This window comes from Haliotis rufescens, unplaced genomic scaffold, assembly GCF_023055435.1.
Source record: "Haliotis rufescens isolate VD_foot unplaced genomic scaffold, xgHalRufe1.0.p SCAF_4, whole genome shotgun sequence".
Classification (NCBI taxonomy): Eukaryota; Metazoa; Mollusca; class Gastropoda; order Lepetellida; family Haliotidae; genus Haliotis; species Haliotis rufescens.
Window position 1 is genome coordinate 56,031,658 of NW_025964112.1, and position 52,862 is coordinate 56,084,519.

The 52,862-nt window shown below is 42.9% G+C and overlaps 2 protein-coding genes across 6 annotated transcripts; both read left to right on the forward strand.

Annotated features, from left to right (window-relative positions):
• The first annotated feature begins 5,489 nt into the window (after positions 1-5,489).
• LOC124114714 (mammalian ependymin-related protein 1) lies at positions 5,490-11,917 on the forward strand. The gene is made up of 4 exons (XM_046475418.2): positions 5,490-5,647; positions 8,188-8,309; positions 8,901-9,106; positions 10,664-11,917. The coding sequence occupies exons 1-4, from the start codon at positions 5,555-5,557 to the stop codon at positions 10,867-10,869; spliced, it is 627 nt and encodes a 208-aa protein (XP_046331374.1). The 5' UTR covers positions 5,490-5,554; the 3' UTR covers positions 10,870-11,917.
• A 12,192-nt stretch (positions 11,918-24,109) lies between these two features.
• LOC124114699 lies at positions 24,110-51,582 on the forward strand. Of its 5 annotated transcripts, XM_048382311.1 has the most exons (11): positions 25,316-25,413; positions 34,674-34,726; positions 38,634-38,687; positions 39,540-39,648; positions 40,257-40,368; positions 40,773-40,920; positions 41,866-42,022; positions 45,014-45,274; positions 46,452-46,627; positions 48,357-48,855; positions 48,944-51,582. In XM_048382311.1, the coding sequence occupies exons 1-11, from the start codon at positions 25,356-25,358 to the stop codon at positions 48,967-48,969; spliced, it is 1,653 nt and encodes a 550-aa protein (XP_048238268.1). In that variant the 5' UTR covers positions 25,316-25,355; the 3' UTR covers positions 48,970-51,582. The 5 variants fall into 5 exon arrangements, with proteins under 5 accessions (XP_048238269.1, XP_048238270.1, XP_048238268.1 ...); XM_048382312.1 differs by lacking the exon at positions 25,316-25,413 and adding an exon at positions 24,110-24,233 and having other exon boundaries at positions 48,357-51,582; XM_048382313.1 differs by having other exon boundaries at positions 25,273-25,409; positions 48,357-51,582.
• The last annotated feature ends 1,280 nt before the right edge of the window (positions 51,583-52,862 follow it).

Consider the following 52,862-nt stretch of genomic DNA (forward strand, 5'->3'; position numbering starts at 1 on the left):
TTATTTACTAAGAATTGTTTGAGTAATCTGATCAACATAACTGTCATTGTTATAAACAATAGGATAAGACCTTTCAAATGGTGTATGACATGTAGTTGCAAAGTTGTTTTACAAGCTGATAATATCCTGATAACTGTAGGCTTTATCTATCACCACTTAGTCTCTAGTGAAACTCGGCGTTATAGCAGTAAAAGCTTCTGGAGGACTGGTTGTGTTTTGTAATTTAGTAATGGAGTATGTCCAGACAAACAGCTTAAATGTTTGGGTCTGCAATGTTTTCACTTGGCCTACAGTTTTTGACACGTGCTGGCCCTTAATGCTCTGAGTTTACTCTGCTGAGATTCAGACACTGCATGTAGCTCAGTGGACGTTTCACCAATGTGCTAAAGGTTTACTACGGTGGCCCATAAGGGACATGGAGTCTGTTTTTCCATATTTTGATATTTCACTTACATTTATCGTAACCTTTTGCAAATTAACACTTTTTGTCTTACAAATATGTGATAAATCATGTGTAAAGAAGATTTTGAATCGCTGAAAAACGAAACGAAAATGTCAAAAACTAAAATGAAAAAACAGAAAACTATTTCTACCGCGGTGATAATATTTACACCGCGGTGAAAACTATTTCTACCGCGGTGATAATATTCCCACCGCGGTGAAAACTATTTCCACCGCGGTGATAATATTTACACCGCGGTGGAAATATTATCACCGCGGTGGAAATAGTTTTCTGTGTATTCATTTTAGTTTTTGACATTTCGTTTTGTGTTTTTGACATTTTCATTTTAGTTTTTGACCTTTTCGTTTTGGTTTTTGACATTTCCATTTTAGTTTTTGACATTTTCACTTTACATTTCAGCGACTCAATAGCTACTTAAAAGTACATTTTCCATGTTTTCGGATGTTTTTATACATGATTTATCACATATTTGTATGGCAAATTGTGTTAATTTGCAAAAGGTTACGATAAAAGTAAGTTAAACATCAAAATATTGAAAAACAGACTCCATGTCCCTTATGGGCCACCGTAGTTTACACCCCGAGTCATGTAAAGGGGACGTTTCACCAACGTACTAAAGGTTTACACTCTGAGTCATGTAAAGGGGACGTTTCACCAACGTACTAAAGGTTTACACTCTGAGTCATGTAAAGGGGACGTTTCACCAACGTACTAAAGGTTTACACCCTGAGTCTTGTAAAGGGGACGTTTCACCAACGTACTAAAGGTTTACACCCCGAGTCATGTAAAGGGGACGTTTCACCAACGTACTAAAGGTTTACACTCTGAGTCTTGTAAATGGGAAGTTTCACCAACGTACTAAAGGTTTACACTCTGAGTCATGTAAAGGGGACGTTTCACCAACGTACTAAAGGTTTACACCCTGAGTCATGTAAAGGGGATGTCTCACCAACGTACTAAAGGTTTACACCCCGAGTCATGTAAAGGGGACGTTTCACCAACGTACTAAAGGTTTACACCCTGAGTCATGTAAAGGGGACGTTTCACCAACGTACTAAAAGTTTACACCCCGAGTCATGTAAAGGGGACGTTTCACCAACGTACTAAAGGTTTACACCCCGAGTCATGTAAAGGGGACGTTTCACCAACGTACTAATGGTTTACACCCCGAGTCATGTAAAGGGGACGTTTCACCAACGTGCTAAAGGTTTACACCCCGAGTCATGTAAAGGGGACGTTTCACCAACGTTCTAAAGGTTTACACTCTGAGTCATGTAAAGGGGACGTTTCACCAACGTTCTAAAGGTTTACATCGCGAGTCATGTAAAGGGGACGTTTCACCAACGTACTAAAGGTTTACACCCCGAGTCATGTAAAGGGGACGTTTCACCAACGTGCTAAAGTTTTACACCCCGAGTCATGTAAAGGGGACGTTTCACCAACGTTCTAAAGGTTTACACCCTGAGTATTATAAAGGGGACGTTTCACCAACGTACTAAAGGTTTACACCCTGAGTCATGTAAAGGGGACGTCTCACCAACGTACTAAAGGTTTACACCCTGAGTCATGTAAAGGGGACGTTTCACCAACGTACTAAAGGTTTACACCCCGAGTCATGTAAAGGGGACGTTTCACCAACGTACTAAAGGTTTACACCCTGAGTCTTGTAAAGGGGACGTTTCACCAACGTACTAAAGGTTTACACCCTGAGTCTTGAAAAGGGGACGTTTCACTAACGTGCTAAAGGTTTACACCCCGAGTCATGTAAAGGGGACGTTTCACCAACGTACTAAAGGTTTACACTCGGAGTCTTGTAAAGGGGACGTTTCACCAACGTACTAAAGGTTTACACCCTGAGTCTTGTAAAGGGGACGTTTCACTAACGTGCTAAAGGTTTACACCCCGAGTCATGTAAAGGGGACGTTTCACCAACGTACTAAAGGTTTACACCCTGAGTCTTGTAAAGGGGACGTTTCACCAACGTGCTAAAGGTTTACACCCAGAGTCTTGTAAAGGGGACGTTTCACCAACGTCCTAAAGGTTTACACCCAGAGTCTTGTAAAGGGGACGTTTCACCAACGTACTAAAGGTTTACACCCCGAGTCACGTAAAGCTGCACAAATAGAACAAAATAAGTGATCGAAGCGGCTTGAAAATCAACTCACAACTAACCAGATGCCACAATCATTCTCATCTCATTAAAATTAAAATCAGATCTATCGTAAAACAAAGATCTGGGGACATCCCATTATAGTTCACGTCGGCACGACCTTTCGCGAACTTTGACCGACCAATGAAATGACTAACCGGAAGTCGACATTAGCCAATCAGACAGCAGCTTTCTCGAGCTTTAAGACAATCTACTTGCATTCCTGACTACCTTTTGAAAAAATATTTTAACACAGTTCTCTATTCAAAATTTGAAACAAAAGAAAATTCTTGAATGTCAAAAAATGGCCGAAATTGGATGGCAATATTTCTCACGGGCTATGGAAATTCTCTTCCGTTTTCAATGCTTGTCAGACCGCCTCCGTGGTCTAGTGGTAGAGCGTCCGCCCGGGGAGAGGATGGTCCGGGGTTCGATCCCCGGCCGCGTCATACGAAAAGACGTTAAAAGATGGTACTTGTTGTTACCCTTTCTGGCGCTCGGCATTAAGGGGCTAAAACAAGGACTTGTCGCCTCGGAGTCAGAATACTGTGTCTAAGTGGGGTAATCAGGTTAAACTGCGGCATGGTATCTCAGTGAGCTAGCACTATAAATGGGCATCAGACCAGACTAGTACAAGCAGACACACATGCACGTCGCTATATAAGTGCAATAATCTTGGACGCGACGTTAAACCCAATTTCACCTCACCTCAAATGCTTGTCCCATTGTTCCAAGAGACAGAGTATGCTTTTGACGAAATCAGTCGTACAGGACCCGTGAAGATTCCGGGATAGAATAGGTCTTCAGCAACACATGCTTGCCGTAAAGGGCGACTATGCTTGTCGTAAAAGGCGACTAACGGGATCGGATGGTCAGGCTCGCTGACTTGGTTGATACATGTCATCGATCCTAATTGCGTGGATCGATGCTCATGATATTAATCACTGGATTGTCTGGTCCAGACTCGATTATTTACAGACCGCCGTCATATAGCTGGAATATTGCTGGGTGCGGCGTTAAACAACAAACCAGCCAACCAACCAACCAGTCGTACAGCCCGTAAATATCTTTCGGAAAACCCCTAATTAACCTTTTCGAGGTTGCAACGATCAGAAAGTTATCATATTCAGTTTCACTTTCACAATTTCGTAAGCAACGCTATGATTGGTCGGATGAAACATCTGACGTAACCTGCAATGGGATGTCCTCAGATCTGTGTGTAGCGGTAACGAGAACAAAGATGTGATGTTGATGACATTGCGATCCTTTCTGACCGCAATCTCTGGTTATCGCTGTTATCTGTAGACCACTTAGACCTAGCCACCTCACTGCAACACACTGTATACATGTACCACCCTGTGGTGAACCGCGGCCAGGTTACACAGGTGATAACGCCATGCTTGTGTACATGCCCATGCCATTCCCGACTGATCGGAATCCAAGAGCATTACACGAAGTCTGTTCCTAGTCTGCCAGTCATCATTACTCTCAAATTGCTTGAAGTTGAGTGCGAACTGTCGCAGTCAAACCTAGTGGATGCTAAATTATCGAGAAAGGTTTATCCGTACTTATCTTTCGTAGAAAATGATGACCTTGACTTTGATCATGATGTACTACATGCCCAGGTTTGTGGGTAAGCCTTCAGTCTCTTAGTGGAAGTTGGGGCGGTCGGATAGCCTAGTGGTTAAAGCGTTCGCCCGTCACACCGAGGACCCGGGTTCGATTCCCGACATGGGTACAATGTGTGAAGCCTATTTCTGGTGTCCCCGCTGTGATATTGCTGGAATATTGCCAAACACGGCATAAAACCATACTCACTTACTCTGTTATTGGAGGTTAAGTTTATTCGTTTTAAAGAGACCACACTATCACACATAATTTCTTCTAACTAGTGATGATAAATGATAAATCACGCTGTGTTTTCTCGCTTTACCGGGACTCTCATGTTCCGCTGAGAGTGAAATGACTGCGTGAGTAAGTGAATGATTTGGGTTTTAATGCCGCTTCAAACACTTTTTCAGTAAACCTGTAGCATGGCTTTATCAGCTTAAAGCGCAGGAAAGCCCAACGTGGTGTGTGAAGTTTGTGTGTTTGCTTTTAACGCCGCACTCAGCAACAGTCTGTAAAAAGTCGAGTCTGGACCAGATTATCAACTGATTGATATCGGTAACGATCCACACGGTCGGGGCACGGTGCGCGCAATTAAGACTACTCGATCCATTTCGTCACCTCTGGCCGAGGCATTGCCACGAGTGACGGTGTAGGTAGTAGCTATAGGTGATTTCTACTTAAATCAACAAGCAAGATATACGCTGACAAACCTATATATATTATGATTAAAACTGCATGGAGACGAATCTTGGAAGGCTATACTATGAAATGATGCACCCGATACGACTGTTCCATCTACGAGTTTTTTTAATGCTGATTCATCATTTTCCAGACATCATCGAGATTAATAAATGGAAATGAGCATATAAGAGAATTGCTTAAAAGATGTTCATTTTGGAGAACACTTAAATATGTACAAAGTATATATTAGCAAGACTTAGAATGACTTGGACACACTCGTACTGTGTCATATATTCATGTGCAACGTACAAGGCTAAACCTAATGTCGCGTATATTACATATTTATAAGATATAAATAAGTATACATAACGGGAAATACTAATTTCTGTTTGAGAACAAAATCCCTTAAAGAGAGTAAAAAGTATAAATTATTTTTTGTGACCGCAAGGCTAAAACAAAGGGAACATTTGACAATATTTTTATAAGTAAACATGTCATATGATACGCACACCGCAACCTATGTTCAACCTGTGGGAGCATGTGATATGCTAGATATTGACAACCATGTGACCGGCACGTGCTGACGCGGGTATATAACGGTGTATGGCGATAACCCTTCCTCTCCGTGTGGTTCTCACTGTACAGTCGACATGTCGAAGATTTCGCTGATCGCGTGTGTGCTTATGGCTGTTGGGGCTCTGGGACAGCTTCCCTCCCCGTGTGTAACGCCACCCCAGTTCACGGTCAGTACAGAACCCTTCTCCCACCCCCACATCCCCGTGTGTAACGCCACCCCAGTTCACGGTCAGTACAGAACCCTTCTCCCACCCCCACATCCCCGTGTGCAACGCCACCCCAGTTCACGGTCAGTACAGAACCCTTCTCCCACCCCCACATCCCCGTGTCTAACGCCACCCCAGTTCACGGTCAGTACAGAACCCTTCTCCCACCCCCACATCCCCGTGTGTAACGCCACCCCCGTTCACGGTCAGTACAGAACCCTTCTCCCACCCCCACATCCCCGTGTGTAACGCCACCCCAGTTCACGGTCAGTACAGAACCCTTCTCCCACCCCCACACACCCCGTGTATAACGCCACCCCAGTTCACGGTCAGTACAGAACCCTTCTCCCACCCCCACACACCCCGTGTATAACGCCACCCTAGTGTACGGTCAGTACTGAACCCTTCTCCCACCCTGTGTATAACGCCACCCCAGTTCACCGTCAGGACAGATCCTTCCCCTCCCCACCCTCCCCGTCTGCACCTATGATCACGGCCAGGACAGATCCTCCCCACCCCAACACACACACACACACACACACACACACACACACACACACACACACACACACACACACTACCCGTCTTTAACGCCATCCAAGATCAGTCAGTATAGATCCTCCCCTCGCCATCTCCCCGTGTGCAACGCCACCAAAGGTCACGTCAGGACAGATGCCACCCCCACCCCAATCCCCATCCTGACGAACATCATCTCTCGTTTCATTATTTGATAAAGATTCTGAACGTATTATTATTTCCATGGAAACTGCTTCACTGGCCATTGGCCTACAAATAAACATTCAGGTGGTCGCATACATCCTTCGTAATAGTCAACACTGCAAGTTCAAAGTACGTAACGCAAAGAAAGTCCTGACACAATAAGTGACTGTGATTTGTACAATTCTTTATTTACTGGATTTCGCTTTTGATGATTTAACCCCAATCTCGAGTACACCTAATTTGAACAAAGCATTTCTAAAACAAGGATTAAGCTTGTACATGTGTACCGTTATAGTAAAGTGTGTTTTTGCATGACATCACATGTGTAAAGATCATTTAGCCAGCAGGTAGATACAATCAGCTGTTAGCCAGGTGTGATATGATACTCAGGGGTCTAGTGTAACATGACACCAGGGTAACGGTAGTTGTTCTTATACCCTAAGGCCGTGAGCCATTGTTATATATACATTCTGAGTTATGTATGCTATGTATAGAACATCCGTGCAAGTGACGAATGTAATCAATCCACTTAATGTCCTGAGTAAGTGAGTGAGTGAGTGAGTGAGTTGGGATTAACGGCACTTTGATCAGTATTTCCGTAATATCACGGCTTGTCAACTTAATGTGGGAGGAGTGCTCACAGCGTTAGATGTTTACCGCACAGGTGAAACCCACGAGCACAGGTACCTGAAAACATGTGCAGGATTCGAACCCACGTTTCGGGCACGTTAAGGGATGCGAACTGTGGCGCCTTAGACGATTGGGTCTACCGTGCCCACTACTGATGCTCAAAGCTGCATACAACGATCTTTGTGGGTTTAAGAGACGACATTAAAAAAATAAAAAAATAAAAAAGGATCAAGTCCCTGGTAACGAAAGAGACATAATACATGCCTGCAAATAATTCATGAAGTCTGTGTGTGATATAGTCACTATCTGAATCCAGGTGCTAAGAAAGTTCAAAGGTGTGATGCTGATCGTTTGACCTCGTGTAAGACAAGAGATTAGATTATGCATGGACTTCGTCAAGTAGCATTGTGAATGGCCATATCAGGTGATGAATACCACTTACCCCTGATATTCGACTTTTCAACAGTAGGTGACATTGCGAGTAATAATGATTATTGCTAACTGACACACTTCACACTCTTCTGGTTTCAAAACGCTGTGCATTAGCTCGACAGAGCATCCGACACAGGCATTTGAAAATTACATTGAAAAAAGAGAGCTTTACTTCCATGACGTAAACGTTCATTGAGTATGCAAAATAAATTCTAACATACTTGCAATACAATTTTAAACTTTTAAACATTAATTTATTTTCTCGTGTTAACTTTAGTTTGGGCTCTCCTAGATATAAGTGCGTTAATCTTAGTTTAATTCATAGTGATTTTAGTGTTTCATTCTTTCAAATCTCCACCTCTTTCAGAATCAATAAAAGAAAACAGCGGTAGAACTTAACAACTGAAGTTAGTCCATGGTTATCATATTTTTGTCGAAATATAAATAAATAATAATTGTTAAACTGTAGTCGAGTCACAACTGCATGAGGGAATATATATAACTTGATGACTATTAACATTAAGTTATTACCATTACTGCGTCAGTTAGCAATAATCATTATAACTCGCCACTGTTGAAAAGTCGCCTGACGCCTTAATGGACATTTGACTGTGTGTATCTGATTCATAGTTTGTTGAAGATTTTACAAGTGCTTCCGAGGACTTCTTACCAGGTGTGTGCTGCTCACCTTCCTCTATGTACGACATGTTTCTTTACAGTTCCGGGGGATGGAGATCAACCACGTTGACGACGCGATTCGCCGTTTCATCATCGGCTACGACGCCACCAACAAGAGGAAGGTGATGTTCGAAGAGGAACGCGAGATCATCCCAGGCAGACAGTAAGTCCATGTCGGTTTCTGTCCCTGTCTGCCACAACCACCACCCCCCATCCCCCACTGCCTCTCACTCTCTCTCTCTCCTCAAGCCTCTCTCTTTCTCTCTCCAGTTTCTTTCTATTTCCTTCTCTCTCAAGCCTCTCTCTCTTCCTTCCTCTCTCTCTCCTTAAGTCTTTCTCCCTACAGTCTCTCCCTCATTCCATCCTCTCTGTCTCTCTGTCTCTCTCTCTCTCCCTCCCTCTCCTCAAGCCTATCTCTCCCTTTCTCCTCAAGCCTCTCCCTCTTCCTCTCTCTCCCTCCAGTGTCTTTCTCTCCCCCGCTCTCAACCCTATTCCCTCACTTTCTTCCTCTCTCTCCTCAAGTCTTTCCCTCTCCAGTCACTCACTCTCTCTCCCCACCACCCCCACCCCCATATATATATATATATATATATATATATATATATATATATATATATCCAAAGGGGTCACGTGACCAGCCCCTAATGCATTATGGTCGGAAATGACGTTTGGGCGTGCAGAGGCTATACAAGTGTATTGCCTGTCTTGTAGTGTTGTAACCTGCCCTGTACACGTTTTCACTATGCTGCTGCAGATATCACGAGTACCTGGTCCTCAACAACGATAATGTAGCCTATGACTTCAACATGAAGACCAAGGAGTGCATCAAGTCTGTGCCGAGGACGTGGAGGGACTTCGGAATCCCCCCTAACGCTACCTTCGAGAACGAGTACTACATCGGGGGCCCAGGGGAGGAGGTGTTTGCCCAGGAGTGGTCCGACAGGATCCCCTTCAGGCAAAGTGAGAGCTCCTGCTTACTGAACAACATGCGATAGTTAGGGACCACCCATTAGTTTTCCAGGGGTAGGAAGGTGGTGAATCTTTAATGGAGAATGGATATGTTTTTTTTCTGCGACAGCTTCAAAAGGGGAGCCGAATAAATATTGTCCACAACATATTTTTTTCCGGGTATCCATCATGGCCGGCGAATATTTTCTATTTTTGTTATTTGTTCATTTTTTTGGTAGGGAGTTGGGGATGCCAAATTTCTTTTAAATTTCCTTTTTTTCTGGAACAAAATAATTTGGATGAAACATTGTTTGCTCTCTCAGAAGAAAAGCATATTAAACACAAACCTCCTCGATGTTTCAGCTTCAAAATCTGCCTTGCATGTTTTAAACTTTGTACAAATTACGGCTACAGATTGTTTTAGACGCACAGCAGATAAACACATCTTGCACTGTAGCTCCTTTGATATCAACTTCTAGTTACCCATATCTAATGCTGGGCAGTTATTTTCCCCAAAAGGATATTATACGTTGCATAGTTACACGACAGATTAAAATGATATATGTAATTTTATTAATATTCTTGTTGATTCGTGTAACAGACCTGCAGGGTGCACCTGGAGTAATCAAAACAAAAAGATGAAAGTTATAGCGTGTGTTACACATAGAAGGAATTGTTGACAGGACCTCCATTCTGTTTGACTTTAATTCGCTGTACAGAGTTGTGTCCCTTAGCTGTCAGAATTGGCTAAATCCTTGTGATTATCCTTAAAGTGAGTGAGTGAGTATGGTTTTACGCCGCTTTTAGCAATATTCCAGCAATATCACGGCGGGGGACACCAGAAATGGGCTTCACACATTGTACCCATGTCGGGAATCGAACCCGGGTCTTCGGCGTGACGAGCGAACGCTTTAACCACTAGGCTACCCGACCGCCCGATTATCCTTAGAGTTTTTGCATCTACCACTGCTTTTTGGGTTTCCACCTGTGTATGTTGACTGCCCTTCCGTATTCCACAATGTTTTCATATACCTGAAACAATTAAACTGACTTGAAACGACTTGAATTTCCACTGAAAAATATACTTCAGTAGCGTGCTGCTATTGGCCGTGCAGAGTTATGTCCCTTGAGCCAGGGGTAGAAACCAATGGTCGTGGGTTCGAATCCTTCATTCGTCCTGATTATGTTTCTAGATGTGTCAGGACGATAACCATGCCCGTAAGACTAGCATCACATGGTCTATCACGCACTGAATCGAACCGAGACATTGGCGACTATGTTTGTCGTAAGAGGCGACTAACGGGATCAGGCTCGCTGACTTGGTTGCTGAATGTCATCGTATCCTAATTGCATAGATCGATGCTCATGTTATCAATCACTGTATTGTCTGGTCAAGACTCTATTATTTATATACCGCCGTCATATAGCTGGAATAGTGCTGAGTGCAGCATGGAACAAACAAACAAACAAACAAACAAACAAACAAACATGCAAACAAACAACCAACCGCGATACTTTGTCCACTGTCCTTCACCACTGTTTTAACCACCATGGGAACCATTTTTTCAGGGGAGATGTGGCTGGGGTCATTCAGTCTCAACAACTGCTACCCAATCCATTCCCTCATCATCGGACCGGAGGAGACTCCCAACGACACCGTCACCATGCACTTCTACGACATCGTCGCCGGTATCCCCGACCCCAACGACTTCATCCCCCCAACCGAGTGTCTGCAGGCTGCATGGGGAGTCTCGACCATGCCCTCATACTGGTAGAGGGCGCCACTAGACACCGGGAGTTACGTCCCTTAGGTGTATTGGTAGCCGCCATTCTCCGTTGTTTTGAGAGCTGTAAATGGTCCCGAGACCTGTTTATTTTTTAGATGTCAATTATTCTAATACATATATTTTATTTTACACAAGTTTGCCATTTGGAGTGTGCTATGAGATGTATGTTGCTGTGAATTATTTCCGACGTCATCACTTACTGAAGTAGTTATCTCCCTTTAATCCATTTCATGACCCTTTCTTGAAACAGTAACACAGGGACTTTATTTAAGGGGAGACAATTGACATCCGCACGTTCATCTGTAATGGCGCTCGTCACATGAAACATCTCACGTGTGTCTTTCAACCCATTTTCTTCAGTGCCAATTTCACTATTTATCTTTTAGTGTCTTCTAGTCGAAAACATTACATATTAATGGGAAAACTATTGCAAACAGTCATCAAGGGCTAGAACTGTGATAGTATTACACCAACTGCAATACATCCTGAGCGGTTCACACGTTCACGAACACGTATAATGGTTCACCGCGAGCACTCGAGCAAACGCACACACACACACGTTCACGTGACTGTCATGTGACGATCACATGACTAAGCTGGCAGGTACCTGTGCAATACTCAGTACGGAGGTCATTGAATTGACAAGTGTTTTGTTGATTAGTATTGATCATCTTGATTCGTAGATATACCTAGAGAGATCAAATTAATTTTTTTTTACAATATTTAAATAGTGTTGAAGATACATATATATTTCCGATTCATATTATAATTAGCAATCACATACCCCGCTTTGTGTCGCATCCCCAACCACGGCCATGTCCAAAGACTACAGGCAACTTTCGTATCTGTCTTTGACTGTCACTCATGACGTCAAACAAAACAATACCGATTGTTGTTTGTTTACCCTTGCTAATGTAGCCTGCCTATGCACCCTTGGAATGCATTTAGTGAAATCTGTGTACAAATGTGCCTTTTAATGTTGTTGTTACAATAACTATGTTCTACTTTCTCTAAGGAATAAAATATTTTCAGAAAACTGTTTTTATTTCCATCAACATTTGCGACTGTGAATCTTGTATTGCCATAAACAAAACAAACAATATATACATTGATGTCGGATTCTGATTGGCTGAGAGTGAGCGAGTGTGTGAGTATGGTTTTAGGCCGCTTTGAGCAATATTCTAGCAAAATCACGGCGAGGGACACCACATTGTATCCATGTCCGGATTCGAACCTCGGTCTTCGGCGTGACGAGCGAACGCTTTAACCACTAGGCTACCCGACCGCACCTGATTGGCGCTCGGCATTGAGGGGGTAACACAGGGACTGGTCGGCTCGGAGACAGTATACTGTGTCAGAATAGGGTATCCATGTTAAACTGCGGCATGGTGAGGTGAGGTGAGGTGAAATTGGGTTTAACGTCGCGTCCAAGATTATTGCACTTATATAGCGACGTGCATGCACGTGTATGTGTGTGTGTGGCTGCTTGTACTAGTCCGGACTGATGCCGATTTATAGTGCTAGCTCACTGAGATACCATGCCGCAGTTTAACATGAATACCCCACTCAGACACAGTATACTGACTCCGAGCCGACCAGTCCTTGTTTTAGCCCCTTAATGCCGAGCGCCAGACAGGGTAACAACAAGTACAATCTTTTAACGTCTTTTTGTATGACGCGACCCGGGATCGAACCCTGGACCTTCCGCTCTCCGGGCGGACGCTCTACCACAAGACCACGGAGGCGGTCCTCTGCGGCATGGTATCTCAGTGGGCTAGCACTATTAAACCGACATAGATCGGACTGGTACAAGCAACCACACACACGCACGTGCATGTACGACGCTATAACAGTGCAATAGTTTGAACGCGACGTTAAACCCCATTTCACCTCATCTGGTTATCTTCTTTCATTCCACATTGTTTGTTTGTTTGTTGTTTAACGCCGCACTCAGCAATATTCCAGCTATATGGCGGCAGTCTGAAAACAATCGATTCTGGACCAGACAATCCAGTGATTGACATCATGAGCATCGACCCAGGCAATTGGGATCGATGACATGCATCGACCAAGTCAGCGAGCCTGTCCACCCGATCCCGTTAGTCTCCACGGTTAGTCTATTCTACCCCGGATCTTCACTGGCCTGGAACAGAAATTTAAGTTACTGTTATAACTCGAAATATACAATATATATTTAACACCCTAACCTTAGTTTTTTGTTTTTAACTTACTTACTTACTTACTTATATTAGGGGATTTTACGTGCGCTTTCCGACTGGAGCGTATTTCGCACACGGTTGTTTTTAACAACTCGGAGTTTTTTTTATATCGATACCTGTACTGCTGATACACCATACAATAATGTGTGTTGCACGTGCGTTTGGTGTTTCATGTGCGGTGTTTTACGTCACAGACAACACGTGACCATGTATTCACAAGAGAAAGGAAATAGATGTAAAAAACGATGCGAATCCTTTATGGTTTTTTTTGTACTTTTGTAGATTGATATAATTTTATAAAATGTGAAAATAAAGACGAAAGCACTGACACAAATGCGATCCAGAAAATATACGAGACTTATGTGGATCGCTGTCGCGATTAAGAACATTTCTGATTTCGTGAAATCGTTGATGCGTTCTGTTTTCGAAGTGTCATTTCAATCACACAGTTTAACAAAATGAAATGTCAATTTAATGAAATGTCAATTTAATTTTTGAACGTAAAGAAGATTAATTGTTTGGCAAAATATCTATGGCAAAGTATACCGCCATTTTGGATGAAGATAAAATAAACTTACGACAGGTATGGGGTATCTTAGATTTTCGACAAACTTAAGATATCTTAGGGCTACGATAGTTTCGAAAATAGTCTACGATAGCCTACGATTTCCTTACGATAACTTTACGATAGTTTTAGGGTTTCACAAAGATGGTGGGTTACCTCCCTTACACAATGTGTGACAAGCACATATTTTGGTTGCATATTTCTACTCATCATTTCTCAATGCTTTAAACACTATACGTTCTAAATACATGTATTAATATAAGCGTTGAAAAAATGTATTTTAACGAATGGGAGCAATTTATTTGTTGATACCATTTGCGTATCGCTACCACGACGAATTCAAATTTAATATTCTTTTTATATAGGAAAATCGCATGTGTTTTTTTATATATCTTCTGCCATTGTGCTTGAGACAGAAGAGTGGAGCCATTGCAGTGGGTTGGCTCTGGGGAAATTAGTCCATCCTTTAATCGCTGAGACTTAACAATGCTTTTAAATATCAGATTTGGCACATGGCATTTGGATGTATATAGGGGTTTTATGAGATTTAATCCAAGGTAGGGTTTTATCCCAAGGATGAGGGTTTTAAATCTCATAAAAACCCGATGGTAAGTTTTTTATCTAACTGATAGACAGAAAAAAGAAACTTAAAACAACATTCATCAACATTTTTTTATGTTTCAAACATACTTACCATGAACCTTAGGAAACAGGCTTAACATATCTGTTGCTGGGATACGGTACCAAAAAAAAAATTCTTAAAAGCATAGTGATTTATCCGCTTACTTGTCGTCTAGCGGTACAATGACTAAAATGTTTTATTTATATTCCCGCGGATCGATCCGCAGGAATATAAAGAAAACATTTGTCATTAGATTTTACATTTCATAACATTGTGTTCAAATGCAAAATAAGTTTTTAGCGAGAAACATTGATATGTTACACTATAATTGTATTAATAAAATCCCCGGGATATTATAACATCCCTGTTTATGAGAATTAAACCACTAGAGAACAATAGGATGACGTCACTGTAGGTTTATAACTGTGCATGTGAACATAATGAGAGCAAATGCTGTTATAATCTGAAGACTGAGAGTTTATTGGTGACATTTGCCTTGGTAAGACTGTGATATTGCTAAACGCGACGTGTAACGTGCTCACGCCATTGCTCAAGGGTCTCAGTCCATTGCTCAAGGGTCTCACTTCATTGCTCAAGGGTCTCACTCCATTGCTCAAGGGTCTCACTTCATTGCTCAAGGGCCTCACTCCATTGCTCAAGGGTCTCACTTCATTGCTCAAGGGCCTTACTTAATTGCTCAAGGGTCTCAGTGCATTGCTCAAGGGTCTCACTTCATTGCTCAAGGGCCTCACTCCATTGCTCAAGGGCCTCACTCCATTGCTCAAGGGTCTCACTCCATTGCTCAAGGGTCTCACTCCATTGCTCAAGGGTCTCACTCCATTGGATAATGGCTGCGATCTTCGTCCAAGAAATCACTCATTAGTATGGGTGAAATAATGTATGAACTAAACTCACTCAAACTCACTTTGAGGAGACCCGTGAAGATCCGGGGTAGAATAGGTCTTCAGCAACCCATGCTTGCCGTAAAAGGCGATTATGCTTGTCGTAAGAGGCGACTAACGGGATCGGGTGGTCAGGCTTGCTGACTTTGTTGATGCATGTCATCGATCCCAATTGCGTGGATCAATGCTCATGTCGTCAATCACTGGACTGCCTGGTCCTGACTCGATTATTTACAGACTGCCGTCATACAGCTGGAATATTGCTGAGTGCGGCGTTAAACAACAAAGGTAAAAGTGAAGGTACACTTTGAGGACCGAGGCCCTGGAAACTCTGTCACCCATTCACCCGATTTGTGATCGAGCTGTGCCTTGTATACAGGACCATATGCAACAATGTGTACACGGTATACATTGCCAATATGCGATAATCCGGACATTTGTGAATCCGAACGATCTCGGAACAGTACTGACCAGACTTACGGGGTGTCACTGTATAGAAGTTCCATATGCCCAAAGGGGCACAGGTGGCCCCATCGCCTAAGGGGCCGCATTTCGCCGAGCTGAAACCTCTGATTGTGGGTTCGAATCCAGGTTCGCCCCGATTTTGTTTCTAGGTTTGTCTTCACCATTCCCGTGCTCGTGGGTTTCACCAAGAAGTAACTGTCTGAGATCTGCATCACTTCGGGATTTGCTCCCACAAGAAGCTGACACGACGTGATATAACAGGAATACTGTAAAAGCGGCGTTAAACCTCACTCACTCACTCGAATCCCGTTCACCCTGATTGTCATTCTAGGTTTATCAGCACCATAACCGTGCTAGTGGGTTTCACCAAAGTGGTGAACGTCTGAAACCTGCATCACTTCAGAATTTTTACAAGATTAATCTGACACGACGAGATATAACTGGAATACTTTTGAAAACAACATGAAATCCATCTCACTCACTCACATGCCTAAAGTCAATCACAGGAGTCAATTCAAAACACCGACTCTAAGTACCATTGCAAATAGCTTTGGCTAAGAAAATTCTGATTTAGTAAAAGTCTAAATGTAGCATTAGTTTTGGACCGTTATATACAACCGCAATGTGAGTGAGTGAGTATGGTTTTACGCCACTTTGAGCAATATTCCAGCAATATCACTACGGGGGACGCCAGAAATGGCCTTCACACATTGTACCCATGTCGGGAATCGAGCCCGGTTCTTCGGCGTAACGAGCGAACGCTTTACCCCCTGGATGCCACAGGGACATATATGTCTCTCATCTTCAATCCTCACTTTCAAGTCGAATAAAATTCAAAATACATCACCTACACAAATACACATCACAGTTTTGAATAAGGTGGGAAATTCCCTGTTCTGTGACATCATCCACTGGCATTTTAGGCCAAGCAAAACTACTGAAAATGACCTCTGAAAATTAGGTACATCGTAAATATCGCCATTTTTTACACATTACTAAATCACCACTCGCGGTCCTATTTACAGCATGTTTTGAAATCTAAATTTAGGATATTTACTCGGAGAAATGGATTTCAAAAATAGCATATTAGTGATCACGGGTATCTGTCTTTTATGAAATCACCAATGATCATTCCAAAACGTCTCCGATAACCCTAGAATCGTTTAGAATGTTTTGGAGTTACAATAAACTATTGATAAGTATAGCGGAGTTATGCCCCCTTTTCTTTGTACGCGTGTAACCTCTCTGTCGCGTTTTGGCGTCATAGACGGCATGCTATTTTTGACATTGAATGTATGTCGTTATACATACGCATATAAATCCATTTGATATATAGTTATGTCGTTCAGATATTAGGCAGTATTTTGTTCGCTGACAGTTTCCGTAAAGCTTCGAAATTAAAAAAATCCTCGCACAGTACTTTTATCAGTGTACGATGTGGAGTGGAGAAATTGACTGTTTTTCAAGGCAGAATAAATTCTCGGACAACACTTAGAAGTGTATTTTTTAAATACCGGTTTTATATTTGCAGTTTACTTTACACCATCAAATAGGAAATTTAATATTCTCCACCTCTGCTTAATTGTATAGCCAGAGTTATATCCAGTGCCGCGTGAGCGCAATTCTCGCACAACCTTCACGTTTCTCATCTTAGGAAAATGTGCGTCAGAAAACAAACTAGTATTTGATATCTAAAGAAGGAAAAAACACGGGCGAGATTTTCAGTATTGGACTACGTCATGTGTTCTTTCATTACGTCAAATATTACGTTTGTGACGTCAAATCTGTGACGTCATTACACGTAGCCAGCCAAAGAGATTGTTTTTTCAAAAGATCTAGTTGGCATATCCTGTGTCCCGACAACTTGGCATTGAAAAAATCATTTTTTGCAATATGGTGTCAGATGAGGTAGGTGGAATACCCAAAGTGCCACTGTTCCAAAACTTAAACCTAACATTTCATTCTGTGAGATTTATTGAATATATCATCGGATCATAGACTTTCGGACATCATACGTTTTTGCACGACCATGTTTATCGCGATTACTCGATTGTGACAGGGGATTTAACATTACATAGACATTGTAAATACTCAGATGATGGTTTGATTTTAAGAGAAGGATGGCCTCGTCTATGATTTTTTTTGCGACTTTTTTATATTTTTATTGTTACATGGTCCTGTGGGATATGTCATAGCGTACACGTACAAATCTGCGAACGTTGTGCTCAGAGACAAAGAATTAAACACTGGGTGGGGTACACACACAATACAACCATGGACGCGTGTATTCTATGATAGGGTGGTACATAAATGCAATATAACAGTACGTGATATATTTATGTAGATTAGTGAACGAGTGCCACAGTGACCTATCATTGGAATGGTTAGTTAGATCTCGAGGCGAAGAACTAACCGATTGGTATTTCCCATAGTTATTGTTCAATGGACCTCAGCATCCAGTGCGTTTCTTTGGGAACTATGCGGGTGGCAAGGGTGGCCAAGTCGTCTAAGGCGCCGCAAGTCGCTGTGCAGAGCGTCCAGTGCGTTTATTCGGGAACTATGCGGGTGGCACGGGTGGCCAAGTCGTCTAAGGCGCCGCAAGTCGCTGTGCAGAGCGTCCAGTGCGTTTATTCGGGAACTATGCGGGTGGCACGGGTGGCCAAGTCGTCTAAGGCGCCGCAAGTCGCTGTGCAGAGCGTCCAGTGCGTTTATTCGGGAACTATGCGGGTGGCACGGGTGGCCAAGTCGTCTAAGGCGCCGCAAGTCGCTGTGCAGAGCGTCTAGTGCGTTTATTCGGGAACTATGCGGGTGGCACGGGTGGCCAAGTCGTCTAAGGCGCCGCAAGTCGCTGTGCAGAGCGTCTCGTGCGTTTATTCGGGAACTATGCGGGTGGCACGGGTGGCCAAGTCATCTAAGGCGCCGCAAGTCGCTGTGCAGAGCGTCTAGTGCGTTTATTCGGGAACTATGCGGGTGGCACGGGTGGCCAAGTCATCTAAGGCGCGCAAGTCGCTGTGCAGAGCGTCTAGTGCGTTTATTCGGGAACTATGCGGGTGGCACGGGTGGCCAAGTCGTCTAAGGCGCCGCAAGTCGCTGTGCAGAGCGTCTAGTGCGTTTATTCGGGAACTATGCGGGTGGCACGGGTGGCCAAGTCGTCTAAGGCGCCGCAAGTCTCTGTGCAGAGCGTCTCGTGCGTTTATTCGGGAACTATGCGGGTGGCAAGGGTGGCCAAGTCGTCTAAGGCGCCGCAAGTCGCTGTGCAGAACGTGTAGTGCGTTTATTCGGGAACTATGCGGGTGGCACGGGTGGCCAAGTCGTCTAAGGCGCCGCAAGTCGCTGTGCAGAGCGTCCAGTGCGTTTATTCGGGAACTATGCGGGTGGCACGGGTGGCCAAGTCGTCTAAGGCGCCGCAAGTCGCTGTGCAGAGCGTCCAGTGCGTTTATTCGGGAACTATGCGGGTGGCACGGGTGGCCAAGTCGTCTAAGGCGCCGCAAGTCGCTGTGCAGAGCGTCTAGTGCGTTTATTCGGGAACTATGCGGGTGGCACGGGTGGCCAAGTCGTCTAAGGCGCCGCAAGTCGCTGTGCAGAGCGTCTCGTGCGTTTATTCGGGAACTATGCGGGTGGCACGGGTGGCCAAGTCATCTAAGGCGCCGCAAGTCGCTGTGCAGAGCGTCTAGTGCGTTTATTCGGGAACTATGCGGGTGGCACGGGTGGCCAAGTCATCTAAGGCGCGCAAGTCGCTGTGCAGAGCGTCTAGTGCGTTTATTCGGGAACTATGCGGGTGGCACGGGTGGCCAAGTCGTCTAAGGCGCCGCAAGTCGCTGTGCAGAGCGTCTAGTGCGTTTATTCGGGAACTATGCGGGTGGCACGGGTGGCCAAGTCGTCTAAGGCGCCGCAAGTCTCTGTGCAGAGCGTCTCGTGCGTTTATTCGGGAACTATGCGGGTGGCACGGGTGGCCAAGTCGTCTAAGGCGCCGCAAGTCGCTGTGCAGAACGTGTAGTGCGTTTATTCGGGAACTATGCGGGTGGCACGGGTGGCCAAGTCGTCTAAGGCGCCGCAAGTCGCTGTGCAGAGCGTCTAGTGCGTTTATTCGGGAACTATGCGGGTGGCACGGGTGGCCAAGTCGTCTAAGGCGCCGCAAGTCGCTGTGCAGAGCGTCTCGTGCGTTTATTCGGGAACTATGCGGGTGGCACGGGTGGCCAAGTCGTCTAAGGCGCCGCAAGTCGCTGTACAGAGTGTCTAGTGCGTTTATTCGGGGACTATGCGGGCGGCACGGGTGGCCAAGTCGTCTAAGGCGCGCAAGTCTCTGTGCAGAGCGTCTAGTGCGTTTATTCGGGAACTATGCGGGTGGCACGGGTGGCCAAGTCGTCTAAGGCGCCGCAAGTCGCTGTACAGAGTGTCTAGTGCGTTTATTCGGGAACTATGCGGGTGGCACGGGTGGCCAAGTCGTCTAAGGCGCCGCAAGTCGCTGTGCAGAGCGTCTAGTGCGTTTATTCGGGAACTATGCGGGTGGCACGGGTGGCCAAGTCGTCTAAGGCGCCGCAAGTCGCTGTGCAGAGCGTCTCGTGCGTTTATTCGGGAACTATGCGGGTGGCACGGGTGGCCAAGTCGTCTAAGGCGCCGCAAGTCGCTGTGCAACAGAAACCAATGCACATGGGTCCAAATCCCAACACTTTGTTCTTTGGGGTTTCGGTTATGAAATGCATGTCTCGAGTCAAGTATACAATATACACTTGACCCACTTGAGCACATTTATCACATTGTTTCGCTGGTGTGACTGGCAGCAAAATACTATAAATTACGTCATAGGGGATTGTCACATGTTTGAAAAGTTTGTGGTATTGTATTTTAAAGGTAGGCCTTATCACCTACACACACCAACCTATAACTGTTTCGGGGATGCGACTTTTCGGCGGAGTCATTTTGTGCGGTCCAGACCTCGTCGTAGATGGTGGTCTGTCGTTAGGGCAGTTCACTAACAGTGTTTGAGGCCTACAATGTTGGACATTTTGAAGCAGAATTATGCATATGACAGTTAGGCATACACCAGAACCATTTCTGAGTATGCCCGATCTAATAACGTGAAGATATATTATACAACCAAGTTTTTTACTTCGAGTGCAAATTTCACAACATCCATTCTTCAAATATTTCAGTATTTTCTCCTGCAGCTAGGGTTCCACTGATATAAAATAGTTTTATATACATCTTTCATAAACAGATCCTCGCATGAGCATCAAGCAAAATAAGTTTAGAAACGTATACTTTATCTACTTATATTTAGGCACTGGTATTAAATTTGGAAGAAACCACTACCCTCGTCGGACTAAGACTGCTGAATCGGCGGAGCTAACACTCGTTTGTATTGTAATCAATACTAAGTTTTATTGATATTGAATTAACATTTTGCAGGTTTCACAGCATGTACATATGTTATTATACCGCCGAAGCAGCCATAGGTTCTCGGTTTGGGTAAATATCACTTACCCGTGCCAATGTTGCTATGAAAAAACAAAGTCACCATAAAGAACATTGTTAGCTCCCTACATCTTTCCGGCCACAATGGTTAGCCCGCCTAACTTCGACTGGCGACGCACGTTTTTCATCAACTCAGAGTATCACTGACAGGGGCGCAACTTGGCTAATTTTAACTGCAAGCAAAATTAAGTATATGAGGACAAGGTAGGGTCAAGCTCCCCCCGAAGTTTGTTAGAATTAGATGCTCTTAAACGCTATTTCCTGCATTTTTTTATCCGTATATGTTAGATTTTATTTGTAACAAATATTGGTATTTTATTTATTATAATGTTTTTTTAGAAATTTGAACATTAAAACAATTCGATAATATTACTTTTGTGTGTTTTTACATGTTCATTCGTGTGAAGAAAAGTTTGTTTGTTTGTTTGTTTATTGTTTAACGCCGCACTCAGCAATTTTCCAGCAAAATGACTGCGGTCTGTAAATAATCGAGTCTGGACCAAACAATCCAGTGATTGACATAATGAGCATCGATCCACCCGATAGGGATACGATGACTTGCATCAACCAAGTCAGCGAGCCTGACCACCCGATCACGTTAGTCGCCTCTTACGACAAGCATAGTCGCCTTTTACGGCAAGCATGGGTTGCTGAAGACCTATTCTACCCCGGATCTTCACGGGTCAAGGATCAATAGAGAGACGAGGGCATGTGAACTCTTTGACCTCGCGACCTGACCAGTGTGTTGTGACCCTACTCTAGACGGACGACGCCAAGCTGTGGGAACTGTAGGATTGTCTGATCCGCTTGATGAGGGGTCACGTGACAACCGGTGTTTCCTGTGTAAATAATATTGAAAGAACACAACGAGTTTGATGTGATCGAAGGGTAAATTTATATATTTTATATATCCTAATATCTGAAATAATTACGCACTGATTTCCGAGTCTTAAGATAAGAGCAAAATAGTCCACAATAACTGCCCAGTTTTGTATACATGCTCCATGGCCCATGATTTCAGTTTTTGGTTTTTGTTGGGGGCATTCAGTTGGCAATAGCGAAAACCGTGCGAGTTCAACAACTGGGCGACCAGATATATAACGTCTCTACTTTGCCTTACTTCTTACAGGAATCTGTGGCTTATATAAACTTGCTCCTTATCAAGATAACCAACCCCACGCCCGGCAGTTACTGCTGTAGCGCGTCATGCTACCACGTCACGTGACCACGTTTCAGTCTGATACAGAAGCTATAGGTATGACGTAGATAGAAAGTCCCAGAAATAAAGTGATCTTATTTAAAAATATCTATCTACAAAATCTACAAAATCTACAAAATCTAAATGGAGTCCAGAACAATCCTAAATTTCAGCGCTGAGGCAATGCTAGACTTGATTTCAACCCCTTTTTAAAATTTATTCTCTTCTAGGTATGACAGTCCATGGGCGTATTAGTTGATCCTTAAAGGTCCTTGTGCATTTGGTGTCATTAGAAGTGAGGTGAGGTGAAATGGGTTTAACTTTGCTTTCGAAATAATTGCACTTATATAGCGACGTGTGTGTATGTGTTTGTGTGTAGCCGCTTGTATAAGCCCGGACCATATAACGCCGGTTTTACAGTGCAAGCCCACTGATATACCATGCTGCTGTGTTACATGGATACCCCGCTCGGGCCCCATTTCACCTTACCTGTTTACCTTTCCACATTGTTTGTTTGTTTGTTGTTTAACACCACACTCAGCAAAAATCCAGGTATATGACGGCTATCTGTAAATAATCGAGTCCGACAATCCAGTGATTGACATCATGAGTATTGATCTACCCAATTCTGATACGATGACATGCATCAACCAAGTCAGCGAGCCTGACCACCCGACCCCATTTGTCACCTCTTAAAATAAGCATTGGCTGCTGAAGACAAATTCAACAATTAGGCAAACGTTAAGGTTCTCATAGGACCATGTTCCAATATGATTTAGTTCCAAATTCCCATTCAGGTAACCCGTTCCGCAAGTCGATTTTGTTTGGTTAGTTTAAAATATTAAAAAAAGGTTGAAATATAGGCCCCAGTACTGCAACACGGCTCTAACGAAGAATCGGAGGGGAGAGGGAATTTTGCAACAAAGGGCGATAACTCTAATTTTGAACAAGAATTCTTCATCCAGACAGCAATGACAGGCGGAGTGGTATTTTGAAGATGGATATGTATCTAATGTTCAAATATACCACTTCAGTTTTGATGGGGGGGGGGGGGGGGGGGGTGTGTGTTTATCACAACCCATTACACAAAACTGATTTTCATTACATGCCAAGTGTATAATCAAATAGAACATGACATATCTGATTATCCCTATAAAAAAAAGAGAAGTGTAGTATGGATGAGCTATTTCTATTTGGCTCTTAACGACTTTCTATCTGTAGAGTCAATCGTCAATAGCGTATTATCGGCGCACCAGAAACCGAAGGTCGTTCGAAACCCGGTTCGCCCCGATTATGCTTCTAGGTTTGTCAGCACCATACTCGTGCTCGTGGGTTTCACCGAAGTGGTAAACGTCTGAGACCTGCATCACCTCGGGCTTTCCTCCCACATTAAGCTGACACGCCGTGACATACAGGAATACTGTTCAAAGTGGCGTTAAACCAAACTCACCTACTCCATGTAGACTCTAGTCCTGCGCTATGATTGTAATTTATATATATAATTATATATAGAGAGATTCATTTTTTTACTAAAAGCCTAGGCAAGTCTTAATGAAACTAAACCAAGTCTAGTTTCCTTGGTTCCAAAACAGACCGAAGAGGAAAGGTTCTTTTGAAGAAAAAGAAATTACAATTATTTTAAAGAAATGTCTCACAGACTACGTGTTAGTCTATGCGGTTCCAGCAGATGTTATAACATGACTGGTAATATACAGGTTTGTCGGCCGTCTACCCCGTGTTTTATGAGGGGCTGAGCAAGTGTAATATATGTCAACAGTCTGGTTATTCCTCAGGCTACCCATGACGACAAAACGAGGCCGGCACTGACCCCGTAGACGACGACGTATAGGCGCATTACTTGAGGCTGACGAAGTGGTCCTCCCGCTGCGTTCAACGTCGATGAGATGTATGTATAAATCTGCCATTTTTAACTATTGCTGTTAATATAGATAAAAATCTATTATTCCTCATTCCTCAGTGATTGAACGGTGTAAGCCCGTGGCCTTATAAATTGCATCATTCATTCACGGGGGACAGTCATATAGTTCCGTGTTTCGAATAGGTTATTTTATATAAGAATATATATTAGATTTTAAGAAAAAAAGTGAAGAAAAATCGTAAAAAATGACAACGCAACCGAGAAACTTGACTGAGGTCAATCATATGGTGCAGTGCTTTTATAGTTTATTAATTTCATTCTGCACGCTTGGACTTGAACCCAGTTAGCGTATTCAGTTCACGGACTCAGATAAAAAAGAAGCATATAAGTGCATGAGATGTTGTAACGTTTCCGTGAAGATACTACACCGTTATCAAGCAAGTGAGTCACTTAAATAATAAATAATAATATAAATAATAATTCCTCAAAGATTTCTCAGTTTATGTTAAGGGATGAATGTCAAATTACATTATTATTTCATACTGTAAAATGTCGGGACATGAAGGAAAGTAAATCCGTCAACACTGCCATGCAACATTGATGTTTCATAACGTCCTACAAACTGAACTGTTATACAACACAGTGCACCATACCTGGGCCTTTTACCTGCAGACACTTTACGGCTAACCTAGTTACTTTTGTGCCAAGTCAAAGGACAGTCTGTGATAAGGGGCGGGGGTAGCTTAGTGGTTAAAGCGCTCGCTCGTCACGCCGAACCCTGGGTTCGATTCCCAACATGGTTACAATGTCTGAAGCCAATTTCTAGTGTCCCCCGCTGTGATATTGCTGGAATACTGCTTGCTAAAAGCGGCATAAACTCATACTCACTCACTCACTCACTGATAGTCATACAGCAGTTTGTTTGTTTGTTTGTATTCCAGCTATATGACGGCGGTCTGTAAATAATCGAGTCTTGACCCAACAATCCATCGATTGACATCATGAGCATCGATCCATACACTTGGGATCAATGACATGCATCAACCAAGTCAGCGTGCCTGATCACCCGATCCCGTTAGTCGCCTCTTACGACAAGCATAGTCGCCCTTTACGGCAAGCATGGGTTGCTGAAGACCTATTCTACCCTGGATGTTCATGGGTCTCATACAGCAGTGTTTTAATTGCGGCATCCCTGCTGGGTGTGTGAGTGAGCCTTTTTGCTTTTATCACCGCTTTTAACAGTATTTCGGTTATTTAAGTCTGGAAGCCTAATGTGAGGGAAAGCCCGAAATGATGTAAGTCTTGGACGTTTAACACTTTGGTGAAACCCACGAGCACGGATATGGTGCTTACAAATTTAAGAATTGACCTTCACTTTGTGTGAGTTCATTGGAGTATGAACCTTCATAGAGTGAGGGCCAAACTGTATGAACGCCCGAGCTTGCGAGTCGATACACTACGATAGTTTAGATGTGCATTTCTTCGTTTGTTCATTAGGATAGGCCGTAGCGAGGATATTCGTGAACAATCATGCAGTCGCGCTCTCTGACATTTCTCAATGTATACTGAAACGATGAGACCAAGAATAAAGGTTCTAAATGATCAGAAAGAACGCTTATGTATGTTTTCGTGCTAGGGAATTCCCAGGGGTTTCCCCTGGAATGTGGAAGAAGTCCGTCAGTGTTTACGTCATTTCAAGAACACGGTCTCGTGAAAAACGTATGAACGTCAAATTGTGTCGTTCATACACTTATGAACGTCAATTTCGCGGTCATGTGACCGACCTCTCGTCCAATGGAAAAGCCGTATATCGTGTAAACTTCAAATTAAAAAATTATATAAAAATATGAAAAAAATGGTAAAATTTGAAATTCGACAAATTAATGGTATGTAAAATATGTTTTGAAGAAGACATCACTAATTTCGACACCTTCTGTCCCGCGACATGCACCTAGCTTGGGATATAACACATACATTCTACTTCTCTCATACCTCAACTAAGAACAGTTACAGTACCAGGCTCGGTGACTTGGTGATTTGCCTGTCATCGTACCCCGACTGCGTTTGACGTTGCTCATAAAATCAACCACTAATTTGACTGGTCCAGGCACAAGCATTTACGGGCCGTCGTGCTGTATGGAGGTTTTCACGTGTGTTTTGGAATGGTAAATATACTGTTTCGGGAGAAAAACGTTGAATAAACAAACAAACAAAAAAGTATAAGTGCATGGGATGTGGTGATCCGTCTTTCATACAGAACATGCGAACATGTATTTGTTCTCACTATACCATATTAATTAACCACACACTTTTGAGCAAGGGAGATAGTTCTATGGATATACACCTTCTTGTTACAATGAATGCGACGTATCGGTTATAGCTACAAGTACACTTAGTGGGTCACTGGCTTAAATAATAATAGTTTGAAAAATAATTCCACAAATATGGAATCTGATCCCGCAAGACTAGTAATCTCGCTAAATTGTTTCGTAACTTATATGTTCAAAGTTGCCAAAACTTGTAAAATGTCTCAGCTATACCCACGTTAGACGTAGACTATTGTTTATCTTAGACTATTGTATTGATAACGATAACAATTATCCCAGTAGTATCGACAGATATCCTATGGTTCATCCTGGCTTGAGTGCCGATTGACAAGGGCGACGCCATGTTTGTTTGTAAACACTGAAAGTAGTACCGACCTGACCTTTCATTCCATATTTGCATCTTTATACGCCATCGGATACCGTTTTTATCCTTTGGCTTTATCCTGCCGAGAACCTACCCATGAAATGATATTTTTGAATATTGGAAATGCCCTCATGTGGAACATAAATGTGAAAATATAATTGATTCTTACATTTTGATGGGACCCTTGAAGATCCGGGGTAGAATAGGTCTTCAAAAACCCATGCTTCTCGTAAGAAGCTGACCTTGTTGATACATGTCATCGCATCCCAAGTGCGTGGATCGATGCTCATGATGTCAATCACTGAATTGGCTGGTCCAGACTTGATTATTTACAGACCGCCGTCATATAGCTGGAATATTGCTGCGTGCGGCGTTAAACAACAAAAAACAAAAAAAACAAAAAACATTTTGATGGCCTACTCACATTATGAGTTCTATAAAATTATTCAGGGGTTATATTTAAAGATACAACAGTTGTGTAACTCGAAACATTAAATACGTTTTGTCCAGATAGTTGGTTCAGTCGAATATTGATTTTAGAATACTCAGCTATTTATAGTTAGAAATCGTTTCTGAGGCATTTCCTTACTATCAACATATTCTTTGCTCGAAGCGACATCCGATACAGATTTTATCTTACATAACCTATTGAACATATGTGTCCATGTTTCTATTATTATGTTATCAACCAGAGGGGATATAATTAGGTTCGCCAAAGCCAGCATATGAAATATTCCCACAAGGCGGACCCCGTTGATATAAACAACGGTTGCCTCACATAAGCTGAAGATCAATCAATATCTCTGACGAACAGCACGGTGTACTAGCTAATAACGAGTCGTCTCGTTACCAACCAGAACTAACATATATCCTCATCCTCAAGATTATTATTTGAACTAATGTGTATTTGATAAATAGAATTACAGAGACAAATCTCCAAATTCAAAGTCATGTGATTTCTATGGCTATCCGAAGGCAGGTGTTGCACGTGCGTCTTATCACTTGTGAACCTCAGCTCAGTGACCTAGATTTCGTCTCACCAATAAACCAACGCAAACACTGGCCACTCCGAGGTAGCGAGGCTGGAATTTGACCTGAGGTACGTGCGGTGTCGTGGTGTTTGTTAATTTTTTATACCGTTATAAGTACGAATGTAAATCACACATTCGTCTTGTGCATGTGGACGTTTATGTACGCTACAGCAATAATCTGTGCCCTCCAGATATAGATCGCAGTGTCGGCTGTTTCAGGGATTGGTTTTGTATTTGAAAGGGTTCTTGCACAGGTTGTAGCAGAATGAACCACAGTAAGTCTTCATACTCACGAGTAAATGTGTCTGACCTATTTAAACAGTAACTACTTAGTAGAGGTTTGGTTATTGGCGTGAATAAATACGTGACCCTAAACACCGTATGATTCATATATATATATATATATATATGATATATAATACTTATAATGATATTCATATATCATATAAACGACGGGAGATACTATATATGATATACATTATTATATATATTATCTAATTTAGTAAACATGATCTCAAATGATATGTATAATATTATATTGCCCAGATATACTTCATCGTACAGCTGACATGATATTCATGATGTTATATTAGCCTAGATATACTAAATCGTTAATTGATATAATATTCATGATGTTATGTAACGCCTAGATGTACTTCAGCGTACAGCTGACATGATATTCATGATGTTATATAACGCCTAGATGTACTACACCGTACAACTGACATGATATTCATGATGTTATGTAACGCCTAGATATACTTCATCGTACAGACGACATGATATTCATGATGTTATATAACGCCTAGATATACTTCATCGTACAGCTGACATGATATTCATGATGTTATACGACGCCTAGATATCCTTCATCGTACAGTTGACATGATATTCATGATGTTATATGACGCCTAGATATACTTCATCGTACAGACATGATATTCATGATGTTATACAACGCCTTGATATACCTCATTATACAGCTGACATGATATTCATGATGTTATACAACGCTTAGATATACCTCATCGTACAGCTGACATGATATTCATGATGTTATACAACGCCTAGATATACTTCATCGTCCATCTGACATGATATTCATGATGTTATATAACGCATAGATATACTTCATCGTACAGACGACATGATATTCATGATGTTATGTAATGCCTAGATATACTTCATCGTATAGCTGACATGATATTCATGATGTTATGTAACGCCTACATATACTTCATCGTACAGACGACATGATATTCATGATGTTATATAACGCATAGATATACTTCATCGTACAGTTGACATGATATTCATGATGTTATATAACACCTTGATATACTTCATCGTACAGACGACATGATATTCATGATGTTATGTAATGCCTAGATATACTTCATCGTACAGACGACATGATATTCATGATGTTATATAACGCCTAGATATACTTCATCGTCCATCTGACATGATATTCATGATGTTATATAACGCATAGATATACTTCATCGTACAGTTGACATGATATTCATGATGTTATATGACACCTTTATATACTTCATCGTACAGACGACATGATATTCATGATGTTATGTAATGCCTAGATATACTTCATCGTACAGACGACATGATATTCATGATGTTATATAACGCCTAGATATAATTCATCGTACAGACAACATGATATTCATGATGTTATACAACGCCTTGATATACCTCATTATACAGCTGACATGATATTCATGATGTTATACAACGCCTAGATATACCTCATTATACAGCTGACATGATATTCATGATGTTATATAACGCATAGATATACTTCATCGTACAGACGACATGATATTCATGATGTTATGTAATGCCTAGATATACTTCATCGTACAGACGACATGATATTCATGATGTTATGTAACGCCTAGATATACTTCATCGTCCATCTGACATGATATTCATGATGTTATATAACGCATAGATATACTTCATCGTACAGTTGACATGATATTCATGATGTTATATAACACCTTGATATACTTCATCGTACAGACGACATGATATTCATGATGTTATGTAATGCCTAGATATACTTCATCGTACAGACGACATGATATTCATGATGTTATATAACGCATAGATATACTTCATCGTACAGCTGACATGATATTCATGATGTTATATAACGACTAGATATGCTTCATTGTACAGACGACATGCTATTCATGATGTTATATATCGCCAAGATATACTTCATCGTACAGTTGACATGATATTCATGATGTTATGTAACGCCTAGATATACTTCATCGTATAGCTAACATGATATTCATGTTATATAACGCCTAGATATACCTAATCGTATAGTTGACATGATATTCATGATGTTATATAACGCCTAGATATACTTCATCGTACAGACGACATGATATTCATGATGTTAAATAACGCCTAGATATACTTCATCGTACAGCTGACATGATATTCATGATGTTATATAACGCCTACATATACTTCATCGTACAGAAGACATGATATTCATGATGTTATATATCGCCTAGATATACTTCATCGTACAGCTGACATGATATTCATGATGTTATATAACGCCTACATATACTTCAGCGTACAGCTGACATGATATTCATGATGTTATATAACGCCTAGATATACTTCACCGTACAACTGACATGATATTCATGATGTTATGTAACGCCTAGATGTACTTCATCGTACAGCTGACATGATATTAATGATGTTATATAACGCCAAGATATACTTCATCGTACAGACGACATGATATTCATGATGTTATATATCGCCTAGATATACTTCATCGTACAGACGGCATGATATTCATGATGTTATATATGGCCTAGATATACTTCATCGTACAGACGACATGATATTCATGATGTTATATATTGCCTAGATATACTTCATCGTACAGACGACATGCTATTCGTGATGTTATATAACGCCTAGATGTACTTAATTGTATAGGTGACATGATGTTCAAAATCGTAGTCAACCTGATATATAATCGTATATCCGATGAGATATAATTATTAATCACTGCCTACACTCCACTCGACCTTCACCGTTCTGAAATGGGATTACCCTTCCGGAGTCACGTGAGCCCCTCAACCCCACCCCACCCCCTTCCTCCTGTCATCATATATCGCCGGGGACATCCTTCAGGTCCTTGTTTTTCTTCTGCACTTCGCCCTCAGGAGAGTTCAACACAGGTTACTCACGCTCAAGCTCACTTGAATCGTTTATAACAGTACATGACGCCCCCGCTATATACCGCGTGCAAAAGTAGTACAAGTTGTGGTTCATAATGCGTGCACTGATATTTATTTATAAATTACATATTTAGTTCATGAATAGATGATTATTGTGACACAATAGGTCCCCAGCACCCTATACCTGTCTGCCTGTGTTGATTCCGGGACATATTAGAGGTCCCCAGCACCCTATACCTGTCTGCCTGTGTTTATTCCGGGACAGATTAAAGGTCCCCAGCACCCTATACCTGTCTGCCTGTGTTTATTCCGGGACAGATTATAGGTCCCCAGCACCCTATACCTGTCTGCCTGTGTTTATTCCGGGACAGATTATAGGTCCCCAGCACCCTATACCTGTCTGCTTGTGTTTATTCCGGGACAGATTATAGGTCCCCCGCACCCTATACCTGTCTGTATGTGTTTATTCCGGGACAGATTATAGGTCCCCAGCACCCTATACCTGTCTGCCTGTGTTTATTCCGGGACAGATTTTAGGTCCCCAGCACCCTATACCTGTCTGTCTGTGTTTATTCCGGGACAGATTTTAGGTCCCCAGCACCCTATACCTGTCTGCCTGTGTTTATTCCGGGACAGATTATAGGTCCCCAGCACCCTATACCTGTCTGCCTGTGTTCATTCCGGGACAGATTATAGGTCCCCAGCACCCTATACCTGTCTGCCTGTGTTTATTCCGGGACAGATTATAGGTCCCCAGCACCCTATACCTGTCTGCCTGTGTTTATTCCGGGAGAGACTGTTGGCCCCCAGCACCCTATACCTGTCTGTCTGTGTTTATTCCGGGACAGACTGTAGGCCCCCAGCACCCAATACCTGTCTGTCTGTGTTTATTCCGGGACAGACTGTTGGCCCCCAGCACCCTATACCTGTCTGCCTGTGTTTATTCCGGGACAGACTGTTGGCCCCCAGCACCCTATACCTGTCTGTCTGTGTTTATTCCGGGACAGATTATAGGCCCCCAGCACCCTATACCTGTCTGCCTGTGTTTATTCCGGGACAGATTATAGGTCTCCAGCACCCAATACCTGTCTGCCTGTGTTTATTCCGGGACAGATTATAGGTCCCCAGCACCCTATACCTGTCTGCCTGTGTTTATTCCGGGACAGATTATAGGTCCCCAGCACCCTATACCTGTCTGCCTGTGTTTATTCCGGGACAGATTATAGGTCCCCAGCACCCTATACCTGTCTGCCTGTGTTTATTCCGGGACAGATTATAGGTCTCCAGCACCCTATACCTGTCTGCCTGTGTTTATTCCGGGACAGATTATAGGTCCCCAGCACCCTATACCTGTCTGTCTGTGTTTATTCCGGGACAGACTGTTGGCCCCCAGCACCCTTTACCTGTCTGTCTGTGTTTATTCCGGGACAGACTGTTGGCCCCTAGCACCCTATACCTGTCTGCCTGTGTTTATTCCGGGACAGACTGTTGGCCCCCAGCACCCTATACCTGTCTGCCTGTGTTTATTCCGGGACAGACTGTTGGCCCCCAGCACCCTTTACCTGTCTGTCTGTGTTTATTCCGGGACAGACTGTTGGCCCCCAGCACCCTATACTTGTCTGCCTGTGTTTATTCCGGGACAGATTATAGGTCTCCAGCACCCAATACCTGTCTGTCTGTGTTTATTCCGGGACAGACTGTTGGCCCCCAGCACCCTATACCTGTCTGTCTGTGTTTATTCCGGGACAGATTTTAGGCCCCCAGCACCCTATACCTGTCTGCCTGTGTTTATTCCGGGACAGATTATAGGTCCCCAGCACCCTATACCTGTCTGCCTGTGTTTATTCCGGGACAGATTATAGGTCCCCAGCACCCTATACCTGTCTGCCTGTGTTTATTCCGGGACAGATTATAGGTCTCCAGCACCCAATACCTGTCTGCCTGTGTTTATTCCGGGACAGATTATAGGTCTCCAGCACCCTATACCTGTCTGCCTGTGTGGATTCCGGGACAGATTATAGGTCTCCAGCACCCTATACCTGTCTGCCTGTGTTTATTCCGGGACAGATTATAGGTCTCCAGCACCCTATACCTGTCTGCCTGTGTTTATTCCGGGACAGACTGTTGGCCCCCAGCACCCTATACCTGTCTGCCTGTGTTTATTCCGGGACAGACTGTTGGCCCCCAGCACCCTTTACCTGTCTGTCTGTGTTTATTCCGGGACAGACTGTTGGCCCCCAGCACCCTATACTTGTCTGCCTGTGTTTATTCCGGGACAGATTATAGGTCTCCAGCACCCAATACCTGTCTGTCTGTGTTTATTCCGGGACAGACTGTTGGCTCCCAGCACCCTATACCTGTCTGCCTGTGTTTATTCCGGGACAGACTGTTGGCTCCCAGCACCCAATACCTGTCTGTCTGTGTTTATTCCGGGACAGACTGTTGGCCCCCAGCACCCTATACCTGTCTGTCTGTGTTTATTCCGGGACAGATTTTAGGCCCCCAGCACCCTATACCTGTCTGCCTGTGTTTATTCCGGGACAGATTATAGGTCCCCAGCACCCTATACCTGTCTGCCTGTGTTTATTCCGGGACAGATTATAGGCCCCCAGCACCCTATACCTGTCTGTCTGTGTTTATTCCGGGACAGATTATAGGCCCCCAGCACCCTATACCTGTCTGCCTGTGTTTATTCCGGGACAGATTATAGGTCTCCAGCACCCTATACCTGTCTGCCTGTGTTTATTCCGGGACAGATTATAGGCCACCAGCACCCTATACCTGTCTGCCTGTGTTTATTCCGGGACAGATTATAGGTCTCCAGCACCCTATACCTGTCTGCCTGTGTTTATTCCGGGACAGATGATAGGTCTCCAGCACCCTATACTTGTCTGCCTGTGTTTATTCCGGGACAGACTGTAGGCCCCCAGCACCCCATATTTAATCTGTCTGTGGGGGACACCGGGGCAGGTCCCCACCGCCTAATGCATGACGCCAGAGCCGACTAGAATGACTAGTCGGGTGGTTCCACTGTGTGACCTGGCTGAGTGTAGGCCATTGTCACTCATGCTGTCAACCACTGGTTTGCCTGGTCCGGATTCTAGTATTTACAGGGACGTCTTATTATTGCTGGAAGATTGATGACTTTGGTTTTAAACAATATTCATTCACTCATTTACCCAGTCGCCCCTTAAGACGTATGTCATTTAGAGTATTGTGTTGCTAAACGTTGTGATCGAAATACGTGTTACATTCACATCTTGCTCTCTATATCCATAGCCTTTCATCCATAACCTCTATTGTCAATTCAACGTGTATGTAATAGCTTTATATATCTATTATAACCATAATTCGTGCAGTCTCACCAGTCGTGTTAATAGCCTCTTGACATTTGCCATTTTTAAATAATACAAATCCAATGTGTACGAGCCTTTAGCATCTGACTAGGTGCAGACAAGGTGCCCCTCACGGCCAACACCTTGCTTCATGATAACATCTAATTACAGATCGTAGAGACGTCAGACGGAGAAACAACGGCATGACATCGGCAGCCACGAAGGTAAGTGACAGACTGTGGTTGATGAGGATGGTCGATAGTTTCCATCGATAGCCTCGGGTCTAGTTTGCGGTTACTTGCTGAATCTGATGATGTGTTCACCATCACACCATCTGAGTCAGTCCGTGACTCCATTAATCCTTTGTATCGATACTGAACATCACGATGTCGTACAACCAACCATTGCTATATGCTGTGATATTGTGATAAACCGTTAGAACTGTACTGGATCCTACTCCACAGTGAAATCCGTTTTTACTTTTGGGCGAATTAAGGTCAAGGAAGTCGTAATACACGTGAATAAGTAGCTGTACACATTGAAAACAAGAAATAGCGTATGATACATGGGTCATTGCAAATATATATATGTGTTTGCTTACGGCTACGATGTCCTGTTGTTGATGTGAGCCAGAGATATGTATGTCAACTTCAAGGTGTAACATTCAAAGGTGTGCATAATTTAGAGGGTTACGGTAGACATGGTGGTATGAAGTGATGCAACTAAAGTGGTCAGTGTGTATGCAGGTCGTGGTCAAATCCCAGACTTTCCCCAACTGTGATCCCTGGTCATAACGGTTTTCGGTTGCAACGAGTGGTCAACGACCTTCGTGACGTCCATACCATACTAATCTGGACAGACTGTGATATAACAGCTGTGAAATACACAGCTCACTCAATGTACCTACCCGAGAAGAATGATCGTGGTGGCATGGGAAACACACGTGAGTGTCCACACACTAGCATCTCAGTGGGTATAATTTGTCCACGAACATTGGCGCCCAGCCTATATTTGGCCTAACAGGTTGAATTGTAACTATAACCCTGCAGCAAAAGGATCACAGTGCCCGTACTAAGGGTCCTGATGGGTTTTAATGCTTAACGTAAAACACACTTAAAACACTATCGTACACGTAAAATTCATCTTTTTTTATGCTTATTGTAAAATACCAAAAAACAACTGCTTAACGTAAATAAATAATTTACTGCTTATGGTCAAATGATTAAAATGGTCAAAAACTGTCTGTCTTCACGACCCAAATGCTTCGCCACAGAAAGCAGGCTGCGCAACTGACGCAGGGGACCCGTCTAGAATGTTTAGCGATTTGCGATTTTACCAGGTATTAAAAATATGAATTGTCAGGATAAAACGAAAGCAGAATTATAAGTCCCATGTCCCTCCATGGCCGATTTAGGAATGTTTCACGACGATTTTATTAAAAAAAGAAGAAACAATTACTGCTTAATGTAAAAGTACCCAATTTTTTCCTGCTTACTGCTTATGCGACCCACCCATCAGGACCCTCCTGGCGATGTTGCTCCTCGTGTTAGGGATCTGTGGTCACTCAGTTCATTTAGCTCACTTGAACATATTAAACAAAGTGAAAGTGTTCTATGACGTAGTGACTAAAATACACCCCTTGTACATTGGCTACAGATGAAGAACGAAAGGATCGACCTGAATATACATACGCAGCTCCTTCAGTACCAATGGCGACTTTTATCATATAACCATGTTATTTGATTACATTATTTCAACAAAAATTATAACATTCATTGACTAATGTTTGGCTGACAAACCCAAATTGTTTCCTGAATTATGTGCTAGCATTATTGAATCTGTGCATTCCCCCTTTTCCACGACGGTGTGCATTCCCCTTTTCCAGAAATCTGTGCATTCCCCTTTTCAAGAAAGCTGTACATTCCCATTTTCCGGAAATCTGTGCATTCCCCTTTTCAAGAAAGCTGTGAATTTCCCTTTTCCAGAAATCTGTGCATTCCCCTTTTCCAGAAAGCTGTGCATTCCCCTTTTCCAGAAAGCTGTGCATTCCCCTTTTTCCAGAAATCTGTAAATTCCCCATTTCCAGAAAGCTGTGCATTCCCCTTTTCCAGAAATCTGTGCATTCCCCTTTTCGAGAAATCTGTGCATTCCCCTTTTCCAGAAAGCTGTACATTCCCCTTTTCCAGAAATCTGTGCATTCCCCTTTTCCAGAAATCTGTGCATTCCCCTTTTACAGAAATCTGTAAATTCCCCTTTTACAGAAATCTGTAAATTCCCCTTTTCCAGAAAGCTGTGCATTCCCCTTTTCCAGAAATCTGTGCATTCCCCTTTTCCAGAAATCTGTGCATTCCCCTTTTCCAGAAAGCTGTACATTCCCCCTTTCCAGAAATCTGTGCATTCCCCTTTTCCAGATTGCTGTGCATTCCCCTTTCGCAGACATTTGTGCATTCCCCCTTTCCAGAGAGATGCACAATCCCCTTCATTTGTCAAATCGTCGTACACACAGATTATATTCCAGGCCGGGACGACGTAAACAGAATAACCTACTACGCGTTCAGCCAACCATGATGGTCCATATATGGAAAAACATTGACGTCGTCATTTTATATGTATATATTGTCGAAAACGTCCATTTAACCACAGAGAGTTCCGCAGGCGTTGATACTTGAGCCTCCGTTCCTTTTCAATCTGCTTTGAGTGTACCGTTATTGAGTTTACAGAGCGGCGGGGAGACGCATGACAAACCAATATTATGTGGACACTTCACCCGTCAGCATTGAACAATGCTGAAGGACAGATAATATACGTCAAACCCAGAGTACGCTTGTACTCGATCTATTTTCGAGCGAAATCGTTTCGTATTACCGAAATGAATTTTCTCATAATGTAACAGTGCACAATTAGTCAGCAAGGATTGTAAGAAATAGCATTTTAGCCCACGAGTAAAAAGTACCTATGTTTCAACTATGTGGCGGGGGTGGGGTTGGGGGTTTTGGGAGGGGGGGGAGAGAGATTCTACAACGTATCGGTCACATCACGGCGTGCCAGCTCTATGTGCCTCAGGTTATGCAGTTCGTGGACGTTTTTTATTTGGTGACATCCCCACCACATTGTCAGCACCAAACAAAAAACTTACTTCAGCGGATCCTGGCACAACCAAGGGAGACAATTCTTCACAGTAATTTGTGGAGCCTTAGATGAATGGTGCACCCTTTCCGCAGCCACGTGATATATGGCTGTACACACACGGGACATACTAAATAAGTTTATTTTAATAACCATAATCACACATGTACATGACACTATTATCGTTGCTAGCAAGCATGTGCACATATTCAAGACTGAAAAGACAATTTTGTATTCAGGAATTTAAATAAGTATTTGCCATTGTTACAAACTGACTGTAAGTTCTTATAAATTGATTCACATAGGATATGTTGGGATATTGGGCCTATAAATATACATTATTATTGAGAACTGCTCAACGCTATGTAAGATGTGTTTGTGCGCTTCTTAAATATGTAAAAGTGGCAAATTCCAACCCTTGAGATGAAGGTACAAAATTCTATAGTAAGGCAAAGTTGGCATCAAGCCCAAGGTTCGAGATAGAGCTATCCATTTTGTATCCTCAATTCGAAATAAGCGGGCGCATTTATATGTAATTAAATAGTGAGGCGGTCGGGACAGAGAATAAGTTCGAGATATCGATACATTCGAGATAACGGGGTTCAGCACATAGCATGACAAATATGACTCGCATATCATCACACATGACTACTATTACCTTATCAAAACGTACAAAATATTATTTTTTTAAACCGATATCTCTTAGGACATACTAGTCTCACGATCTTCAAAATCGAAAACAAATTGAAACAAACGAAAGCTGTTTTAGTATATATTGGAATTTATGCTTTAGTTTGTCTTAGCATGACAAATATGACCCGCATATCAACACACATGACTACTATTACCTTATAACGTACAATATATATTTTTTAAAACCGATATATTTTAGGACATGCTAGTCTCACGATCTTCAAAATCGAAAACAAATTGAAACAAACGAAACCTGTTTTAGTAAAAAACGGAATTAATAATAATGGAATATGCTTTAACTTGTTTTTTTAGACGTACCAAACCTTCAATGGAAAGGAGGCGGAGCCTAATGAAACACAAGATGAGGTAAGGATGCATTGATTCTTTATCTTGGTTATCACTGGCATCCGGTTTGCCATATGCATTAAAGGTGCACGGGTGGTCTAGTGGGCTAAGGTTCCAGCGATTCCTTGCGCGGAGTTGTGTCCCTTACCTACACAAGGATTATGTGTTCATGGGTTTGAATCCAAGATTCTGCCTGTGTATGATCCCTGGTATGTGAGCATTTTACCCGTTATAGTGGGTTTCACCGAGGCCCAGGGTGTCAACGGCTTGCCTCGTTTTGGAGCTTCTCTGGCCCAGCAAACAGACAAGCCGTGATTCACCTGAATAGTTTACAACAGAATGCAATATCTGTAGAATATGTGAAACATCTTGTGAAATATGCACGTCAACATTTTTTATAATTCTAAAATAATTTGTTACGGTAATCTGCTACCTGTCACGAAGGGAAACACTATTAAATAGTATTTTGTTAGTTCATCGAGGGGAGGTCGGGTAGCCGAGTGGTTAAAGCGTTCGCTCGTCAGGCCGAGGACCCGGGTTCGATTCCCGACATGGGTACAATGTGTGAAGCTCATTTCTGGTGTCCCCCGTCGTGATATTGCTGGAATATTGCTAAAATTGGCGTAAAACAATACTCACTCACTCACTAGTTCATAGAGCCGCATCTCTTCAGGCATCCCCTATCATCAGGCTGACATGCTTGACATGACTAAATACTGTTTAAGGGGGCGTTAAACCAAATGAACTCACTCACTCATACCAGACAGTCTGGTACTGTTTAGTTTTTAGGAAGATTGGAAGATTGGGGTGTAACGCCACTTTGAAACAATGGCAATGTATTTTACTGTGGAGTAAAGTGTGTCCCTCTTCCAGAGTGATGTGAAGACAAGGAGTAAAGCGGTGCGGGAACGGGAAGACATCTTTCTGTGGTCCGGCGGCATCGCCTTCATTGTCATCCTCATCGGCATCATCTTCGGCATAGGTAACAGCACAGCTAACTGATTCCTCGGAGTCACCACCATCTTTTTTTTAGTTTGTTCTGTATGAGTTTATGATGAGACTCAGATGAAAATAAAGAGCTACAAAGTCACTTCCGCGTAAATTACAGCTGCCCTACCAAAGACCCCCATATCATCGATCCCAATTGCGTGGATCGATGCTCATGGTATTAATCACTGGATTGTCTGGTCCAGACTCGATTATTTACAGACCGCCGTCATATAGCTGGAATATTGCTGAGTGCGGCGTTAAACAAACAACCAACCATCCAAAGACCCCAAAAGTAAACAAAAAGCCTCTCCAGAAACTGGTAAACACCTATTTTCGGATTACTATACATACATATAAACTGCGTGAAATTATTTGATACTCGGGGCGGTCGGGTAGCCTAGTGGTTAAAGCGTTCGCTCATCAAGCCGAAGACCCGGGTACGATTCCCGACATGTGTACTATGTGTGAAGCCAATTTCTGGTGTCCCCCGCCGTGATATTGCTGGAATATTTCTAAAAGCGGCGTAAAACCGTACTCACTCACTCACTCACTATTTGATACTCACGAGAAATACACATTGATTCTTCATCTTTCACTCAGGCCACGCTAGACACTGGGATGCACAATCAGGACACACGCACAACACCAGCGCCACCTCACGGGAGAGGTTCCTCCCAGAACCATTTGTACCGGAACCTGGCGTAAAAGGGAGGTAAGTAGAAATGACAAGTTCGTGTGAGCACATAGGCCTACCTGTGGCTCAAGTTATGTAAGCCATGCTGCCACTACTACACGTCACTCTTAATCTTTCAGCAGTTGTCATGCATTGTCTAACACCTTTAGCGTAAATAACCTATGGCTGTTCATTCCTCGCCCTTAAATTCTGTTTGTTTGTTGTTTGTTGTTTAACGACGCACTCAGCACTATTCCAGCTATTTGACGGCGGTCTGTAAATAATCGAATCTGGACCATACAATCCAGTGATTGATATCATGAGCATCGAGTCTGACCACCCGGTCCATTAGTCAACAAATGCATAAGGTACGACCTTGAGAGAGAGTGATCCCCACCCTACTACTTCTATGTTTTAAATAAGCTGTCTGACCCCTCCCCCAGGTACGGCGTTGAGCCTGACTCCCGGTGGTACTACTGGAAGCTCCCCCCGGACAGAGTGACCCCCTACACACAACTGTTTGCCTGGCTCTGCTACATCGGACACCAGGTTTTGACTTGGACGGTCCTGTACATCGCACAACACCACAAGGTATTCTACCTTGACACTGGAGAAAGCTTGATTCTGATTGGTTAAAAAGAGGTTTCCTTTTTTCGACGGAAACCCCTTTTAAATATACTAAGCTTTTCATACAAAAAACGCGCGTATGAATACATCGATAGCCTACATATCGATTCATTAAAAATGGCTACCGATCGTGAAAGCGCTCGGTTGCAAATTAAAATAAGAGGTATCTACTCTACAGTGGGACGACATCAAATTTCGAAACACACTTAGTTGATCGCCTACATACCCAGTCTTCACGTTATCAGTCCCGCCTCCGTGGTCTAGTTGATTGAGCGTCTGCCTAGAGAACAGAAGATCGGTGGTTCGATCCCCGGCCGCGTCATACAAAAAGACGTTAAAAGATGGTACTTGTTGTTACCCTGCCTGGAGAACGACATAAGGGGTTAAAACAAGGACTGTTCGGCTCGGAGACAGTGTATTGTGTCTGAGTGGGGTGCACTATAAAAGTGACGTTAGCCCGGGCAAGTACAAGCAGCCACGTACATACTCCTGTGCATACAGGTAGCTATATAAGTGCAATAGACCAGAACGCGACGAAAACCCCACCTCATCTCACTAAACAGGTGTTCACTGGTGGCATGGCAAACGTCCTCAAGGGGTAATCTTAACAATGTTTATATCGAATCACGTTCCCAATCTTTAATTGCAACGAAACGACGGAAGCCGTTGGAAACGTCTCGGTGAAGTTGATATGGAGTTACACACGCATTAGGCACGTGTGATGGCGTGAAGAAACCGTGTAGTTTTTTGGGTATTCTTTCATGTAAAAACACCTCAAGTTTGCAAAATTGCCTGATCACAGCGCATTCTACTTTTAGCCATTATCAGATTCATGGTACTAAACTCGATTGTTCTGCTGTATAAGATATGTTGTACTTCTATCATTGTCAAATGAATCTTCTATTCTAGGCACAGGTGACGAAGTCCCAACGTTACAGCACCCGACTCACCAAGTGGAACTATATTTCCTTCGGTCTCCATGTATTCTTCCACCTTCTCCATCTTGCGCAGACGCACACGACGTATGACGCTCTTGCCTCCGATGTGTCTATTGCCAGCTCTCAAAGTAAGCCATCTTGCCAGTTTAGCTCGATCCCTGGCATGGTCGAACGTTTTATGCGTGTATTGGATATTGTAGGATTTCCCTTCAGGCCGTGCAATTTGCGGTGCAGGGATATGTCCTGAAACTGTCTGGATTCCTAGAGCATGGGAATCCAAGATTCGTTATAACTATGATCCTTGGTTTTTCAGCATAGTATTACCTGTTCACATTAAGCTGATACGCCGTTTAAATTTCAAAAAACTATTTTATGATGCGTTAAACATAACTCACTCATTTTGCAAACTAATTTATTGATAGGGGCTGTGTCTTCACAATATTCTTGTGATGAAGGGTCGTTCGATTGTGAAAACGAAGATCCACTATGGCTCTAACGTGTGAAGGCTTAGTGTCTCCTGCTGTGATATTGCTGCAAAATTGCTTAACGCGGCATATAAACTCTCTCACTCACTAATGTAAAACAATGAACCATAGTGGACTTTTATGACTGATACATTGCCCATCAGTACGACCATGGCTGATACATCTCATCAATACGACCATGACTGCTGTACATTGCCCATCAACACGACCATGACTGATGTACATTGCCCATCAATACAACCAGGACTGATGTACATTGCTCTTCTAAACGACCATCACTGATGTACATTGTCCATCAATACGACCATGACTGATGTACATTGCTCATCAATACGACCATGACTGATGTTCATTGCTCATCAATACGACCATGACTGATGTTCATTGTCCATCAATACGACCATGACTGATGTTCATTGGCCATCGATACGACCATGACTGATGTTCATTGTCCATCGATACGACCATGACTGATGTCCATTGTCCATCGACACGACCATGACTGATGTACATTGCTCATCAATACGATACATGACTGATGTACATTGCTCATCAATACGACCATGACTGATGTTCATTGTCCATCGATACGACCATGACTGATGTACATTGCTCATCGATACGACCATGACTGATGTTCATTGCCCATCGACACGACCATTACTGATGTACATTGCCCATCGACACGACCATGACTAATGTACATTGCCAACCAATTCGACCATGACTGATGTACATTGCCAATCAATACGACCATGACTCATGTACATTGCCAACCAATTCGACCATGACTGATGTACATTGCCCATCGACACGACCATGACTGATGTACAATGCTCACCAATACGACCATGACTGATGTACATTGCCCATCAACACGACCATGACTGATGTACATTGCCCATCGACACGACCATGACTGATGTACATTGTCCATCGACACGACCATGACTGATGTACATTGCCTATCGACACGACCATGACTGATACATTCCTCATCAATACGACCATGACTGATGTACATTGCCCATCGACACGACCATGACTGATGTACATTGCCCATCGACACGACCATGACTGATGTACACTGCCCATCGACACGACCATGACTGATGTACATTGCCCATCAATACGACCATGACTGATGTACATTGTCCATCGACACTACCATGACTGATGTACATCGCCCATCAATACGACCATGACTGATGTACATTGCCCATCAATACGACCATGACTGATGTACATTGCCCATCGACACGACCATGACTGATGTCCATTGTCCATCGACACGACCATGACTGATGTCCATTGTCCATCAATACGACCATGACTGATGTCCATTGTCCATCGACACGACCATGACTGATGTACATTGTCCATCAATGCGACCAGGACTGATGTCCATTGCCCATCGACACGACCATGACTGATGTACATTGCTCATCAATACGACCATGACTGGTGTACATTGCCCATCGACACGACCATGACTGATGTACATTGCCCATCAACACGACCATGACTGATGTACATTGCCAATCAAAACGACCATGACTGATGTTCATTGTCCATCAATACGACCATGACTGATGTACATTGCTCACCAATACGACCATGACTGATGTACATTACCCACCAATACGACCATGACTGATGTACATTGCCCATCGACACGACCATGACTGATGTACATTGCTCATCAATACGACCATGACTGATGTACATTACCCATCGACACGACCATGACTGATGTACATTACCCAAGAATACGACCATGACTGATGTACATGGTCACCAATACGACCATGACTGGTGTACATTGCTCACCAATACGACCATGACTGATGTACATTGCTCACCAATACGACCATGACTGATGTACATTGCCCATTGACACGACCATGACTGATGTCCATTGCTCACCAATACGACCATGACTGATGTACATTACCCACCAATACGACCATGACTGATGTACATTACCCAAGAATACGACCATGACTGATGTACATGGTCACCAATACGACCATGACTGGTGTACATTGCTCACCAATACGACCATGACTGATGTACATTGCTCACCAATACGACCATGACTGATGTACATTGCCCATTGACACGACCATGACTGATGTCCATTGCTCACCAATACGACCATGACTGATGTACATTACCCACCAATACGACCATGACTGATGTACATTGCCCATCGACACGACCATGACTGATGTACATTGCTCATCGACACGACCATGACTGATGTACATTGCCCACCAATACGACCATGACTGATGTACATTGCTCATCGACACGACCATGAATGATGTACATTGCTCATCGACACGACCATGACTGATGTCCATTGCTCACCAATACGACCATGACTGATGTACATTGCCCATCGACACGACCATGACTGATGTTCATTGCTCACCAATACGACCATGACTGATGTACATTACCCACCAATACGACCATGACTGATGTACATTGCCCATCGACACGACCATGACTGATGTACATTGCCCATCGACACGACCATGACTGATGTACATTGCTCACCAATACGACCATGACTGATGTACATTGCTCACCAATACGACCATGACTGATTCTAGTTGTTCACTCCAGGCTCCGTCGTCATGATTCTGGTGTTCATCATGTTGATCGAATATCGAGACCGGGGCATCGTCTTCCTCTGGCCCACTGACCTTCAGCAGGACAAGTTCAGCAAGAAACTCAGACTGGATCAGGCGGCCTTCACCTTCATCAGACGTTACCATGGTTACGCCTTTGCTTGGGGCGCCATCTATACGTTTTGGTACCACCCGATGGAAAACACATGGGGGCATGCCTTAGGGTTCTTCCACACTTGGATAATAATGCTGCAAGGTAGATATCTATGTGTTCGTGTGTTGGTCATCGATGCCGGCAACAGTTAGCCATACATGCTGTTATGATGTATCCGTCCTCATGGACACATTTGAGCTCTCTTTTAGTACGGAAACCGTTTTGGTCCAGAAAACCTCTTTCTAGACGATTGCTGTTTCGAATGTATATAAAATATATATTTCTGAGGTGAGGTGAAATTGGATTTAACGTCGCGTTCAAGATTATTGCACTTATATAGCGACGTGCATGCACGTTTCTGTGTGTGTGCGTGTGTCTGTGTGTGTGCGTGTCTGTGTGTGTGCGTGTGTCTGTGTGTGTGCGCGCGTGTGTCTGTGTGTGCGTGTGCGTGCGTGCGTATGGGTGTGTGCACGCGTGTGGCTACTTGTGCTAGTCCGGACTAAAGCCCAATTTATAGTTCTAACCCACTGAGATACCATGCCGCAATTTAACATGAATACCCCACTCAGACACAGTGTATTGACTCCATGCCAACCAGTCCTTGGTTTACCCCCTTCATGCAGAGCGCCATTCAGGGTTACAATAAATACCATCTTTTAACGTTCTTTAGTATGACGCGGTCAGGGATCGAACCCCCGACTTTCCGCTCTCCGGGCAGACGCTCTATCCACTAGACCACGGAGGCGGCCACGTATTTGACAGCGAATTATACCGTCCACACGTACATTAACGGGGTGCCACTGAATATCATACTTATGTGAGGCGAAGGGGTAGCCTAGTGGATAACGTGTTCGCATGTTCGCATGTTCGCATGTTCGCATGTTCGAATGCAGGGTTCGATTCCCTACATGTGTAGAATGTGTGAATCCATGTTTTCTGTCCCCGACGTGATGTTACTGGAATATTGCAAAAGCGGCGTAAAACCATCCTCACTCATGCGTATGTCTATCCGGTAGTTTCAGAGGATATGTTTTATGTTTTCATGTGTGGGTATGCGAGTGAGTGAGTATGGTTTTACGCCGCTTTTAGCAATATTCCAGCAATATCCCGACGGGGACACCAGAAATGGGCTTCACACATTGTACCCATGTCGGGAATGGAACCCGGGTCTTCGGCGTGACGAGCGAACGCTTTAACCACTCGGCTACCCGACCGCCCCTGTGTGGGTATGCAATGGAAAGATGTTTTTGATCACATATCCCCGTGTTTTGTCTTCCAGGCAGTTTGATTTATACCAACTTCCATCTTAACAAATACTGGCGGCTGCTTTTGGAGACCTGGGTCACACTCCACGGCACCGTGGTCGCCCTACAGACTGGAGGGCCGGATCTCCTTGGCACCAAGCTTTGGCCAATGTTCTGTTTTGGATTTTCCTTTCTCATTGTCGTGTCACAGGTGCGTGTGAATAGCATAACAAGCGTCCGTTTCATATAACTGTTTGATTGGCATTCTAGAAGTTGTGAGTAAGTAAGAAAAGGTACAACGTTATGTTTCTTGCAAAAAGCGACGATTCTATGTAGACTCTCCCACCGTCGTGGAGTGACAACAACCAAGTGTTTAGATGTATACTAGTATATGCATGATACGTTGTGATAAGCAGCCGATTAACATTGACAACAACGGTTAAAAGATAACAAGTAGCATACAGAGAATTGGATTACCCCTGTAGGGTATTACATCTCGTCTACCAATGAAGATCTAATCAAGCAATAGACTGTTTTAATTAATATCCAATCAGCTTGTCACAACTTTTTTATCCTTCTAATCCTTATCCTGATTGTACATCTGGCTTCTTCACCCACGTGCTTCATTTGTGTGATACTTGTTATCTGTTACCCGTTGTTGTCAATGTTGATCTGTTGCAACATGTCATAGATATGCACCTCTCATCGCTTGGTTGTTGTCACTCCAGCTTGAGGGGCGATCGGGTAGCCTAGTGGTTAAAGCGTTCGCTCGTCAGGCCGAGGACCCGGGTTCGATTCCCGATATGGGTACAATGTGTGACGCCCATTTCTGGTGTCCCCCGCCGTGATATTGCTGAATATTGCTTAAAGCGGCGTATAACCATACTCACTCACTCACTCACCCCAGCTTGAATGCAATAAACCAGAAGCTGTTATCCATAGTTGTACGTTTTCTTAGTCAAGGCAGCACTGGGAATATGTATAAAACGCTTATTGTGGAAAGCCCGCGTTGGGGGCTCTGCTTGTTGAAAAAACCTACATGTGTGTATTTACTGAGGGACATTACTCCGAACTTACGATTCGTTGATCTGAAATAATAAATTGCGAACTGTTATATTCACGAAGTTTGCAGCAAACAGTTATCTTAACAAGATCATGTTTCCTGTTTTGGGGCCTAACGGTCAAGGAAGGGTTCATCTCAAACAGAAATGTGTACGTCGTATCAAAGCCCTGTAGTGAGTGAGTGAGTGAGTGAGTTGGGTTTAACACCGCTTTTAACAGTATTCCAGTCATATTGCGGCGTGTCAGCTTAATGTGGGAGGAAAGCTCGAAGTGATGCAGGCCTCAGACGTTTACCACTTCAGTGAAACCCACGAGCACGGGTATGGTGCTGACAAACCTAGAAACATAATTGGGGCGAACCGGGATTCGAACCCGCAATTATAGGTTTCTGGCGTGCCCAAGGGACGCAACTCAGCACAGCGAATCGCGGCGCCTTAGAGGACTGGGCCACCCGTGTCCCCCTCAAAGCCCTGTAAATGAAAACAGATATGCACGACACTTTACAACTAATATCTCCTCGACCGCAATCCTGTCTGGATCGGTCAGATTAATATAAAAGGGTTGTCCATTCGCTTTGGTGCCATTTGCTTGCACAAAGCGATCTCAGCGCTACGACTATCGTAAGCCTATGTTAAGGTATGTGAGTCACGATCATCTTAGCGCTAAGATCGGTTTGTGCAAGTGGGCCCAGGACTGCTTAATATAATGTTAATCATAGCCACTAATTTTATTTGTGCATCTGGGCCATATACCCGACAGTACTATATCCCGACGGGGTCACAAGCTCCTAGCCTGACCAAATCGTGTTCGAAGGGAAGTTAAATATGAACAGGACTGTACTCATAAATAATGGTCTTCAATTACCGTCTCTATTTCAGATATTTTCGTTGCCGTTCTGGCGGAAGATCCATGCTGCATTTCGAGTTATCCCCCTTGCCATCTACATCGGCGTTATCCTGTACATGTACAGCTGGATCCCGGACGCTCAAGGTCGCACGTTCGTCAGACTCCAGGAGGTTGTCCGCATCCCCGCCGTGTATTATCTAGGTTTCATATACGCCTGGCTGCTGTTTTGGGGGCTTTTTAAGTTGGAGACGAAACTGAGAGACGTGAAGAAGAACCCGTCGACCTTGAAGAAGGCCGTCGGTCTTGTGTTCTCTTTCGTCATGTTTGTCATCTTCGTTGGGATAAGTGTCAGTATTCAGATGTATGACGTCCAGCAGGGGCTGATTATTATGATGATTATGCTAGTGTTTGTGTTCGTCACCGGCGTGTGCTTGGTGTGTGTGAGCATCAACCAGACACTGCCCAGCGTTCAAGTGACGAGAGACAAGAACGAGAGTAACAAGACGCCAGGCGGTGATCACAATGGTGTTGGTAACAACGTTACACACCGGCTGTAATAAACGTGTTATTGTATGCTAACAACGTTACACACCGGCTGTAATAAACGTGTTATTGTATGGTAACAACGTTACACACCGGCTGTAATAAACGTGTTATTGTATGCTAACAACGTTACACACCGGCTGTAATAAACGTGTTATTGTATGCTAACAAGTTTACACACCGGCTGTAATAAACGTGTTATTGTATGCTAACAACGTTACACACCGGCTGTAATAAACGTGTTATTGTATGGTAACAACATTACACACCGGCTGTAATAAACGTGTTATTGTATGGTAACAACGTTACACACCGGCTGTAATAAACGTGTTATTGTATGCTAACAACGTTACACACCGGCTGTAATAAACGTGTTATTGTATGCTAACAACTTTACACACCGGCTGTAATAAACGTGTTATTGTATGCTAACAACGTTACACACCGGCTGTAATAAACGTGTTATTGTATGGTAACAACGTTACACACCGGCTGTAATAAACGTGTTATTGTATGGTAACAACGTTACACACCGGCTGTAATAAACGTGTTATTGTATGGTAACAACGTTACACACCGGCTGTAATAAACGTGTTATTGTATGGTAACAACGTTACACACCGGCTGTAATAAACGTGTTATTGTATGGTAACAACGTTACACACCGGCTGTAATACACGTGTTATTGTATGGTAACAACGTTACACACCGGCTGTAATAAACGTGTTATTGTATGGTAACAACGTTACACACCGGCTGTAATAAACGTGTTATTGTATGGTAACAACATTACACACCGACTGTAATAAACGTGTTATTGTATGGTAACAACGTTACACACCGGCTGTAATAAACGTGTTATTGTATGGTAACAACGTTACACACCGGCTGTAATAAACGTGTTATTGTATGGTAACAACGTTACACACCGGCTGTAATAAACGTGTTATTGTATGGTAACAACGTTACACACCGGCTGTAATAAACGTGTTATTGTATGGTAACAACGTTACACACCGGCTGTAATAAACGTGTTATTGTATGGTAACAACATTACACACCGGCTGTAATAAACGTGTTATTGTATGCTAACATCATTACACACCGGCTGTAATAAACGTGTTATTGTATGGTAACAACGTTACACACCGGCTGTAATAAACGTGTTATTGTATGGTAACAACGTTACACACCGGCTGTAATAAACGTGTTATTGTATGCTAACAACATTACACACCGGCTGTAATAAACGTGTTATTGTATGCTAACAACGTTACACACCGGCTGTAATAAACGTGTTATTGTATGGTAACAACGTTACACACCGGCTGTAATAAACGTGTTATTGTATGCTAACAACGTTACACACCGGCTGTAATAAACGTGTTATTGTATGGTAACAACGTTACACACCGGCTGTAATAAACGTGTTATTGTATGGTAACAACGTTACACACCGGCTGTAATAAACGTGTTATTGTATGCTAACAACATTACACACCGGCTGTAATAAACGTGTTATTGTATGCTAACAACGTTACACACCGGCTGTAATAAACGTGTTATTGTATGCTAACAACGTTACACACCGGCTGTAATAAACGTGTTATTGTATGCTAACAACGTTACACACCGGCTGTAATAAACGTGTTATTGTATGCTAACAACATTACACACCGGCTGTAATAAACGTGTTATTGTATGCTAACAACGTTACACACCGGCTGTGATAAACGTGTTATTGTATGCTAACAACGTTACACACCGGCTGTAGTAAACGTGTTATTGTATGCTAACAACATTACACACCGGCTGTAATAAACGTGTTATTGTATGGTAACAACGTTACACACCGGCTGTAATAAACATGTTATTGTATGCTAACAACATTACACACCGGCTGTGATAAACGTGTTATTGTATGCTAACAACATTACACACCGGCTGTGATAAACATGTTATTGTATGCTAACAACATTACACACCGGCTGTAATAAACGTGTTATTGTATGCTAACAACGTTACACACCGGCTGTAATAAACGTGTTATTGTATGCTAACAACGTTACACACCGGCTGTAATAAACGTGTTATTGTATGCTAACAACGTTACACATGGCTGTAATAAACGTGTTATTGTATGCTAACAACATTACACACCGGCTGTAATAAACGTGTTATTGTATGCTAACAACGTTACACACCGGCTGTAATAAACGTGTTATTGTATGCTAACAACGTTACACACCGGCTGTAATAAACGTGTTATTGTATGCTAACAACATTACACACCGGCTGTAATAAACGTGTTATTGTATGCTAACAACGTTACACACCGGCTGTAATAAACGTGTTATTGTATGCTAACAACGTTACACACCGGCTGTGATAAACGTGTTATTGTATGCTAACAACATTACACACCGGCTGTGATAAACGTGTTATTGTATGCTAACAACGTTACACACCGGCTGTGATAAACGTGTTATTGTATGCTAACAACATTACACACCGGCTGTGATAAACGTGTTATTGTATGCTAACAACATTACACACCGGCTGTGATAAACGTGTTATTGTATGCTAACAACATTACACACCGGCTGTAATAAACGTGTTATTGTATGCTAACAACATTACACACCGGCTGTAATAAACATGTTATTGTATGCTAACAACGTTACACACCGGCTGTGATAAACATGTTTTTGTATGTGTATAGAAGTATATGCCGATGATGTTTACAATGGGAAAAGTGATGATCAAATGATACTGTTATTTGTACTCTATCCATTTTGTTACCTGTGATCGTGCGTCCTGGCATCATGAGTTACCTCCCTTTTAAAGGATACTCAAGTGCTTCTCCGAGAATAATGATCAAACGTGATCTTTGATTTGTTTTGTTTTGAAATGCAGCGGGACTGAATCGTGCTTTGTTCTTTTTACACCACGCAACGTTTGTGAAAATATTTCTTTTATCAATGATACAATAATTAATTTGAAAATACAGTAAACTACATGTACGAACTCAAAGGGACAACTTATTTTAGTTTGTTTTAACCGTTGTTCGTTATAAGCACATATACCGCATATACACAGCAAATGGCCGGGGCCCACTTGCACAAAGCGATCTTAGCGCTAAGACTATTGTAAGCCAATGTTAAAGTATGGGAGTTGTGATCATCTTAGCGCTAAGATCGCTTTGTGCAAGTGGGCCCAGGACAATAAAACAATTCGTTATATCCGTCAATTCGCTATTCGTCCGTTCGTTATAAACGTAGTTTACTGTAATGATAATGAAGTGAAATATCACCCTATACCCATTCAAAATTGAATCGTTAAAACAGCTTTTATCGTGTCAGCAGTATCATTATAAAGCTTTAAACATTCTAGGGATATTTGATTTATGTCCGAATGATATCTAGGACCACAAGGATCTGAATGTATTTCTTCGATTCTAGAACAATGTATTTTGTTCTAATCATATTAGTATATCCATTTCAAATGAACGCCGTCAGTTTGAAATGTAATTTTGGGTAACCAATAATAACCACATGCTTGACAAGACTTATTACAGCATGGTATCAAAGCAAATCTGTATATTGGGGAATTATATATTGTCTCAAACAAGTCGATATACATTTTACCTATTATTTCCCATAGGTAATAAATAACCGAGTTTATACCAGTGCAAATATATCTTCATTCGCACCTGTGTATATTGCGTACGTCATCCGGACGGCAATGTTGACGTCATTCGAATCTTATTGTGACGTAATGTCGGAATGGATAATAAAGAAATTATAACACTCACGTGTGTGTCATACTGATTCTACGAATTCCGTGTGAGAATTGCTGTATTATCCTCGCTCTCGCTCGGGAAATACACGAATTGTGACACTCGTTTCGTGAAATCAGTATGACACACATGCTCGTATGATAATCCATTTAGAAATAACCGTGTTCATAACCGCGTATGTGCACTGGTGCAAATA

What these genes read in the sequence shown, in the direction of transcription:
- LOC124114714 (XM_046475418.2), top strand. Translation starts at nt 5,555, where the DNA reads ATGTCGAAGATTTCGCTGATCGCGTGTGTGCTTATGGCTGTTGGGGCT. An exon ending in GAGATCATCCCAGGCAGACA is followed by an intron (nt 8,310 to 8,900) that starts GTAAGTCCATGT and finishes ATGCTGCTGCAG; the next exon opens with ATATCACGAGTACCTGGTCC. An exon ending in CAGGATCCCCTTCAGGCAAA is followed by an intron (nt 9,107 to 10,663) that starts GTGAGAGCTCCT and finishes CCATTTTTTCAG; the next exon opens with GGGAGATGTGGCTGGGGTCA.
- LOC124114699 (XM_048382311.1), top strand. Translation starts at nt 25,356, where the DNA reads ATGTTCATGGGTCTCATACAGCAGTGTTTTAATTGCGGCATCCCTGCT. An exon ending in CATCCCTGCTGGGTGTGTGA is followed by an intron (nt 25,414 to 34,673) that starts GTGAGCCTTTTT and finishes ATCTAATTACAG; the next exon opens with ATCGTAGAGACGTCAGACGG. An exon ending in ACATCGCACAACACCACAAG is followed by an intron (nt 40,921 to 41,865) that starts GTATTCTACCTT and finishes CTTCTATTCTAG; the next exon opens with GCACAGGTGACGAAGTCCCA.